Here is a 71,090-nt window from a genome sequence, read left to right on the forward strand (position 1 = left end):
GGCTAGTAGCAAGGTTACGAAGAGGAGTAGTAGTGGCCCAGTTGTGATCCCAAAACAAGGTGTCACCACCATTGCCAATTGCCTTAGAGGAACCTTTCTTCAACCATTCTACATTATCAGTGATACCTCTCCATACGTTGGACATATTTGAGGTGGGATTAAACATGTCAATGTCACACCTACCCTTACAATACTTGTGGCGAAGGACCCTTGACCATAGGGCTTGAGGTTCCGTTAAAACCCTCCACCCAAGTTTTGTCAAGAAGGCCGAATTAGCCTGGCGAGCAGGTCGTATACTTAACCCACCCTGATCACGAGGTAATTGCAGGGTCTCCCATGACAAGAGATGGATTTTGCGTTTCGTATCATCGCCACCCCATATGAAGCGTCGAGTCTTCTTATCAATAGTATCACATATGGTACGGGGAATTTTGGCCGTTTGCATTGAGTAGTAAGTCAAGGAGGAGATGGTGGACTTGGCTAAGGTTACTCTTCCCGCCATTGAGAGGTATTTTGTTTTCCATCCTGAAAGTCTACGATCCACCTTCTCATACAAATTCTTGAATGTTTCTTGTGTGACCCGACTGGACAATGTTGGCATACCTAAATAGGTGCCTAAGTCGTCAGTCCTTCCCATTTTCAAGATATTGCAAATGTCATTACTCCTCTCCACGTTCACATTGTTGGAGAAATAAATATTTGATTTTTGAAGGCTGATACGTTGACCCGAAGCATCACAAAAACGTTGCATACAATCAGCAATGATATGGGCCTGGTCAGTCGTGGCCTCCGCAAATAGCATGATATCGTCTGCGAAGAAGAGATTAGACAATAGGGGGCCACCGCGACTCACGTGAATTGGTTTCCAACGACCACAGACAATGGCTTCTTCAATAACTTGGTTAAGACGCTCCATACAAAGGACAAAGAGGTAAGGAGAGAGGGGATCCCCTTGACGTATACCTCTAGAAGGAGTAAAAGTCTCAGTTTGTTCACCATTCCACAGGATACGCATTGAAGGAGAAGTAACACATTGCATAATGACCTCATTCATGAGGATAGGAAAGTTCATTTCATTGAGAGTGTCACGGATAAAGGACCATTTGAGTCTATCGTATGCTTTCTCAAAGTCAATTTTGATGGCCATAAACCCTTTTGCCCCTTGCTTTCGACGCATGGTGTGAATAACCTCTTGAACAATGACAATGTTATCAGTAATTTGCCGCCCCGGTACAAAGCTAGTCTGGGTATTAGAAGTGATATGGGGGAGAATGAGCTTTATTCGATTAACAATAGCCTTTGTAACAATTTTATAAGCAACGTTACACAAGCCAATGGGACGAAATTGGGAGGGGAGCTCCGGCTTATCGATCTTAGGGATTAAAACCAAGAATGTTTCATTAAGGGAGGGAGGCAGACCCTTACCTTCTAAGACAGATAAGACCATTCTGTAAACATTAGGAGCAACCACGTCCCAATTCTTTTGATAGAAAAGAGCTTGGAAGCCATCAGGCTCGGGAGCCTTTAGAGAGCCCATGTGTTTGATTACACAATCAATGTCACTCTTAGTATAGTTTCTGTTTAGGATGCTCCAATCATCATTCGAGAGTTGCGGACTAACCCCCGAGGGAATGTCAGGCAATGTATCTCCTCCCTCATCCGTGAACAATCGAGAAAAATAATTCATTAATTGCTGCTTAACGTGCTCTTTGTCATGGACCCATTGACCTTTTTCATCCCTAATTGCAGTGATGTTGTTTCTCCATCTTCTCACAACCGTACTCAAGTGGAAAAAGGTGGTGTTTCGGTCACCGTTCTTAATCCAATCAATACGAGCTTTTTGATACCATAAGGTTTCCTCTTGATACAACACAAGGTCAAGGTCACGTCTCAAAGTTTCTTCAAGTTTTAAGAGACTTGAATTTCTCCCTCGAGATAAGGTTGTTTGTATGCCCTTGATTCTTGCCATCAGTTGGCGTTTCTGGCTAAAGATGTTATAGAAAACCTCTTTGTTCCACTGTTGTAAAGCATTCGAGACCTCTTGCAAATGAGGGACCAGGGGAGCGTCCTTCTTCCATGTCTCATGAATAAAGTCATGGAACTTTTCATGAGACATCCAAGCTGCTTGGAATCTAAAGGGTTTATGGAGGGACAAAAGAGGAGCAAAGCCATTCGAAGAGATTAAAATAGGGCAATGGTCAGATTGGATAGCAGGAAGGTGTTTGTTATTCCAGTAGGAACACGCACAAGAGGGGGGGGTGAATTGTAATTAGAACTTTGATAAAGTTTCTTGCGGAACTTAAGAAACAATCAAGAAACTGAGAATAGAGAAGACAATAACAATAATTGTGAAAACTTCTTGATACTAATCAAGAAGAGAATTCTTTTATTATGGTAATGCCTCGATTACAATAATCTCTCCAACACAAGTTCCTCTCAAACTCGTGTTCCTCACAGTAATCTACTTCGATTACAACTCCTTGACTTCTCTCTCTCAGACTTAAACTCTAAGTCTAAACAGGATAACTCTATCCTTACTAATACAAAATATAATTCGTGTTTGGATAACTCTAGATATTAATAATGCTTTTGTGTGGATATAAGGAACTTAGGAACTTTGAATTAACTAGGACACAAACTGTTTTAGAAAATCTTAGACAAAACGTTTTTAGGAAAGCAAAAACTCTCAGAATGTTTGTGTACTTTAAACCAAAAACGATTTCCCTTTTATAGTGTTTATCCTTAGGGTTAGTTCCCTTCAAAACCTCAACTGCTAACTGCCAGCACTTTGGTCTCCACGTCCCTTGACTTGAGGAACAAGGGGAAGACCACTTCCCACGTTCAGCCACAAAGCAGTTGGTGGTTTGACTCAATCAAACCCTAAAATATTTCTTTAAAACAGATTTTATTTATCTACAAAAACTTAGGAGAATATTTAGGAAAATAAGTTTTGTTTAAATAAAATAAAACGTAAATCTATTTTATATTAAATATGTAAAACTTGTTTTTATTTTTCCATAAAAATCGCTTCCAATAAAATAAATGGCCTAATTAAATCATAAGTTCCTTGAGTACTCTATATACCATTTGCATAATTAATATTTACATAAAATTCTAAGTACAGTGGACTACCTAGACTTTATGTCTTCCCTTTGTCTGGAACTTGCAACTCAGAAGCTTCAGACGTTCCAGCTAAGGAACATTGATGAGTTCCTCTCTTGCTAACCAGGAACTCTTGGCTATGAGTCTGTAATAGTTCTTGTGGATATTCGGAACTCTTGATATGTAACTGTGTTGCTCCTCTTGTGACTTCAAACTGGAACAGATACAACTTCCAGCTCTGAAACTCCATTGACTGTTCCAAGTGTACCTCAGGAACTTCACCAGTTTATTCAAGTTCCTATCCTAATAGAAACTTGGGCATATGCCTGTTCAAAGTCATTTAGCAACCATAATCAGGAAGTTTGCAATATGTGTGTGTCATCAACCAAAACTTAGGAACAACAATATTCCCCCTTTTTGGTGATGACAACACTTGCAAACTTTTTACAAAGAGAGTAAGTACAAACAAACAAGAACTTATACAGACTATTGTGAAACAGAACATAAAAATTGAAAAACAAAAGAGAAAGATTAGAGAGAAGAAAGAGGAGCACCCTTGGCTTACAGAGAGATTCAGAGAGATTGATTCAGGAACTGGATTGAGTGTGCCTTGGAAGTTTGCGCACCCATGACTTCCCCCTGTTGACATCAACAAAAAGCATAGCACGAAATATAGCCATTCCAAACACAGTGCCCCACGATCAACGTTTGGCAAGTTAAGCTAGCCTCAAAGTATTAAACTAACTCATACAATAAATTGAAAGCAAGCAGTAATGATCAAGACTAGAAAGCATAGATATGTGTAACCAAGCAAGTCAAAATAAGATGGAACAAATACCCAAGTTTAAAAATTATACAAACCGAAAGCAAAAGATTGTTCCATGGCAAAAGATAAAGGAAACATGGGATAGGGTGATTTAGGCTTGGGATGGGGAACCAGAACCAGCAGTTTCTTCTATCACAGTCTCCTCAAAAGATTCCAGATTGTTGATCTTGGTGAGGATTGTGGCACGAGTTGCATTGGCTTGTTCTGAGTAGTGGTGAAGATCGTTTTGGAGAGTCTTGACACTTGTAACCAATGCACCTATGTGGGCCTGCATTGAGCTAATCCTGTGATCTGTTCCCTCCTGTAGTTCCACCAGACGAGCAACTGTTGCCTTTAGCTCCAATATCTGATCATCCTTTGTGTTCCAGGCACCCCCATGATCTTGAACATGTTCCTGTTCAGATGGAACACGACGAGCTCTGGACTTTTTGGAGGATCTGGGTGTCCTTTTTCTTGGCCCAACAGTTTCAGGCAGTTCCTCTTGATTCAGTGGAACAGCATCCTCCTCTATGGGCATCTCCTTGACATCCCCTTCCTCATTTATTTCCATGAAGACAGGCCCTCTTTTCTTGTTCTCCTTCATTGCCACCCTCATGCTCTTTCTTTTTCCTACACTCTTCCTGTTCCCTCGAGGTAAAGGGACCTCTATTTGTTCGAGTTCCTCCTCCTCCTCCACTTCTTCTTTAACTACAGACTTGCTATGTTCCTCTTCTGAGTTCGAGGAACTACACCTCTCCACACAATATTAAACAGTAATTTTTGAAGAGGTGAAAAGCAGTTGTGTGAGGTGGAGGTGGATACTTTAGAATCTCCTCCAATGGAACCAACTATATCTTTCTCATCTACATTATCTATGGTCACTGTGATTTGACCTTTGAGCCACATATCAAAACCCCTATTGGGTGTACCAAACAGCTGTTCCAGATAAGAGGCATCAAATTCGATGCGAGTTCCATTCACTTTACTTGAACATACATTATCAACACATGCAAAGTTCTTGCAGAATTCTTTCATAGCTTCAGGAATTAAGGGGGATTTGGCATAGGTACTCAACAGACTTACCCACTTTTGTTGTTCAAGGATTTCCATCAACTCTTTAAATTTCGTGGCTTCACACCATGTTGAGTTGATTGCGAACCCCTCGACCAGATTGTTTTCCTTTGCAGTGAGTTTCTTGGACCCTTTTGCTTCCCCCTGAGTTTGAGCATTCTCCTCTGTTTCCTCGATGTTTTCACCAGAAGCTTCCACTCGTCGTTTTTTGGATTTTCTTGTGGAGGATCTAGGGTTTGAGATTGGGGATTTCATTTTGATGTCAGTGTTGGTTTGTTCCCCCTGAGTGATTGCGAGCATTGGATTGTGGGATCGAAGAGGAATTGGCGATTGAATGGGTGAGGTATCCATGGGAACAGGAGATGAAGGGTTTCTCTTTCGTTTGAGGGATGTGAGATCAGTGTTGTTGCTTGTGAGAACCATGGTGGAGGTTTTTATAGGTGGAAGGAGAGGTGATGTCAGTGGAGAAGGCGTGTGAGAGAGAGAAAGGGGGTTGCATGGATTGATTGTGGAAAGTGAAGAGTTTCTCCTATTTATTGCCAATGGAACCGTTCCAAACATTCTTTGAATATGGGTATTCGGTTTTTAATTTAAAAAATAAATAAAAATAAAAGGAAAATGAAAAAAAAAAATTGTGTTTGACTTTGACTTGCTTAATTTCGTATCTCTGACTTAACTAGTTTGAAAGGAACTGCTTACCTTGCTCATTTGAAGTGTGAGTGAATTTGCCACGATGGTAAGCTTCAACTATGTTTGCACACAAGATTTTGTGTTTGTAATAGTCTATATGTACCATGATTTTTGCTTTTGCCTTAGAGGAACTCCAATTTGGCAATTACCTTAGCTTGATCATTCCGAGTTCCATTCTCATTTTCTCATGTTTCTCTCTGTTCAAAGGCTTAGTTAAAATATCAGCAATTTGGTGATCAGTTTGGCAAAAGTCTAATTTGATCAAACCTTTCTCAACATTATCTTTAAGGAAATGGTGTCTGATGTGGATGTGTTTGACTCGGGAATGATGAACCGGATCTTTTGAAATACAAATAGCACTAGTGTTATCACAATAGATAGGAACACAATCATAGATAATACCAAAATCTCTTAGCTGTTGTTTTATCCATAGAATTTGTGAGCAACAAGCTGCAGCAGCTACATACTCAGCTTCAGCTGTGGATAGAGCAACAGTATTCTGTTTCTTGGAACCCCAAGAAACCATGCATGGACCTAGGAACTGTACCATACCTGATGTGCTTTTTCTATTCACTAAGTCACCTGCATAATCAGCATCTGCATATCCTCTTAGCTCGAAGGATCCACTTCTTGGATAGTAAAGGCATAGGTCATCAGTTCCTTTGAGATATCTTAGTATTCTTTTCACCGCAGTTAGATGGGACTCCTTTGGATTTGATTGAAATCTTGCACATAGTCCTACACTAAAAGAAATGTCAGGTCTACTGGCTGTTAAATATAATAGAGATCCAATCATACCTCTGTATTTTGTTTGATTCACACTTTTCCCATTTGGATCAGTGTCTAATCTGGTAGCAATTCCCATGGGAGTGTGATTTACTTTGGCTGATTCTAGCTCATATTTCTTTAGGAGTTCCTTCACATACTTTTGTTGGTGTATCATGATTCCCTCCTCGGTTTGCTTGATTTGTAAACCAAGGAAGAAGTTGAGTTCCCCCATCATACTCATTTCAAATTCACTGCTCATCAAGCTTGCAAAATCCTTGCACAAATTTTCATTAGTTGCTCCAAATAATATATCATCAACATAAATTTGAACTACTAACAAGTCAGTTCCTCTAGATTTTAAGAATAAGGTTTTGTCTATTCTACCTCTTTTAAAATCATTTTGAAGGAGGAACTTTGATAATCTCTCGTACCAAGATCTAGGGGCTTGTTTTAGTCCATAGAGAGCCTTATCTAATTTGTAAATGTGATTTGGAAATTCGGGATTTTCAAATCCAGGGGGCTGTTCCACATAAACATCTTCCTCTAAGAAACCGTTTAAGAAAGCACATTTAACATCCATTTGATAAAGTTTAAAACCCATGAAAGCAGCAAAAGCAATTAAGATTCTAATGGCTTCTAATCTAGCAACAGGTGCAAATGTTTCTTCAAAGTCAATGCCTTCCTGTTGATTATAACCTTTGACCACTAACCTTGCTTTGTTCCTTATGATTGTTGCATGTTCATCTTTCTTGTTCCGGAACACCCATTTTAGCCCTATCACCTTCTGGTGCTTTGGTTTGGGTTCCAAGTGCCATACCTTGTTTCTTCTGAATTCATTTAATTCTTCTTGCATGGCAATGATCCAGTCAGCATCTTCCAGAGCCTCAGTGTGATTTCTTGGCTCAAATATGGAGAGGAACGCGTGGAATGCGCAAAAGTTCCTTAGTTGTGACCTTGTCTGAGTTCCTTTTCTGATGTCACTCACAATGAGTTCCATTGGGTGGGACTTTAGATGCTTCCAAGGTTTAGGTTGAAATTGAGCTGCTGGTGTTGTGGCATTTTCGTCAGTTCCTTCTATGACCTGAGTTCCCTGTTGGGGTTCCTCTGGTGTTGTTTCTGGATCTTCTTGGTTTTCTGCTTGTTCCTCTAGTACGGGAACTTCTTGATTTTGTTGAGCAGTTCCTCTTGCTGTGTGTTTGCTTATTTGGAACTCCTCATCATTTTCTGCAGCACGAGATAAACCAATCTCGAAAAATTCTTGTTCCTGTACTATGTCAGTTTTGTTAGATTCATCAAATATTATATGTACACTTTCCTCAACACACATAGATCTTTTGTTATAAACTCTATAAGCCTTGCTATTTAAGGCATATCCTAGGAACACTGCCTCGTCGCTTCTTTCATCAAACTTCCCCAAGTTCCTTTTTCCATTGTTGTGGACAAAACATTTGCTCCCAAAGGCTCTAAAGTAAGAGATGTTGGGTTTTATACCTTTTAGTAGCTCATAGGGGGTTTTGTTTAGGATTGCTCGAATCATAACTCTATTTATAATGTAACAAGCAGTATTGACTGCTTCAGCCCAGAAGTTCCTAGGCAAGGAACTGGCTATTAGCATGGTTCTTGCCATGTCCTCTAGGGTTCTATTTTTCCTCTCAACAACTCCATTTTGTTGTGGAGTTCTGGGAGCTGAGAAATTGTGGTCCATACCTTGTTCCTTGCAGTATTCATCGAATTTGTAGTTTTCAAATTCTGTTCCATGATCTGATCTTATATGGATCAGTTGGTGACCTGTGGTTTTCTGGATTTTCTTTGAAAATGTAACAAACTCATCAAACGTTTCATCCTTGCTTGTTAGAAATATGACCCAAGTAAAGCGAGAGTAATCATCAACAATAACTAATACATATTTTTTCCCACTTCTGCTTTGAATTCTCATTGGTCCACATAAGTCCATATGGATGAGTTCCAATGGTTTTGTGGTGCTTACCAATTTCTTAGATTTAAAGGAACTTCGGACATGCTTGCCTTTTGCACATGCATCACACACTTTATCAGTTAGGAACTTGATTGAGGGGAGTCCTCGAACCAGTTCCTTTGATCTTAGTTTGTCAAGCAGCGAGAAACTAGCATGTCCAAACCTCCTGTGCCATAGTAGGGAATTTTCTTCAAGGGCACTGAGGCAGGTTAGATTGTTCCTGGGAACTGTATTGAGATCCACAGAATATGTGTTCCCTTTACGAGTTCCTTCCAAAATAACCTTCCCAGTGTTATTGTTTATGATTTGACAGTTTTCAGAAGTAAAACTTACAGAGTTTCCTTTGTCACAGAATTGAGAGATGCTTAGTAGACTGTGCATCAAACCCTCGACTAAAAATACATTTTCAATGGCGTAGGAACTTGACCTTCCAACTTTTCCAATTCCAATAATTTCTCCTTTCATGTTGTCTCCAAAGGTCACAGTTCCTCCATTGTAGGCTTCTAGTGAGAGGAATTTAGATTTGTCTCCTGTCATGTGTTTGGAACACCCGCTGTCGAGATACCACGAGCTGTTCCCCTTCACTAGAATCTGTAAAGAGATCAAAGGTTAGTTACAGGAACTCGGGTTTCCTCGAGTTCCTTTTCAACTATAACTTCAGACTTCTTAACCCATTTTTGCTTTACATAATTTATGTTTCTTTGATCCTGTTCCTTCATCTTGGAACACTCAGTACTTATGTGACTTCCACTTCCACATGAGAAGCAGACTTTTACACTAGGAAGATCCACATACTTCTTCTTATGACTATTTTTATGGTTAAAGCCCAATCCTTCTGTTCTCTTAGATTGAGCATTCTCAATCCATTTGGGAGGAACTTTAGGTGGTTGTCTCTGTGCCCTGGCCATGGATAGTTCCCTTTCCAGTTTCTCTTTTTGTTCCTTTGTGGTGATCAGATCTTTGTTTAAATTTTCTAAGTCGATGTTAAAAATTCCCATGTTGATTTCCAAGGATTTTGTAGGATCTAAACTTAAATTAAACATCTTATATTGACTGAGTTGAACTTGTAGAAGGATGTTTTCATTTCTAATTTTTTCGAATGACTCATTAATAGAGGTATTTCTATCTAGTAATTCAAAGAACCTGCCTTGGACATCAGATCTAATATTGTTCAGATAATTTATGTGGTCTTTACTGAGTTCCAAGGCTCTATCACTTTGTGCTTTTAATATACTTAGCTTTTTGTAATCATCTAGAGTTTCTAGCAACAGTTCAATTAGTTTTGACTTTGAGAGACACTGAAGAGTGGAGGAACTTACTTCTTCTGATGGAACTTGATCAGTTCCTTCTGTTCTAGCCATAAGGCAGAGATTTGCAGTTTCTTCATTTGGTTGTTCCTCATCGTCTTCTGAGTCTGTTGCTTCGCCCCATGCAGCTATCATGGCCTTCTTGAAGTTTGGTCTGTTGAAGGTAGACTTGTTAAAGCGATCTTTGACCTGTTCCTTCCCTTTTCCTCTGGTCTTGTCGTTCTCCCACAGAGGGCATTCACGAATTTGATGATCAGTTTCTCCACATTTGAAGCAACCTTGCTCAGTTTTGGAACTAGTGATTTTCTTGGCAAAGTTCCTTCCTTTCTGGTTTCCTGGTTTGAAGTTCCTATAGAGCTTTCTCATTCTTCTGACCAGCATGGCAGCCTCTTCTTCATCTGGTTCAGATTCATCGAGTTCCTCAGCCTTTAGAGCAAGTCCTCGACTTCTTGAGCTCTCGGGAACAGCAGCTCCAAGATGCAGTTCGTGTGTCATCAAGGAACCAGCAAGTTGTTCAATGTTGAACTTGGTGAAGTCCTTGGTCTCAAACAGTGCAGTGACCTTTGTTCTCCAGCGATCATCTTGTGGCATGCTTCTTAGTATTTTTCTTACCTGTTCATCTGTGGGAATGATTCTACCAAGAGAAACTAATTCATTGGTTATGTTAGTAAATCTAGTGAACATTTCTTGAATAGTTTCTTTTGGAAGCATCTCAAATCTTTCATATTTAGACATCAAAAGGTCAATTTTGGAACGCTTGACTTCATTAGTTCCTTCGTGGGTTACTTGAAGTAGTTCCCAAATCTGTTTTGCGTTCTTGCACCCCATGACTCTGTTGTGTTCATGAGGTCCAAGCCCGCAATGCAAGATTTTGACAGCCATGGCATTCATCTCATATTTATCAAAGTCTTCTTTAGAAAATTCAGACATTGGTTTAGGAACTACCTCGTTTTCAGCATTGGTCTTTGTTACCTCGAAGTCTCCAACTTCAATTACACGCCAAACTTGGTAATTTTCAGCTTTGATGAATATCTCCATTCTATTCTTCCAGTATGAGTAGAACTTGCCATTGAACATAGGTGGCCTTTGTGTCGAGTAACCTTCTTCCAGTTTCTCTTGTGAGTTCATACTTTCAGGAACTTGACTCAAACAGGGTTTCCTGTGTTTTAGTGAGTACTGGCTCTGATACCAACTGTTATTCCAGTAGGAACACGCACAAGAGGGGGGGGTGAATTGTAATTAGAACTTTGATAAAGTTTCTTGCGGAACTTAAGAAACAATCAAGAAACTGAGAATAGAGAAGACAATAACAATAATTGTGAAAACTTCTTGATACTAATCAAGAAGAGAATTCTTTTATTATGGTAATGCCTCGATTACAATAATCTCTCCAACACAAGTTCCTCTCAAACTCGTGTTCCTCACAGTAATCTACTTCGATTACAACTCCTTGACTTCTCTCTCTCAGACTTAAACTCTAAGTCTAAACAGGATAACTCTATCCTTACTAATACAAAATATAATTCGTGTTTGGATAACTCTAGATATTAATAATGCTTTTGTGTGGATATAAGGAACTTAGGAACTTTGAATTAACTAGGACACAAACTGTTTTAGAAAATCTTAGACAAAACGTTTTTAGGAAAGCAAAAACTCTCAGAATGTTTGTGTACTTTAAACCAAAAACGATTTCCCTTTTATAGTGTTTATCCTTAGGGTTAGTTCCCTTCAAAACCTCAACTGCTAACTGCCAGCACTTTGGTCTCCACGTCCCTTGACTTGAGGAACAAGGAGAAGACCACTTCCCACGTTCAGCCACAAAGCAGTTGGTGGTTTGACTCAATCAAACCCTAAAATATTTCTTTAAAACAGATTTTATTTATCTACAAAAACTTAGGAGAATATTTAGGAAAATAAGTTTTGTTTAAATAAAATAAAACGTAAATCTATTTTATATTAAATATGTAAAACTTGTTTTTATTTTTCCATAAAAATCGCTTCCAATAAAATAAATGGCCTAATTAAATCATAAGTTCCTTGAGTACTCTATATACCATTTGCATAATTAATATTTACATAAAATTCTAAGTACAGTGGACTACCTAGACTTTATGTCTTCCCTTTGTCTGGAACTTGCAACTCAGAAGCTTCAGACGTTCCAGCTAAGGAACATTGATGAGTTCCTCTCTTGCTAACCAGGAACTCTTGGCTATGAGTCTGTAATAGTTCTTGTGGATATTCGGAACTCTTGATATGTAACTGTGTTGCTCCTCTTGTGACTTCAAACTGGAACAGATACAACTTCCAGCTCTGAAACTCCATTGACTGTTCCAAGTGTACCTCAGGAACTTCACCAGTTTATTCAAGTTCCTATCCTAATAGAAACTTGGGCATATGCCTGTTCAAAGTCATTTAGCAACCATAATCAGGAAGTTTGCAATATGTGTGTGTCATCAACCAAAACTTAGGAACAACAGTGTTTAACCCTGGCTTTATCAAAAACCAGTCCCCATTCTGTACTGCATAGTGCTCGATCAAGCCTAGCACTGGTTCTGGTTTCAGCCGAATTCCCTCTTGCCCATGTGTGGGAAGGGCAAGAGAATTCGATTTCAAGTAGTTGATTGTGTTCAACCCATTGATTGAAGTGGTTGCTGCGTCTGGATGTTTCAGAACAGCTCGAGCTTCGCTCCCAGTCAAACCTTGTTTCATTGAAGTCACCTGCAAGCATCCAAGGTTTGTTATTTCTTGCTGCAAAGTTCTCCAGCTCTCGCCAAATTAGATCTTGTCGTTTTGAGGGGTCTGGACTTGCATAAACAGTTGTGAAATACCAAGGGACTTCACCAATTCTTGTGATCTCCATGGTTATGTACTGATTATGTTGTTCTATGGGGTTTACTGTGATGAGTTCAGGTTTCCAGAACACCCATATTCCTCCACTAAACCCTTGTGCATCAACTCTTGTATGGCCACCATAACTCAGCACTGTTGCAATTCTCTCCGCTCTAGCACCACCCATGTGGGTTTCGACCAGGGCAAAGATCATAGGTTTGTTTACTCGAATGATTTCTCTCAGAGCAGATAGAAATTCTCGGCTTCCCGCCCCTTGAGAGTTCCACACCATGCACGTTATGGGGGGAAGACCAATATTAATGTTATGTGTATTATTCATAAGATTCAGAGAGTTAGGGAATACTGATTTGTAGGCATTTGAGATGGATTTCAATGCTTTGTCAATGTCAGTTGGTAACCTCAAGGTTACCATCATCTCTAGTGATTCTTGGCCTGGGGCTTGCCATGAGTGAACCTCCAATACAAGCTTGTGGGCCAGGGGGTCGGCTATGCCCATATACGGGTTGGTCATCGGGTAGTTTGCACATATAATCTTCTCCGGGGGAATGTTGAGCATTATTGGTTCGATAGGGGGTTGGAGATACATGGGATTCAACTGAGTCATGGGAGCTTGTTTCAGAGATTGGAGTAGCAGAAGTCAAAGGCTTGGGGTTTGCAGTGCTTAGGTTTGGTGTGGCTGTTTGTGGCTTCTCAATCCTTGAATCGTGCTTGTCAAGGGAATTGGAGTTCCTGATCTGATTGGATTCTTGTGTAGCTTGAAAAACAACTAAGGAGTTTTCTTTGCCAAGGGAACTGTTGACTGGAATTTGGTCTCCCAAAGGAAACTGAATATTAGTCCTATTTTTTAGAGTATTATTAGGAGTAATATTCTGTTTCTTTTTGGTTTTTCATTGTTTATTTGAGGCAATATTCTGATTGCGATTACCCTCAATCCCTAAATTAAAGGGATTTAGAATTCCTCCCATACCAGAATTTTGGGAATCCTTCCCTAAGTCAATTGTTTCAATATTTCCTGTAATTGGATTCGCCCCAATATTCTCTCTAATTGATTTGTTTTCCATAATCCCGCTAATTTCGCTTTGATTGATCCCATTCAGCACCGCGAATCTCGAACCACCGATTTTTGCTCCCTGGGTATCCCCTGATTTGCTCTGTCCTTGATTTTGGTGTGCTTGTCTTTGACCCGATCTTGCCCCGTCGGAGTTGGTTTTTACCGACTGATTTTTTCCGGTCGGGGTGGTCTTCTCCGAGGAGGTGGCTTTTTCACCATCATCCATGATCCAAAAGGTTGTTCGTCTTCTAGTCGATGGAGTAGGGGGTCCCCCATGGGGGTTGTGTCCTTTTCATATTCAATGATTTGTGCTTGGTTATCGGGGTTAAGTGAGCAGCTATTACCATTGTGGCCAATTTTCCCGCAACGAAAGCAGATCATCTTCAATCCTTCATACTGAATTTTCCAGATCTTCCCCTTTAACCAAAATTTTGATAGTAAGGGTTTTGATAAATCCAGTTCCACACTCAGGCGTGTAAATTGACCTCTTTCCGCTGTGGCTGTGTTCTGATCAATTCTTATTACCTTGCCTATCTTGCCTCCAACCTTTTTAAGGAATTCCTGATCAAACTATTCCACTGATAAATGTGGGATACGCACCCAGGCTGTGAGGAAGCGCATCGGTGCATTATCAGGTACAAAATTTGGGATCCATTTGCGGATGGTTAGATAATTATCATCAAACATCCAGGGTCCTTGGGTAAGAACATGATTGTAATCTCCTACGTTCGAGAAACGGGCAATGAAGTATTCATGTCCTACATCGGTAAGGACCAACCCACCACTTAGTTCCCACTTCTTTTTTAGGCGTTTCATGAGAGACATGTAACCTATTTTGCTTTCAAACATTTTGATGATTAGTGCATATTTCCATGGGTGTCTCAGTCTTTTTTTCTCCTCTTTGGTTAAGAGGATAAGTGGGCATTGTGGGTCATCAATGGTGTCGTCTGGCGGCATGTCATCGTCGGAGACATCGTCTTCATCTTCCTGTATTAGACTATTGTCAAAGGCCCTTTGCATATGGTCAGCAGCTACCATATCACGAAAGGAAGGGCCATTGGTTGGCATGTGTCCAGGTCTTCCTGTTTCGGTTCGTAGAAGCGAAATTTGGGATAGATGATTAGTTGCTTCAGCCATCTCTTGATCAGCATTTTGATTGAAGATGAGGTGTGTTATTTTACGTTTGGATTTTTTGGTAGATTGGGCTGTTGAGTCAAGTTCCTCTGGTGAGGATTGGAGAGGTTTTTCCATAGAGCTGTTCCGTATATCTTAATGATTCCAAGTTGTATGTAATATATAACACTATATTTATCTTTTACCCCTTTCTTATTTCCATCTCTAATGACAAATTTGTCCAAATTGTTGCAATGTCTAAAATTATTGATGATAATTAGCCATCATTTTGAATTAAGTGATCAAATGTATTAATGTACATCAATTTTATTGGTTTTACCAAACCAAAACATTTTATATACTCCGTGTTCCGGTGTTGTAAAGATGGAAACAATGGGCTTCGAATGAAGGCCCTTTTGTATGTGTTGAAGATCTTGCTTGTTTGAATGAGTGGAGTCCGAATTCACCTGCACAAGAGCAAAGTCACTAGCCTCGGGGGTGTTTCCGAGGAAAGCCCCTCCGATGCCTAAGTAAGAATGATGCTCGGATTCTAGAGAGAAGTTCTCTAGAAGAGTAGTCTTAAGGCGGTAAAATTGGACGTACCTTGAGGTGTGAGCCTTGGCGGCCTATTTATAGTGTTTGCATAATAAATGCCCATAGGTCATTTATTGCTATTGGGCCTTGGGCCTTGATGGATGGCTGACTAGCCATTGGTGGGTTTGATGCTGTTTGATTAGAGCCATTGGGCTTTGGACTTAGTGGCCCAATTGAGAATCAATTGGGAGCCCCCAAACAACATGCCCCCCAGACCCGGTCCATTTAGAATTAAATGGGTGGGTTTCCAGCTGTCAGAAGTCCGAAAGTTCCCTCTCTTTTTCTGAAAAGGGATGATTTGCATTGATGACAAGTGTTGGGAGTTGTATTGTGCCGTGGAGATCGTGGGTTGAGGAAGTTGATGCGCCCCTTTTCTTTTCTATAAATACGGGGTGCATTGCTCTTTTCGAACTTTTTACTCCTTCTTTCAGACCCTTTCTCTCTCTAAATTCCGGCGATCGCAGTGCAATTTGTTTCTTCAGATCTACGAAATTCGGCCAACTTTAGGCTTCGGGAACTTGTGTTGTTCGTTTTATCGGCGAATTCCGCTTCGGAAAAAGGTAATTTGTTTCTGAATTCTCCTTTTTTCTTCGTTTTTCCTTCTACCCCTCAATCTCAACCCTAGACCGAGAATTCGCGGCCATGGCAAAGAATAGGGGCAAGAGCAAGTTCGTCGTTGGCTCCTCTAGTGAGAGGGAGAACGTGCCTTCGGGAAGGTTACCGAAAACTTCAAGGGGTCGGCCTTCGGAGAGGCCAGTGGAGAGGCGTTCGACTGGTTGGGATGCTTCGAAAGATGATGTTGTTGGCGGGTCTAGCGTGTCTGAACGCGCAACTTCTGGTAAGAAAGCTGGCTCTTCGGGTGTGCGCCGCTCCTACCCTGAGTTTCCAGTTCATTGGACTGAAGCTGATCCGCAGGGCAAGTATGCCCCGATTCTGCATGAGACCACTAAGATCGATGGTCCCTTGGAAAAATCGGTCAGTGGTGACTGGTTGGTGGAGGCGAAGCTGGGGCATTACCATCGGAGGGCCGAAGAGTTATACGGAATCCAGCACGCCTTGGGGTACTGGTGCGAGCTTCCCGACCAGGAGCGTCCTCGGGTGACTCATCCGCCGAGGGGGTTCATCTCTGTGTATACTCATCATTTGGAGAACGGTCTCCGCTTTCCTTTGGATCCCTTCGTATCCGAGCTCCTGGTGTCGTACAACATCAGTTTGGCCCAGCTTACCCCCAAATCTATGAGGCACATCATCGGATTTAGATGGGTGTGCGATTTTATTAACTTTCCATGCTCTGTTGCCGTGTTTCGGGATCTGCACGATCTATCTTTCAACCACGCTTCCAAGGGGGATGGGTATGGTTGGTGGACCATTATCAACAAAAGATCCCGAAGAAAGGGGGAGCCGAACTATATTACGGCCTACCCTTACCTCAGCTCTGATCATAACTGGAAGACGGAGTGGTTGTTCGTTCGTGTGACGACAGATCCGAAGCATCCACATTTTTACCGCCCTCTGAAGTGGTTTGTGACTCCTGATCCTGATATGCGAAGCGTGGCTGCTCCGGATCGGAACCATCACCACTACGTGGATCTCCTCCAGTGGTTTTTGGCTCGGGAGGACAACTACAAATTGCCGTCCAACTGGCTCCCGAACCTCAACTATATCTTGCGGGAGGACATTCTTGCTGTTGCCGGTCTCAGCAGGATTTTTGACAGGGGTAGGTGTCTTTCGGCTGGGACCGTGCTTTAGTAAGTTTGTCCTCCTCCTTTTTGGTCTCGTTTTACTGATTTCGTTTTGTGCTTTGTTTCTGCAGAGTACGGTTTTAGCTGCGTTGATCCTGTGGTCTTGGGTATTTCTTTGGATCTGAAGACCATTCACGACTCGGCCCCTGATTATAAGTTCGGGAAGGAGAATCCTCGCAATCCTCGCTTGAAGGATTACGTGCTGTCTCCGTCGGGTGTCGCTCGGATATCTGAAGTTCGAGCTGATCCGTGGGATTCTGCCTCTTCTCCCGAAGCTGTTCCAGTGAAAGTCGTGCTCCCTGATTTGAGGACAACCTCGGATCCGGTGAGTGTTTCTAATCTCGAGGTCTTTTGCTTGTCTTTCTTTTTGGTTGGCCGTCGGCTAACGTCTTGGTCCTGGACCATCTTTTTAGGGTCCTGGGACTGACGCTGTGCCGCGTGCCGTTCCTTCGGTTTCATCTCCGGCTCGGATAGATATCTCTTTATCTAGGAACCGGGTACTTCGCGATTTTTCTTTATTCCTTCCTTTGTCTTGTTTTACATTTATTGACCCTTGGTTTCTTCTGTTTAGGATCAGCGCAAAAGGAAGAGCAGCACTCTTTTGAGGCCTTCTGCGCATCCGAAGAAGGCGAAAGCTGATCAGTCTTCGGAGAGGGTATTTGTTCTGACTTAGAGCTTTTGTGATCTGTTCCCTCTTTTTCTGAAACTGACCTTTGAGCGTTTGCCCTGTAGGAAGTGGTTTCGGAAGTCATGCCTCCTCCCAAAAATCTCCTTCACTTCATGCCCTTGCCCGGGCAGAAGTTGAAGAGTGTGGTGGTTGCGGAACCGCCTCCTGTGGACCAACCGCTGGCTGAGGAAGATACCATCCCTTCTCCGCTGAAGCCGTCTGCTGCTTTAGGGATCGAGATCCAGGATATAACCAAGGTGATGGAGGCAATTGAAGCCGACCTTGTTCCTGGCTCGGATGTCCCTATTGTGGCCGAGCAGAAGGAAGAAGCTGCTGACGTTTCTCTCGAAAGGGAGAAAAGTCCGGATAAGGAGATGGTGGATCTCACCGAAGCTCACGCAGAGGTTCCCGAAGCTGAGAAGGAGGTCCCTTCTGCTGAGGAGGAGCAACCCGAGCAGGGTCTGACGAGGAAGAGGCGTCATTCGACCTTGGGCTCCACTTCGACCTCGGCCCTGGATAGACTGATCCACGCTGACCCTTGCTCGGATGTTCCGCTGAAACGGATCCCCGAGGAGGTAAGGGAGGCGATGGCTCGCTATGCCAGAGCTCCGGTTTTGGGGGAGAACCCCATGGCTCACGTGGGATCTTTGGTGGGTCCCGAAGCTGCACGGGAGAATCTTCTTCGGGCCAACCCGCAGTGGAGGGTTCCTGGAGCTGAGGAGAGGAACCCAGCTATGATGGCCCAATATTATCTGAATGAGGTAAGTGTTGGAAATTTTGTTTTGAGTTCCTTTTTTTTTTGGTTTGTTGTTTTCTTCTTTCCTCATCTTTTCTCGTCCTTTCTTCTTTCCCAGGCTGTTTTCTGGTCCTCGTTCGCTTCCGAGTGTAGCTCGGTTGAGGAAAGGCAGCTGAGGAGGTATCAGGAGGCTTATGCTCGTGATATCCCTGTCTTGGACCAGAAGGCTGGGCAGCTCATGGCCGAGATGGTGGACCTCAAGCAACTGTACCTTCAGTACAGTCGTGAGGCTAGGGAAGCGGCGGAACAGATCGGGGCCGAAGTTGGGAGGCTCACTTTCCAAGTTGAAGAGGATGCTGAAAAGATAGCTTCCTTCGACAGGGAGAGGAGAGAAATGGCTGCCAAGTTTGCGAGCGAACTTGAAGAAAAAGACAGTCTTCTCAAGGAGATGACGTCTAAATTTGAGGCGGCCATTAAGCAGAGCCAGGAAGCGGAGGCGAGGCTTCAGCAGTTTATCAAGCACCGGGAGATTGTTCAGAATCAAGCTGACAAGGTGCCCGTTCTCCAGCTGAAGATCCGAGAGAAAGATGCTGCCATTCGGAAGTTGGAGCAAGAGAGAGTTGACCTCTACACTGCTGATCAGTGTAGAGAGCAATACTGGAATGGCATCCTGGGTGCTCGGCGGATGTTCGCGAAGCATATGCCTCATTTCCCTTGGAATGAGAAGGTTCCGCTCTGGATGAGGGCCCAGGATCACTTGGTGGAGTGCCAGGCCGATCGAGACGAAGCTGAAGCTGAACGCCAAGCTGCTCTTGCAGAGGCTCGGGCCCAGAAGGCGGCTTCCGAAGGTGATACTACTGCTGGGGGTTCTTCGAAGGATGCTCCTCTGGGGGATGCTCCTGAGACTCCCAAGAGCTAGGGATTCGGGCAGTCGTCTTCTTCAGAGTCGGTCGGTTCCAGTTGAGGACTTCCGAACATGTGCTTGCCTTTCCCCCTTTTGCCTCGGCGCTGCGTTGTACTTATTTCTTGCTTGTTTTCTTTAGTACTTCGGTAGGCCGGTATTGTCTGTTGATGGCTGCCGATTTTAACTTGTTTCATTTTGTTTTCAATTTTTGAGGTTTTTCGATGTATTTGTACTTCCCCCAAATATTGAATAAAAAATGAATGTTTGTTACTTGGCTGCTTCTTTTCAACTTGTTCTTTCGCAATTTTTAGGTCTTTAAATCCGTAGATTTCTCGAGCTCCTCTTTCTGTAGACTTGCTAAAAACCTTTTGATCTTGCGAGCTCTTTAAATCCGTAGATCTGTTAAGAGACTTTTTAACTTTTGCGAGTTCTTCAAATCCGTAGATCTGCTAAGAGGCTCTTTGACTTTGTGAGTTCTTCAAATCCGTAGATCTGCTAAGAGACTTTAGTTTTGCGAGTTCTTCAAATCCGTAGATCTGCTAAGAGACTCTTTAGTTTTGCGAGTTCTTCAAATCCGTAGATCTGCTAAGAGACTCTTTAGTTTTGCGAGTTCTTCAAATCCGTAGATCTGCTAAGAGACTCTTTAGTTTTGCGAGTTCTTCAAATCCGTAGATCTGCTAAGAGACTCTTTAGTTTCCAGACTCTTCAAATCCGTCGATCTGCTCAGAGGTTTGGATTGTTCTTCCGATCTCTTGTGGTTCGGAAACCTGGGCAAGAGATCGCTAGTCTGCCTCTTTAGTTATGCCTTCGGCGATCCGTGGATCTGAGCCGGAGTTTTATAACTTGATTCGAGCGACTGTTTGTTGCGAACAAATTTTATTAGGGTACCGCGAATCCGAGGATTCTGGACGGTTCCCTGAAGTGTATGATTTGGTCATTTCTTGCATTTTATCAAGGAATGGGCAAAGTCAACCTGTTTTTAGTCTCGGATTGATCAGATCCGAGGCTGCAGATATATATAAAGGGACAATAATTATAGAGATAAGTTTAATGAAACACATGGTGCCAATGGCTTTCCTCTTCTCATTAAACAACTTACTTGGTTTACAGACAGGGATCATACAAAATATTTCTTGAGAACATCGGTATTCCAATGGTTCTTCAGGATTGTTCCATCTAACTGTTTCAGCATATACGTGCCTGGCCTTTTTTCGGAATGGATGATGTATGGTCCTTCCCAAGTGGCTGAGAGTTTGCCATGGATCCGTCCTTTCTGAACCGAGGCGGCGTTTCTGAGTACTAGATCACCGACTTTTAGGGGTCTGGCGTTGACTCTTCGGTTGTAATGCTTGTTGACCCTCTGCAAATAGGCTGCGTTGAGTGTCCTTGCATCGTTCCGAGCTTCGTCCAGTAGATCGAGAGCTTCGGATAGAAGTTGATTGTTGCTTTCTCCTTGGAGCCCATCATATCTGTTGTATGCCTGGATCCTCAGGCTTTCTGTTCCGATTTCCACAGGAATTACAGCTTCGGATCCGTATACAAGGTGGAACGGTGTTTGTCCGGTAGCTTCTTTTTCAGTGGTCCGAAGGGACCATAGCGTTCCGGGTAGCTCTTCTAACCATTTGTTTTTGTCATCCTCGACTCTTTTCTTGAGTGCGTTGAGGATGAGTTTGTTAGCAGCTTCGGCTTGCCCGTTGCTTTGTGGGTGACAGACTGCCGAGTACGCTAGGTGTATGCCGAACTGTTTGCACCACTTTTGCAACGGGGTGTTGTCGAACTGTTTCCCGTGGTCGAAGACCATCAGTCTTGGTATGCCGAACCTTGTGATGATGTTCTGCCATATGAACTTGCGGACCTGGGGTTCGGTGATGGAGGAGACAGCTTCGGCTTCGATCCATTTGCTAAAATAGTCGACTCCTACAATCAACCACTTCTTCTGGTTCGTCGCTGAGGGGAAGGGACCAATGATGTCTAACCCCCACTGTGCGAATGGTAAGGGATACAGTGTTGATTGTAGGGTTTGAGCTGGTTGATGGATGGCTGGTGCGAACTTTTGGCATTTCTCGCATTTCCTTGCCATCTGCTTTGCCTCGGAAACCATAGTGGGCCACCAGTACCCAGCCCGAAGGGCTTTATGTGCTAATGTCCTACCTCCAATGTGGTTTCCGCATATCCCGAGGTGGATTTCCCTTAGGATGTAGTCAGCGTCTGTTGGACCCACACATTTTAGCAACGGAGCAGAGAATGATTTCCTCATGAGCTCTCCTTCGGCGCTGATGATGAACCATCTGTTGAATCTTTTCAGTTTTCTCGCTTGCAGCTTATCTTCGGGAAGTTCTCCCCTTTCTTTGTATGCAACTACTGCGTCCATCCAGCTAGGTTCGGTACGTAGGCTGCATACTGTGGTGGGTAGCAAGTCGATGCTTCTCTTTTGGTGAACTTCCACGTGGACCGACCTGTTTAGGTCGACGAGTGTTGAGCTTGCGAGTTTTGACAGTGCGTCTGCTTGCGTGTTCTGTCCTCGGGGAATGAGGATGACTTCAAAGGATCTTAACTTTGACGTTAAGGATTTAATTTTTGCTAAATAGGCTGTCATGCTGGGCCATTTGGCCTCATACTCCCCTCGGATCTGGTTGGCTACAAGCTGGGAATCAGTTTTGAGGCGAACATGTTCGGCCTCCAGGGATAAACAAAGCTCTATCCCTGCGATTGCGGCCTCGTATTTGGCCTCGTTGTTGGTTGCTTTGAAGCCGAACTTCAATGCATACTCTATGCTTTTCCCCGTCGGGGGGATTAGTACAACTCCTGCCCCTGAGCCGTTTACTGTGGAAGATCCGTCAGTGAAGACCTCCCAAGTGCTTTTCGTGTCATCCAACATTTCCTGGTATGAGCACTCGGCCAAGAAGTCTGCCAATGCTTGTGCTTTGATTGCTGTCCTCGGCTGATATTTGATGCCGAACTCTGATAGTTCGAAGGCCCAGGCAGCCAATCTTCCTGACCTCTCTATTTTGTCGAGTACTTTTTCGAGCGGTTGGTCAGTTAGCACTGTGATCTGGTGGGAGTCGAAGTATGGCCTCAGTTTTCGTGCAGCTACCACTACTGCATATGCGACTTTCTCGATGAGTGGGTACCGGGTTTCGGCTCCTGTGAGTGTTCGGCTGGTGAAGTAGATTGGCTGTTGCTTCTTTTCTTCTTCCCGAAGAAGCACTGCGCTGACGGTTCCAGGGCTAACTGCGACATATAGGTACAGGGTTTCCCCCTCCTTTGGTCTGGCCAGTGTCGGCAGTTGAGCTAGGTGGGCTCTGAGTTGCTGAAAGGCTTCTCTTTGCTCCTGTTCCCATATCAGTTCGGGATCCACTTTCCTCGGGACCCCCTTTTTCTTGACTGGTTCTGCTTCTCCTCCGGGGAGGTTCTTTGGTTTCAGTGCCTTGAAGAAGGGGGCTCCCTTGTCCGAGGCTTTTGATATGAACCTTGTTAGTGCGGCTAACCTGCCGGGTAGCCTCTGCACATCTCTCTTGGTCTTCGGCTCGGGTAAATCCAATGCCGCTTGGACTTTGTCTGGGTTCGCATCAATTCCTCTTTCGCTCACCATGAATCCGAGGAACTTCCCTGACTTCACCCCGAAGACGCATTTTTTTGGGTTCAGCTTCATGCTGTATTTCCTCAGATTTCCGAAGGTCTCTGCCAAGTCTTTGACATGGTCTTCCTCCTTGATGCTTTTTACGATGGAGTCATCCACGTAGACCTCCACATTCCTCCCTTTCTGGTCGGCGAAGACGTGGTCAACTAACCTCTGGTAGGTGGCTCCGGCATTTTTCAAGCCGAAAGGCATCATTTTGTAGTTGAACACTCCTGCGCTTGTGATGAACGCTGTCTTTGCCCTGTCATCGGGGTGCATGAATACTTGGTGGTAGCCTGAAAAGGCATCCATGAAGCTGAGCAGTGCATGGCCGCTGGTGGAGTCAACCAGTTGATCTATCCTTGGCAGGGGATAGCAGTCTTTGGGGCAGGCTCGGTTCAGATCTGTGAAATCTACGCACATTCGCCATGAGCCGTTCGCTTTCTTGACCATCACCACGTTGGCCAGCCACTTCGGATACATGCATGGTTCGATGAATCCGGCCTCTTGCAACTTTTTAACTTCCTCGGCGATGGCTTTGTTTTTCTCCGAGGAGTAATTTCTCTTTTTTTGCTTGATTGGCCGAGCTTCAGCGTTGACATCCAGCTTGTGACAAATCAGCTTCGGATTTATCCCTGGCATATCTGCTGCTGACCATGCAAAGATGTCTTTGTGATCCCTGAGTAGTCGGATCAAATCGATTCGGAGCCCCGAGCTTAGGCCCTTGCCTATTCGGACGCTCCTGTCTGAATTATCTTCGAGGAAGATATCCTCCATTTCTTGATCTGGTTCGGGAGATAGGGTTTCGGGGCGGGCATCAACTTCTGCGGGAGACAAGCTTCTCGTGCTTGCTCTTCTCCTTTTTGCCTCGCTTTCCTCTCCCTTAGCTCCCTTTCCTTCCTCGGGGCCGTCCTCCAATTTGGGTTTTCGGACAACAGTGTGGCAGGTTCTTCTCGCCACTTCTTGATCACCTCTGATTCGTTCGGCGAATCCTGCATCCGAGACGTATATCATCAGCTGGTGGTATGTGGAGGGGACTGCTTGCATCTTGTGAATCATGGTTCTCCCCATGATTACGTTGTATACGGAGTCGCAGTCCATCACCAAAAATTCGTCCCGAAGGGTTTTTGCTGCCTGGCCTTCGCCCACTGTGACTGGCAGGGTGATCTTTCCTCGAGGGATAGCTGCGGATCCGTTGAATCCGATCAGAGGATAACTGACTTTCGTCAGTGCTTCCTCTGGCTCTTCGAGGATCAGCTGCTCGAAGCAGTTTCTGAAGATGATATTGACGGCACTTCCTCCGTCGACTAACACTCGATGTACGTTGTGGTTATTGAGGTCCATGGAGATGACCAGAGGATCGTCATGTTTGTACTGGACTCCGAAGCAATCATCAGCAGTGAAGGTCATGTTCGGGGGGTGTGGCTGGTTGTCTCCCACCGCGCTGAAGTTGACCCGATGGGAGAGGGCTCTTAGGTGTTTTTTGCTGGCCTGGCCAGACTTCTGTCCCCCGAACACCACTAGGATGTCATTTTTCTTGTGCCCTGTTGCTTCGTAGACCCTTTTCTGGGGTTGCTCGTGTTGTTTGCCGCTTGCGGCCTTTTCTTTTTCCTCCCTTCGGTCTAACAAGTACTGTTTCAGGTAGCCTCGGCGAACGAGGTCCTCAATGTTGTCTTTCAGCGAGTTGCATTCTTCGGTATGGTGACCGAAGTCATCATGGAACTCGCACCATTTGTTCTTGTTTCTCCGAGCTGGGTTGGACTTGAGCTTCCCAGGTAGTTTCCACTTTTCGTCGTTTCTGTTGAGGCTGAATATCTCCTTTCGGGGCAGAGCTAGTGGAGTGTAGTTGGTGTACTTGGGTTGAAGTTCACCCCTTCTCCCGTCTTTCTTCGGGCTCATCTCTCTAGCTCCTAGTTTCTCTTTCCCCTTCCTTGAGCTACCCTCGGGCTTGCTTTGGGTATTCTTTGTGTCTCTCGGATCCGACGATCCTTTCAGTCTTGCAGCGGCCTTGTTGAACTCCTCGGTTCTGATGAACGCATCAGCCATTTGGAGCACGTCAGCTATTCTGGAGGGGTTCTTCATTGAGAGTTCGTCACGGAACTTCCCTTCCTGGAGCGCGTGCTTCAAGGCGAAGATGGCCACGTCTGGCTGCAAGTTTGGTATGTTTGTTGATTCCTTCATGAATCTGGCCATGAATTCTCTCAGACTTTCGTCTCTTTCTTGTTGGATTGAGGTCAGTTCTGCTGTGGTTCGCTCGGGGCGATTGTTGCTCACGAACTGTGTGCAGAATCTCTTTTTCAGCTTTTTCCAGCTCTTGATCGATCCCTTCGGCAGCGATCTAAACCACTCTCCCGCCACTCCGGTTAGCGTGGTTGGGAAGTATTTACACCAGCATGCTTCGGAGTAGGGACTCAAGAACATTTGCTGCTCGTAGGAGATGACATGATCCCTCGGATCTGTGATTCCGCTGTAGGTTAGGTGAGCTGGCAGTCTTACCTTCGGTATTTCTTCCATGATCAGCTCGTCCGAGAAAGGGGATGACGTAGGAGTCATGATTCTTTTCCCGAGTCTAGCCCTGATGCCTTCGTTTGCCGAGGTTCTGCGATTAGAACGTTCGGGCGTACGATGGGGGCTAGGGGTTCGATCATGCCTCATGTCTCTTCTTCTTTCTCGGCTACTGACCTCGGGTCGTTCGCCAGATCTGCTCGACTCACCTACCCCGAGTCTCGTATGGATCGAAGGTCTTAACCTTGAGTGGACCGAGGGCCTCAACCTGCTGAGTACCGAGCTTCGGATCCGAGTGTTACGAGTAGTTGATTCGCTTTGGAGAGCTGTTGGAGTAGGCGATGGTCTCGCAAACCAATCTGGTTGCTGTTGTGCCCTTTTTTGGGTGTCCCACGTGCTCTCCATCCACCTCGACGTCAAGTGTGTACCTGTCAAGGGAAGGAGTTCTCGTTCGGGTCTGGACACTTCCGCACTGGGTGGCTCGTTCAGCCTTCGCCTGGTCCTCCTCTCTTCTCTGCGGTCATTTGCCAGTCCTTGCTGCTTTTCATTGAAGAGGAAGTTTTGCATGATGGTCATGGCCGCAGTGAGCTCTTCCCTAGTTGGAATCGGAGGTCCTGCATTTGTGGCGGTCGTAGCTCTGCTTGGCTGTGACCTCGCCATCGATTGAGGGTGCCCCTCTTGGTCAGATTCTGAATCTGACCGCACCATCATATCGTCGTCATTGTTGTTAACAACATCATTCACCATTTTCGCGGGAAGAGGTGATTGATGTCTTTCAAAGGCTTTGAAGTGTCCTTCCCCACAGACGGCGCCAAATTGTTCCGGTGTTGTAAAGATGGAAACAATGGGCTTCGAATGAAGGCCCTTTTGTATGTGTTGAAGATCTTGCTTGTTTGAATGAGTGGAGTCCGAATTCACCTGCACAAGAGCAAAGTCACTAGCCTCGGGGGTGTTTCCGAGGAAAGCCCCTCCGATGCCTAAGTAAGAATGATGCTCGGATTCTAGAGAGAAGTTCTCTAGAAGAGTAGTCTTAAGGCGGTAAAATTGGACGTACCTTGAGGTGTGAGCCTTGGCGGCCTATTTATAGTGTTTGCATAATAAATGCCCATAGGTCATTTATTGCTATTGGGCCTTGGGCCTTGATGGATGGCTGACTAGCCATTGGTGGGTTTGATGCTGTTTGATTAGAGCCATTGGGCTTTGGACTTAGTGGCCCAATTGAGAATCAATTGGGAGCCCCCAAACACTCCGTATCTGCATTAATACATTACCAATTAACATTACCAATTGTTAAATTACCCGATTTATTTTTAACATAATTACCCAAATATTAAAAATAGCAGATAATGTTACCTTAAGTCAATAGTTTACAAACTTCATAGTTTCCAACCAAGATCGTCAAACTTCTAGCTAGCAATAAGCCAATGCCAACAAAGATTCATGGTTCTTACAATTTTTTATTTTTCCTTGATTCATCATTTCTTTTAAAAAAATCCCAATTCCATGTGGAAGAGAGAGAATTAAAGCATCTTCAATTTGTTCCTTTGAGTAATCCACAAACAAAAATCATCAATAAATCAAAAAAAATATGGAGTAATAAAAAACAATAAAAAATTTGAGGTAAGACTTTTAACTGAGACACTTCCTCACTCTCCATAATAAGCAAAAACACAAAATCAAACCAAATCTTTCAAAATTTTCGATCCAAAATCCTCAAAATTTCCCCATTTCTCTCTCCTCCGATCATCATTTCCTCCGATCAATTGCCGGAAAATAGAACCCTAATTCCCAAATTCAGACTCCATTTTTCTCTCAGATCCAGACGATTAATCGGGAATGGCTTCTCCGGAAGCCGATTCCCGGCTGAAGCAAGTGCTGGTGCCTTCTCTAGAGAAGATCATCAAAAATGGTTCATGGCGGAAGAATTCGAAGCTTGTTCATGAGTGCAAATCTCTCCTCGAGAAGCTCAACTCCTCCCAACTCCTCTCCCTTTCCTCTCCTGAATCTCCATCTGCCGCCACCACCACCACCACCACCACAGCAGGTCCGGTTGTCGACAGTGGGACCCACGAGTACTCTCTAGAAGATTCGGAACTCATTCTCTCTCCTTTCATCAACGCAGCGTCGTCTTCAAACCCTAAGATCGCCGATGCCGGAATCTCTTGTCTGCAGAAGCTCATTTCGCATGGGTATCTCCGAGGCGAGGCCGATTCAACTGGGTCGAATCCCGAGTCGAAGTTGCTATCCCGAGTTATTGATTCGGTGTGTAAGTGTATTGAGGTTAACAGTAATGATGAGGGTATGGAGCTTGTTGTGTTGAAAACTTTGCTTTCTGCTGTTACGTCGACTAGTCTTAGAATTCATGGGGATTGCTTGTTGCAGATTGTTAGGACTTGTTATGATATTTATTTAGGAAGTAAGAATGTGGTAAATCAGACAACCGCAAAAGCGTCGTTGATTCAGATGCTTGTGATTGTTTTCAGACGAATGGAGGCCGATTCATCATCGGTTCCTGTTCAGCCGATCGTAGTTGCTGAGCTCATGGAACCTCCAGAGAAATCAGATTCCGATCCTGGGGTTACTCAACAAGTTCAGGGGTTTATCACTAGGATAATTCAGGACATTGATGGGGTGTTGCATACAGTGAATGTAGGTGGTGATAAGGGTGGGAGTGGTGGAGCGGTCCATGATGGGGCATTTGAGACGAAGGTGAATGCCACTGTTGAGGGGACGAATCCGGCTGATTTGCTGGATTCTACGGACAAGGATATGTTGGATGCTAAGTATTGGGAGATTAGTATGTATAAGACGGCGTTGGAAGGCAGGAAAGGAGAGTTGGCAGATGGAGAGACAGTGGAAGCAGCTGCACTTATGGAGAGAGATGACGATTTGGAGGTTCAGATTGGGAATAAGTTGAGGAGGGATGCTTTTTTGGTGTTTCGTGCACTGTGTAAGTTGTCAATGAAGACGCCTCCCAAAGAGGCAATGTCGGACCCTCAGCTTATGAGGGGGAAAATTGTTGCTCTAGAGTTGCTTAAGATTTTGTTGGAGAATGCTGGCACAGTTTTTAGGACCAGTGACAGGTAAAATTTTCGTTTTGGTTCATTATCTGTTTTAATGAAGATGCTGTTTATTGCACTTATAAGTGATAATATAATGATGCCTAATGCTTTAAGCATATGACATGGTGATGAGTAGAGATAGATGCAACTGAACCACATGCATTGTGCTAGAGAACTGTCCAATACTTAAAAGGCATTTGTTTTTGCCAAATTCTTAGTGGATTCATTACAGCAATCATTTATGGATGTTGGGGAGGCCCAAATGCGTGCTGTCTTGCCCATAAATTAAAAAGGAAAATTTTTCTAAGCCTTGTAAAGTTGTAAATAAAAAACACAGAACAATTTTGGTGTATATATCCTGTACACAATATATACGAAAGGAGTATGGAATTGACAAATGACACCAGCAATCCAGCATACCACTTTGATTCATTTAAGAGCAAGAATTCACATAAATAGGTGACATTCAATCGAGCAGGACTTGTCATTGTTGACATTTGATGAAACCATAGAGGCAATAGGATGATCCATTTCTGTTGAGCTCCTTTCAAGTTCAGATAAGTGCAGGACCTGATTGCTGAGTAAATTTAGTCTTGCCTGGTAGAACACTAGAATTTTCTATTTCTGGGGATGTGGGATACATGGATAGAGGATAGATAGGGAATTACTCCGTGTGATTGTATGCTCATTATGCCAAATTGTCACAATTCACAGAAATTTAGTCTATTTTTTTTTTTAATTAGAAATAACAAATGTATTCCCGTTCTTGGTAGTCATCTTTCTGTTACATCGCATTAAAAATTCGTTAGATTTGTCATTTGTTTGGATGGATGCATGTGGTACGTTGTGGTGATGGAGAGGGTGAGAAATCTGATTAAGAGCACTTTGTATACTCTCTATTTTTTTTAATCTACAGCTAGTGTTCATATGAATCGGAGAAAATTGAATTGATTGGGTTAACCAGTAAGATGTTTGTTGTCTTGTGCTGGGTCTTTGAAGCTATCCTCTCTTCTTTTTGAATGACTGAACGTACTTTCTAAGTGTTTTGATATAGCTAATTAATGGGACCTAGATGAGCTTTGGTATGGAATACCTTGCTGATTGGTGGTGGAGCAAAAAGATTGCTTCTTTTCATGTTGTGGGCTTTTGAAAGTATATCTATCTGCTTTGCAGCATTGAGACACCGTTATGATTTTTTTGGTGAAGTTTAGAGCAATTTCAGCCCAACTTTGTATGGGAACTGATTTTTGAAGGCCCAAAAATTTGGAAGAGTTTATTATTACAAGTATTATTTATTAATTTATATGGCCTTTACAAAATCTGCTGGCCTAGACCAAAAAAGGTGCATGACCCTTGTTGCCTTGCGCCTTAGCTCCCGGGCCTGCCTTTTATACAATGCTTTTGAATAACTATTGTTTGAGAGTTCCTCAGGCTGGATAACGTTGCTAGTTTCCTCTAATAATTGTGAACTCTAACAAATTAAGTTTCAGGAAAAATAAGACCAGATGAGTTTGTATCGGTTTTGACTTTTAAGTCTATGTAGTTGAGATAAGGGCTAAACGATAAGGGGGATTTTAGGTGAAATGAACTTATCCTAAATGGGTTTCTTGACGATTTAGTGGTTTTCAACTGTGCTCCAAAGTTACCGGGATGCTGGACTTTTGAAGACATAGTTTTGTGTTATCAGGTGGTTAACTGTTCATTTTAAATTCTTGTTGTGTGGATCTATTATAGTCTACTGGAGCTAAGTCATTAACTGAAAGTTCCTAAGTCACTTTATGGGTTAAATCATGTGTGCTTCCTTGTGAGTGTTTTCACACTGCTTTACCCACCATGGCTCCATCTGACGCTGGTTAATCAACTCTGTGACGATTCCTTTGGAGTCCGGATTCATGAGAAGTTCTTAGTCTTCGCTATCCAAATACTCATTTTTGAGCTATGCCACGTGGCTTGGTAGTATTCAGGTCTATCATCTTTTCTCCTTCATTGGTCCACGTTTTATTGTAAGTTGAAGTTCTTAGTCTTCGCCATAAAAAAACTCCTACCAATAAATAACAACTACAGAGGTATAATAAACGTCACCAGTGCGTTGGTGAGCTGATAATTCTAAAAGGGTATTTGAGCTTTGCGATAGAGTAAATAAGGGGAAAGTGAGTAGATATAGATAGGGTGAATAATTCTACACTTTTTCTAATCGCTAATAGGCTAATAGCCAGTGGAGGCATTTGGTAAACGGTATAATGGGGCAATATTCAACCCCACATAGTATATTCGACTAGTCAATGTACTATGTGGTGCGTGGTGGTGCATGTTATGGAGTGGACTGGGTTAAATTAATATTTTCTCTAATATGCTAATAAGAGCAGCATAATGAAAAGTAGGATTGCTTTAAATGTAAAAAGATATTCACAACTCTTAATTTCTTTATTATTTACTTTGTGCAGCATTCTGAAATGTCATGTGCATTACTTGTGAGTGAGTAGTGGACTAAAACAGTTTGACTTTTTGACTCTGATAGTGTGAGCAACCTCTTACTTGAGGAAATTGCCATAAACACTGAGGCTATTGGTATGCTGGATTGGTAGTTGTTTTCTTGGGAGCTTAAACTGTACACTGTCATTTGAATGTGTTTTTGTAGCTGTAGTTATTATAAAAGTTTCCTTCCTTCCTCAAGGCTTTGCAAGTTAAATCTCTTGCAAGTTCTTGTTCTAAAATTTCAACCTGTGTGACTGCTATCTTTTTGTTTTGAAGTTTTAATTTTTTTTTCTTCAATGAATGGATGTATGAGAAGGCCCAAATCAAATTTACATGTTAGTTATTCTCTACTTGTGTCTTGTTGATGTTTGTTCTCTTATATTTTGTGGAGCTTATTTTCTTCTATGTATGATTATTTACTTAATACCTATCTGCTATTCATGTTGTCACATTTGGTATTGCTGATTTTTTTTTTTGTTTTTTGTTGAAGCAGATTTTTGGGTGCTATCAAGCAATATCTGTGTTTATCATTGCTTAAGAACAGCGCTTCAACTCTCATGATTGTTTTCCAGCTTTCATGCTCCATCTTCATGAGTTTGGTTGCCAGATTTAGAGCTGGACTTAAGGCTGAGATTGGTGTGTTTTTCCCTATGATAGTTCTTAGAGTTTTGGAAAATGTGACTCAACCGAATTTCCAGCAGAAGATGATAGTGCTGCGTTTTCTAGAAAAATTGTGTGAGGATCCTCAGATCTTGGTGGACGTATTCATTAACTATGATTGTGATGTCAATTCATCGAATATATTTGAGAGGTATGCTATGCCAACAAGTGGTAGAAATATATTTGGAGCTTTCCATTCTTGGAAAATCTTAATCGTCGAGAGACTCATAAAAAATTGTTCAAAATTTCAAACCTACAATTTAGAATTTAATGTTGATCCTCAGAGACAAGCGTCTAGGTTTTATTGCAGCTAAGAGGTACTTTAGTAATTTCATTGCCTCGTTGTTGCAGAATGGTCAATGGCCTTCTTAAAACAGCTCAAGGCGTCCCACCTGGGGCAACCACTACGTTGTTGGCACCACAAGAAGAAACACTGAAATTTGAAGCAATGAAGTGCTTGGTTGCTGTCTTAAAATCGATGGGGGACTGGATGAACCATCAATTACGTATCCCAGATCCTCATTCAGCAAAAAAGTACGAACCAGCAGAGAACAGTATTGAAGCTGGTAGTCCTCACATGGTGAATGGACATGGGGATGAGCCTCCTGAAGGATCTGATAGTCTTTCTGAGTCTTCAAATGATGTTTCTGATGTGCAAACCATTGAGCAGCGCCGAGCATACAAATTGGAATTTCAGGTAAACTAAGGGAAGATGTTATGCATTTTGTTTAGATGAAAGGCGGGGGGGGGGGGGGGGGGGGGGGGGGTTTGAAGTGGCTCAAGTTTTTATTTGTAAAAGAAGGAAGTATGGAAGTGTCTGTCTTTTCCTTTCTATGTCAATGGTTTTATTGAAAAGCAAACGTTCTGACTACGAGGAATTTTTTTACGTTATTCTGGATGCATTTTATATGGGCTTAGAAACCACACGTTTCTCTGGATTATTTTTAATTCTTACTATGTGTGACGAAACATCTTTCCTTTTGCACTGCATCTAAAATCAAGCTTTCATTTGTCTAGCGATACTTTTGTTTTGGCATTTAGATGTTTATCCTAATGTGTAATATATGGCAGGAAGGCATATCTCTTTTCAATAGGAAACCGAAAAAGGGAATTGAGTTCCTTATTAGTGCTAATAAGATTGGGAATTCACCAGAGGAAATAGCTGCATTCCTGAAAGATGCTTCTGATTTGAACAAGACGCTAATTGGTGATTATCTTGGGGAAAGAGAAGATATGTCACTGAAAGTGATGCATGCATATGTAGATTCCTTTGATTTTCAAGACAAGCAGCTTGATGAATCCATTAGGGTCTTCTTGCAAGGATTCAGGTTGCCCGGTGAGGCCCAAAAGATAGATCGGATTATGGAGAAGTTTGCTGAACGTTACTGGAAGTGTAATCCAAAGGCGTTTTCTAGTGCAGACACAGCTTATGTTCTTGCTTATTCAGTTATAATGCTCAATACTGATGCTCACAATCCTATGGTTAAGAATAAGGTATATTTTGTGAATTTATTTCCCTACTGAAACTAATCAGATGTTCTACGTTAGCTTCCACTTAGTCCACTTTTTTTTTTTTTTGTGGTTCTAATTATGCAGATGTCTGCTGAAGATTTCATCAGGAACAATCGCGGTATTGATGATGGGAAAGATCTTTCTGAGGATTACATGAGATCCTTGTATGAACGAATAACCAAAAATGAGATTAAGTTGAAGGAAGAAGATCTTGCTTCTTTGCAAAAGCAATCTTTGAATTCAAACAGAATCTTAGGCTTGGACAGTATCTTGAATATTGTGGTCCGGAAGCGAGATGAAAACTACATGGAGAGTAGTGATGACTTAATAAGGCATATGCAAGAACAATTTAAAGAAAAAGCCCGCAAGTCCGAGTAAGAGTCTCTTTATTGCTCTCTCGTTATTTATCTTTCTTTGAAACTTGAGATGATTAAGTTGACATTTACTTATCATTGCCTCTGTGTTATATGCCTTTCTTGTCGAGAACCTTGTTCCTGAGAGTGTGATGTAATGCAAATGTCTGTTAATATTTGAGATGTGCACTGCTTCTTGGAAGTCATCTTGGAGCAAATTATGAAAAGGCGTAGACTCTTTTGTTAGTTATTAGAATACTTCTGGCTCCCATGAGTTAAGAACTTAAGATGGTTCAGAATTCTAGCAGGCGGATGCTCAAAGAGGGATAAAAGGGAGCTTGAAATGGTATGGAATTGGAAAGAAAAAGGGGGTTTCAAACACTATCTTCTAAAAGCAAACTAGAATTTTTTAATGATGCCATTTTATTGCCCATCATCTCCTAGGACAAATTGATGCACATCAATTAGTCAAGGGCAGCTGGTAAAGGTGGGAGGGTTTGCTAGTGCTCTATGGAATATCTGCTAAGGTATTTGAGAGTAGACTTCCATTGGATTTAAGGATTCAAAATACTTCATGTTGACAGTAAATGCTCTTGTACCCCTTTCTTTGAAAGTAAGAAACGGGGCAGATCACGCAGATATCTTGGGTCAAAATAGAATTTCTGTTTTTCATAAGAGTTCTATATCCTTGTGGCTTGGGGCCATGTTTCATGATGTTTAGTTGTTTACAGATTTGCAACACATTCTCTCTTGTATGGACAAAATGGGTGATTCTTAGTTGTTAACTTATTTTGTGTCTGTCTGGGCTGTCCTCTATTGTTTGTAACGATACATTTCCTTTGCTTTGGTTTTCTTGTTCGTTATATTAGTTTCTGTCCTGGTAAGCAGTACACTTCTTGTTAAAGGAGAAGTTGAAAATCCCATAAGATTTCTGCTCAGAGTTATTTACATTATCTAGCCATTTGTAGGTCAGCTTATTATGCTGCAACAGATGTCGTTATCCTGAGATTCATGATTGAAGCTTGCTGGGCTCCTATGCTGGCTGCTTTCAGTGTTCCCCTTGATCGAAGTGATGATGAAGAAATTATATCCTTGTGCCTTGATGGTTTTCGTTATGCTATCCATGTTACCTCAGTGATGTCCCTGAAGACTCATAGGGATGCTTTTGTTACCTCACTTGCCAAGTTTACCTCTCTCCACTCACCGGCTGATATCAAACAAAAAAATATATATGCAATCAAGGTTGGTTATTAACTTAGATGCATGTGTTAATCATTTCACCAAATTAGCATTTTCGAATCAGCGAAATGTATCATTGATGATTAGTCAGTGTGATGTTTGAACTTGTTTAGTTATATAGATTTTGATCACATTGGATCAAATGAGTTGTCTCATTGAAATACTACACTCTTTTAATTTGTATCTGCTGTTATTAGGTGCTTTGATCACATTTTCTGTTAAGGATCTGAAACAGCATCTCTATAGACTGCAGTTTCTCTTAGGCTTCTTAAATACGGCCCCAGCTCTAGGGGAGCCTTGTCAAAGGCACTGAGCTTCTGCAACGCTATGTTGCTAAACACGACCATTTTTTAAACATTTTGCCAAATTTTAGCTGTAAATGAAGTGTAAGTGTCATACCAATGCCCGAGTGTCAAGTATCCATTAGATTGCTGCTTGAATTCAGTTATTTCTGCAACTGGTTATTAGCTTTTATTGGTAGCGTGACTGTAAGAAGTTGAAAGGAATTTGCTCTGAAATTGCAGACAAATGGAAATTTCCACCGCAAAATTTGGGATATACCTCATTGTTTACTCTGCTTTTGTGATTAAAGCATTTTCCCCTCTTGTTTCCCCACATAACAGATTTCACTCATTTTAGTGATCATTTGCTCACAGATAGTGTGCTTTCGTTTTGCTTAATTTCCCACAGGCAATAGTTACAATTGCAGATGAAGATGGAAATTACTTACAAGATGCTTGGGAGCATATCTTGACATGTGTTTCCCGTTTTGAGCATTTGCACCTACTCGGTGAAGGTGCTCCTCCTGATGCAGCTTTTTTTGGTGTTCCTCAAACTGATCAAGAGAAGTCAAAACAGGCTAAGTCTAATATTCTTCCGCTTTTAAAGAAAAAAGGTGCTGGCAAAATCCAATATGCTGCAGCCTCTGTGAGAAGAGGTTCTTATGACAGTGCTAGCATTGGTGGAAACACTTCTGTTACCTCAGAACAGATGAATAATTTAGTCTCTAATTTGAACATGCTTGAACAAGTTGGAAGCAGTGAAATGAATCGGATATTCACTCGAAGTCAAAAGCTAAACAGTGAAGGAATAGTTGATTTTGTTAAGGCACTATGCAAGGTCTCAATGGAGGAATTAAGATCTGCTTCTGATCCACGAGTTTTTAGCTTGACAAAGATTGTTGAGATCGCGTAAGCATTATGTATATGTATACTGCTTTTGTTGTCGATTTGTCATGATTCTTTTGATCTTTTTGACCTTATTATAATTTTGTTTCTTCTTTTTCTGGAAAAAACAGGCACTACAACATGAACCGCATTAGGCTTGTATGGTCAAGCATCTGGAATGTGCTTTCTGACTTCTTTGTAACAATTGGATGTTCTGAAAATTTGTCGATAGCAATTTTTGCTATGGATTCTTTGCGTCAATTATCAATGAAGTTTTTGGAAAGGGAAGAGCTGGCTAATTATAATTTTCAAAATGAGTTTATGAAACCCTTTGTCATTGTGATGCGGAGGAGTAGTGCAGTTGAGATCAGGGAGTTAATCATCAGATGTGTATCTCAGATGGTGTTATCTCGAGTAAACAATGTCAAGTCTGGATGGAAGAGCATGTTCATGGTATCTGCTTCATCTACTAACTAATTTTTTATTTTTTATATATTGTCTTCTCTTGTTAGTTGTTACTCTTATTGCAATGATTTTCTGAAGTTTCTTTAGACCAGTAGAATGTTTTGTCTTACATGGAAAAGAAGTAAGAGATGAATTTGCATCCTCCCTTGGTAGTAAGGGTCGATTGAATATGGGTAACTTGGTCTGCATGCATAATTAGGTTAGCACAGTTTCTGATTTTTTGTTTGTTGACATGTCTGTTTTTTCTGTGTGGTGGTGTGGTGGTTGTTCTGACTGAAGGAGAGGCATGAAAGATCACTAAGAGTGTTGTGTCAGTCTGTGCCTCTGGATCATCCCTTCCCAGTTCCCACAATACCTGTTTTGTATAGTTCCCAGTTCCCAGGGTTGTACCTCAATTACATGATCTAGGAGTGTCCTTAACTGACATTAAACAACCTCCTGCTTTGTCAAGATAACATTGCTGGTTTCATGATTCATCTTGGTATTGCTGTCTTTGAGTTATACAAGGACCGTGGAACTGAGTATTGATCAGAAATTAAGCGAGTGGAACAATGTTGGTGATCCGTGATAACAGCAGTCAGGGGTGACTGTATCTGACCTTTTGTTGCTTGCTTTTCCTATTTAGCCATTTCTTTATCTCTAGGGGAAGAGCTTGGAAGTTATGGTGGTTGAAAAGTGCTGGGTGTTTCCTGGTACCTTCTCTTGACCAAAGAAACAACCCTTCTGTTTATCTACATACTCCATATAACAGAGTGCCTGTCAGTGACTCAGTAGTTTCCCAGTATCTTTGTTGCTTTATATCTTATTGTCCATGTCGTTACATGAAATCAGTCATTTTTCATCTAGAAAAGAATTGTTATTTGGTGAAAACAAATCATAGTTTTTGATAGGACCGTGGGAACTCCTGTTGTTTATCATCTGATGTGCCACTCCCCTACTCCCGAGGGACAATACAGAAAGTCCTTCTTTACTATTGGGTCATTCCAACATTGTTTGTAAAAACTATTTTGTGAAAGTATTAATGATCTTTTTTCCATTTGCATGTCTGTAGGTCTTCACAACAGCCGCATATGATGATCACAAAAACATCGTTTTATTAGCGTTTGAGATAATGGAAAAGATTGTTCGAGACTACTTTCCATATATCACTGAGACGGAGACCAGTACTTTTACGGATTGTGTAAATTGCCTAGTTGCCTTTACTAATAGCAGATTCAACAAGGACATTAGTCTCAGTGCCATTGGCTTCCTGCGCTACTGTGCAGAGAAACTTGCCGAGGGGGATCTTGGCTCTTCAGACAAAGACAAAGATAAGGAAACTTTGGGAAATGTCTCCCCATCTGTATCTCAAGCGTTAAAAGATGGAAAGCTAGAAAATGGAGAGTTGAGTGACAAAGTTGACCAGCTATATTTCTGGTTCCCACTGTTGGCTGGTAAGATAAATGCTTACAGTGGTACAAACAGCCTTGTGTAACTTGTGTTTGTTTGTAGCCTATATCATGCTCTAAATTTGTTTGTTATGGATAAAATATTGTAAAATGAAGTTCAAAACCGTGCAGCAGAGGTATGTTAAGATAAAGTGACGACACAGTAATGCTTTGTGACCAATTTTGCATTATTACTCGCTGTTCAGTTCATTGATTTCTATACTAAAGATATTCTTCCATAAGTAGTTTCTTAATACAAAATAGAGCAGGAGTTTTTGTCTATATCGATTTTCTTATGTTTCACTTTGGCTGTGCGGTGTTCTGAGTTACACACTGCAGTTCTTGATGATAATGGATGGCTGCTTATGTTTATGAAGTTGACTATGTTGTTCTCTTTTGCAGGTTTATCAGAACTTAGTTTTGATCCAAGACCAGAAATCAGAAAAAGTGCGCTGCAGATTTTATTTGACACTCTACGGAACCATGGCCAACACTTTTCACTTCCTTTGTGGGAGCGAGTGTTCGAATCGGTTTTGTTTCGTATATTTGATTATGTTCGCCAAGCCATTGATCCATCCACAGAAAACTCATTTGGGGAGGGGGGTGATGGAGAAATAGCTGAATTTGATCAAGATTCATGGCTGTATGAGACTTGTACACTATCTCTTGAGCTAATAGTGGACCTTTTTGTTAAGTTCTACTCTACTGTTCATCCCCTTTTGAAGAAAGTTTTGATGCTCTTGGTGAGCTTCATTAAGCGTCCTCATCAGAGCCTTGCTGGAATTGGTATTGCTGCATTTGTTCGATTGATTAGCAATTCTGGAGATCTCTTCTCGGAAGACAAATGGCTTGAAGTGGTCTCTTCGTTGAAAGAGGCGGCTATATCCACCCTTCCTGATTTCTCCTTTGTCTTCAATGGGGATAGTCCAGTTCGGAATACCGAAGAATTTAGTGGTGGGCATGATCTTGCTGAATCTACTGGGACTGGTACAGTTGATTATGATTCAGAGAGCTTACGAACACAGCGATTTTATGCTGCTATATCTGATGTCAAGTGCCGTTGTGCTGTTCAGCTCTTGCTGATCCAGGTATGATTAATTGGATGTCTTGTTTCATGTTCTTAAATGCTTTTCTTTTCAATTTACTTCCACTATTTTTGTTGCTTAAGTTCTATGAAGCATAAAAATGTAGAAACAAGGATATTTGATAACTTAAATTTTCGAAAAAGATCAGGAAATGTAGGAGTGTAAAATTGCTTATTTACACTGGCTGTCAATAAAATTGCTTAGGCTCCGTTTAATTCAACTTATTTCTCCTGAACTTATATTATCTGAACTTACCTGAACTTGTCTTCACTGTGGCAAGAACTTACTTATGGTGTAGCAAACTAAACAATCGCAGAAACAGAACTTCTTTTGTCTGTACTTTTATGAATTTATTCTGAATTTATTGTCTGAAACATCAAACACGTCAAAATTAGTCAATCATAACAAAGCTTTACAGATTTTATCGAGTAGTTCTGCTATTAATTAATAAACTAGTAATAGTTACTTTTGGTGTATTAAAGAGATGAGACGGAAGACTGACCATTGAGGCCTTGAGTATCTCAGTTTCCAATTTTCTTGAGGCCTTGAGTATCTCAGTTTCCAATTTTCTTCAATGTTGGTACTTGATATCGGTCATTGTATTTCTTAGAGGGGCCCTGTGCCACTAGAATGCAATACTGAGATTGTATAGTCTTTTATTAACCCCTGTGTGATTAAGCTTCAACCCACACATGATCAAAACTCGTTAAGTTGTTTTAAATTGAAAAGCATGGAATAGTTAAATTTCAATAGAGTAAAACATACGTAATGGATTAATGGAGGGGGTTCGTAAAAAGGTACATTCTTTCAATGATTATTTATTATTTTCTTGCATAGATTAGTTCTATGTTACAGTAGTTTTTATAACCACGTGTAGTTAGAATTGATAGTAAACTCCGACACGTAGCGAATCTTGGAGGGTTATTTTTCTGTAAGTTGTAGTCCCAATAAGATAATGACTGAAGAATTTTGAAAGCATGCCCTTTTTAAATTTGCAGGCTGCCATGGAGATCTACATGTTGTATAGGACTCAGATTTCAGCAAAAAATGTTAGCGTTCTTTTTGATGCTTTGCGCGGAGTGGCATCACATGCACATAAGATAAACTGTGATGCGAATCTATGTTCAAAGCTACAGGAGATTGGATCCATTACCCAAATGCAAGACCCTCCACTTCTACGGCTTGAAAACGAGTCCTATCAAATGTGTCTCACACTCTTACAAAACCTTATGCTTGATAGACCTGCAGACTTCAACGAGGAGGAAATTGAATCCTACCTCGTCAATATCTGCCGAGAGGTTCTTCAATTCTATATCGAGGCTTCATCTGGACAAGCGATTGAACCATCCACTGGTGGTGGAGCCCATTGGAAGATACCCTTGGGTTCCAGGAGGCGTAGAGAGTTGGCTGGACGTGCACCTCTAATTGTGACCACTCTGCAGGCTATATGTAGTTTGGCAGAGACTTCATTTGAGAGGAACCTAGCACGGTTTTTCCCTCTGCTTTCCACGTTGGTTAGCTGTGAACATGGATCTAAGGATGTACAGGTAGCTTTGAGTGAAATGCTTACCGTGTCAGTAGGCCCTCTGCTGCTGCGATCTTGTTGATCATTCCTGGGTTCTTTCCGGCAGAGTTAGATGTATGATAATCTTACCCAGGTTTCACAGTTAAGATTTTGTTGTCATCTTTGGTTCAAATATTACTAATTGTTAAGTCAATATTGTTAGTTCATTTAGTTACTATATAATACAATACTCCATTCCTCCTGTGATATGTTACTAAGGGATGGGAATGGCATCAGGTTTTATAGATTAAGATTACATCGGGAGCTTTGTTGTATGATTTTTTAGTCAATTCTTTCCTGTTCTTTCTTTTGCAGACATTTGATGTAAAAATATTTCTTCAATGAGCAATCGGAGATTTTGGTAACATTTCTTTTGGTCGGAACGTATTGTTATGAACCAGTGAGGTCATAAACATCAATGTTGCTAATCTTCTAACACTCGGACAACTGCAAGTATTGGGGCATCTCTTCTCATGCAACCTCAGGCAAGAACGAACAGAGTTCTTGTTATACAGGACAAGTGGGAATGGGATGGGTTGTTTCATATGATGACATGCATTTTGAGGATAAAGGAAGAAACTGTGGTCGTGCAGCTTCCACCCTTCATGCAGAAGCGATGGCTTGTCTCTAACACTCGGCTCACTCAATGCATATACACTCACTATTAGTCTACACAAACTCTGTTTTACTGCTCTTGTCAACTGCAGGATCAAATAATTGTCCAATAACATATCTAGAAAGAATAAAATCTCCTACACAGTTGCCAAAATTAGTAGGTTATCACTTTCCTTAGGTAAATTTCCTTGTATAAAAGGGGTGGAATTCGTTCTTGTTTGTTAGTCTTCCTGTGGTGGAGTTTGTCCTTGTTCGTTACTCTTCATATGGACGACGTCGTTCTTATTCGTTAGTCTCCTTATGATGGAGTTTGTTTTTAGTGTGCTTGGTTTGTCGTTACCTAGTAGTGAATTTACTAGAATTGGTTCTTTGGTAAAGTTTTATATAGAATTCAACAAATATTAATTTGTCGAGTACATTCAGATAAATTAAGTGGAAATCATCACCGTGGCCACTACAAATCGTCATACCCTCTCCCTGAAAAGATTGCATATTCCGTCGTTGTGTACGAGAGACGTTCTACAATTTAAGATCTATTCAACGACCATAGTTTTGACGAAGTAAGCCTTTATTTGATTCAATTTATCATGTATTTGTTAGATCTATATTTCTCTTGTAGATGTCGTATGATTCTTTATTAATGAATTAATTTTTCCTTAAAAAAATATTCCTTGTATAAAAGGGGCGTTTATTCATAGAGGGTTTACGTACATGACCTCACTGGATGGATCAAATATGCAATTAAGTGGTTAGAAAATGTGTCTTGTACTTAAAGGCCATGAGTCCAAGTCTTGAAAAACACATGTATCCCCTATTCTATGTTAGCTGCTACTACTGATCATAAGTTCCCAAAGCCATTACAAGCTGAGTTCGGGTTTCAGTGAGAGGGTGTGGTAATTTCTTGGGGTATGTGTGATATGAGAAGAACTTTCAACAATATTCTTAAAGGTTGTAGTTGGAAATTGGGAATAGAAGGAAAGTTTTGGCAAGGGGAAATAAGTGCGTTGAGGTTGAAATTCCTGTTTTAAATTCAAATGTTTCTTTACTGCAAGCTAAGGACTGAAAAGTTCATAATTTCATTCATCCAACGGGTGCGGAATGGAACCATAAAAGGGTTCTTGCATGTTTCAAATTCCAGGATGCTTGTATAATAGTTGGCTTGGAGCTTCCAACTTTAGACACTGATCTACTTTACTGGAACTTTCACAAGTGAGTTGGTAAATTGACAGTTAAAACTGCCTAAGCTATGCTGGTAGTGGAGGAGGTTTTCATGGAATTATAAGATGCTTTGGTCTCTTAGTATCCAGCCCAAGTGAAAATTGTTTTTGTGGAAATTTCTGCATAACATAATTGCAACCATGTCAATCTGGGAAAAAGGTATCCAAGTGTGATAGAGGTGATGAAGATTTACAACACATTTCCGGTTTTGTAACCTCGCGCAACAAGTTTGGAGGGGTGGATCACTAGCTATCCACTAGGAACACAATGAAACCATGTCCTTTTCAGGATGGTTTCTGTTTTATATCCAATAATTTTAATTCCAGGATGGGAAGAGCATTCCGAGAATATTATACTTTATTTTTTACACTTTGGGGGATCTGGTTAATTAAGAATAACAGTGTGCTTTTAAGGGATCGACTGCGACTGTTCAAGCAACTATCAATAATGGTTTGAATGACCATGGAATCCTTCGGCGTCATAATCAACCTTATCTAGGTTTTCTCCATCCTCCAGAGGATACTTTAGCTTTACCAGCGGTATCATTTATGGTACTGAATTCCAAGGAACTCCAACTATAGTTTTAGTGGATAGGTCGTGGCACAAGTCAACTAAGAATGCAGGAATGAGTTGGGTACTAGAAAAACATCATATCCATAATGGAAGTATTTTGAGAGGGGCACAGTTCGGAATTTCACATTTCGCGTTTTAAACAGAAGCTATTGTTTGTCTTCAATTCTAAGTTTATGTTGGGCGTCACAAGCATCGAAAGAAAGAGTACAATTTTTACAGATTCGCAACTATTAGTATAACTTTTTAAGAATGGATGATTTGTCAGATGTGCAAGTCACTTGGACTACTGCAAAAATCAAGAAAATTGGGAAAACTTTTAGCTGGTGCTGTGTCAACAAGGTAGATCGTCATCAAATTCACGGGATCATGATCTGGCAACTTCAGCTTCAATTCTACTTTACTTTTTAATTTTAGCAATTTCCCTTAGTTTGTTATAAATGTCAAAAAATAAAATAAAATACACACATGTATCTCTTTTGTCCTATATAATAATCAAAATATCCCATTTTCTTTTGACATGTAGTAAAGTGTAACATACTCGCAATCCGTAATACATACTCTCTCCGTTCTCGAATATTAGTCATATTTGAAATCCTCATACTATTCACAGTTGAGCAAAATTTTCTAATTTCTTTCTAATATGTAATTTAAAACACATTCATATAGATCTTATTTTATCCGTCTTAATGTGTAATTTTATGATATCAAATATTTATAATTTTTTAGTATATTGTATATAATTGGAGATAATTAAGTTTAAATATTGGGTTTAGAAGGTTGAAAAAAAAACAATAATAAAAAGGAATAAAAAGCAATGAATGAGATTATTTGGTGCACCCAAATTGTAATCGTATAAACAAATTTAACATTCGAAATACAAATACCCCATACTCCAAATGTGGCAAATGCGGGAACGCATCTCCTTCCCCCTTCCTCCTCAGTCTTCCCGCATCTCCTTCCTTCTCCTCTCGAATCTCCTCCTCTTAAACCCTAACAACAAAACCAGCATCTTGTAGTTGTAGTCGGCGGCACCTCTGTCAACCACCTCTCCTCTGCTGCTGCTATTCTCGGTAATTATCTACAAGTATTTTTGTATTGATTTTTCTGTTGATTTTATTTGTATTTTTATTGATTATAATTCTCTTAATTGTCATATACATTGTGTTGGTTTTTAGTTAGCTTTGTTTTGATACGATTCTAATAAGATTGATTAGGATTAAAGATTCAATTTTTCTGATATGATGGGTTTCAAATTGTTAAATATATTCAGTTGGGTTAGTTTTGGTGTTGTTTTATGCCTAATTAGTGTATACCCACTTCATGATTCTACTTCACATTCGTATAATTCCACTTCATAATTCTACTTGGAATTCGCATAATCCTTTTTGATATGGTTTGATTTTTCTGACAATCACTGTTCATCTCTCTTGGCCCAGGGTGGGCGCCCCTCCTGCGCTAGCTCATGGACGGGACTGGACAGCATCAGCCTGGGTTATTAGCAGCTCCAACCACACCTCAAACTCAAACCTACTTGCATCCTCGCTTGGCCAATGCTTCAGATTCGATTCGATATCCATTAGCATCTACCGGTCGTGGATTGCTTCCGGCACCTAGAGGCATATTGCCTGATCCAGTGGCAAGTTCCATTGCCCCTAACTCGTGGGCTCTTCAGCAGTATCAACATCAGCACCATCACTCTCGATTGTCTGCTCCCTCTAGTCATCTTGTTCGCGGTCCTTTTTTGCATCCTTCTCAGGCTCATATATCACCTGTTTCATTCTCTGCTGCTGCTAGAGGCGTTCTATTCAACAATCGCCCTCAGACCATGGTTTCCTTTATTCCTTTCTTTTTCTTTCCTGCTGTCTTAACCTTTGTATATTTCTTAACTGTCTAAGCTCTAGGATTTGTTTTGTGATGCTATGTTGCTGCTTGTTTCATGGTTTTTTGGAAGCTTTTTTTTTAGAAGTTATAACTTTTTTCTGGTCGGAATGGGTCTTTTCTGGCTAGGTTTTATGGGTATTACATTGTCATATCACATGTGCCTCATTCGAGACCAAAATTCAACTATCCTGACTGGTCTGGTTTAAGGTGCAAAAGTGGGTAGACTGTTTGTGCACATAATTTCTTATTGAGGATTAAGGAGCCCTCATGCACACCAATGTGACCATTTTGGAACAACCTTTCTAATTTACTCTTTATATATCCATCTTAATTTTTGTTTTCTGGAACAATCTGTCTACTACTTTAGATTGTTGCGGTAGCACTGCATACTTATGGCCTATTATCTTCTCTTGTTCAGGTTGGTTCATCTCCCTACTCTGCTCCTGATAGTAATGATCCTAAAGATCCCATGTAAAACATCTACTCTGGCCTATTTCCTTCCTTGTGTGAACTTCGGTGTCATGGTTGCACACTTGTAGTTACGGTTCTTGTTTTGACTTGTGCAGAGACAAAGGTACTGATGATACGTTGGTCACTCTTAGAGATCGAAAGGTAAGGTTAAGGTCTACTATTCTCTTTAAGAATCATACTATAGATATTCATTGATTCCCAAGTTTCTTTAATAATTCATCTTTGCCGTGCATATTCCCTAAGAGATATCAATAATAATGAGAAATGTATGAGTAGTCTATATTATAATTTTTCCTGTCTTTTGGGGATGGAAGGAATTAACCTCTCGCTGATTTTTTTCCATTATATCGAAAGAACTGAAGTTCGTTACAGGTAATGAGCTGAAGCTCATGACACCAACTGAGCCAAGGCTAATAGCAACTAGCAAAACAGGGCTTCTAAAACCTTGTGACTCGATGCTTGTAATGTGCTAATGAGTGCATATTGTTTTATGTGTTGGTTTAATTTGTGCTCTAGGTACTTATTCTTGTGATTCAGGTGGCTTAAGTGTAGTTTGGAAGTTGAGCTGTTTATGGAAACTTTTCATGCTTCTGATATTTTATATAGTAATATTCACCTTGTCGTTTTGTTTGAATAATTTATATGCTTAAGGTGTGGCCTGGCTTGTTTTTTTACGTAGGTCTTTACAATGAAACAATTAGTACATATTCCCTCATTAGAAACATTGTCTTCTTGTGACTTACTGGAAGTCTGGAACTGATTCTGGATAAGTGCTTTAATAGTTTTGAGAGTGGAACCTATTCCTGCTATCAGATTACCTTTTCGGAGAACAGGTAGTTTGGAAGTTGTTGGGATGAGTTGAGAAGGTGTACGATTTTATTCATATTATTTTGTGGGGAATAGTTGGGTAAAGTGATGGACACTTGGACAGCAAGGGTTTTAGACTTACTTTTAGTCCCAGTGGAGCAAATCTTTTGTGTATCAGAGTGTGAATTTTGTTCTGAAATAGCAAACCAAAGTTATAATTACGAAAAGTTCAACACTCGAACCGTAAAGAATAAAGACCCACTCACTAAATTCAAGATAAAGACTCTGTGATTCTTTTATATTTTAACATAAATAACATAGTTCCTGGGCTAAGTTTTGGCTATCATAGACTATTAACCTCGGTATTGCGAAATGTCCTTATTTTTGAAAAATACAAAGTCTACACTAATTTTCATGTAAAAATTCCCGATGAATGGCTTATTTGTGCTTGTAATATGGACATGAGTGCACAGTGCTCCTTATGCACCAAAAAGCACCGATGCATATGAAAAAGAAAATCCAATATAACAATCTGTACCAGTGAGTTTAATGGTCCTTTATGTGAGAGAAGATGTGACCTCAAATCTACTTTTCTTTGGTTAACTAGGTTGAGCACAAAGTTGAAAATAAGAACACAACACTTTTCAGTGCACAAGGCTTGTTGACTTTGTTCCTCTTAAGAAACCAGGGTAGATGGCAAAAGATTTCTAAATTATGAGCTATTCACTATCATTGCGGTTCAACAATCTCCTCCTTACTAGAAGCAACTTTTACATGAAACCCTTCTCTTTAAAGCTGGTTTGACTTGTCAAGTTCCTCACTAACTTATTTCTTGTAGGATCATAGTATGCCTGTTATGGAAGTCACTTTGCACAGACTCATAACCATAACACTTGAAGCCATGCACCTTATCCATCTTGATCTCTTTTGTTGGTTTCTCATGCAAAGTTACTTCCTTGTCATCATTAGTCAAAGAATCAGATTTCGGTATACAGATTTTCATTGAAGAAGACTCCTTAATTAACCGTTTTACACGCTCGTGAACTTGCTTTCACAGTTTCAGGGCCAAAGTGCACAATTGCACATTCATCAAAACTCTTCCAAGGTAAGAGTACGCTGAAATACCAAATTATGAAATTTGGCTGATAAATATGAACTGATATAACCCAGTAAAGTAAATTCTACTTGTCAATACTTAAAGACTAGGCAATTATTACCCACTTTGATGTAAAGGATGGAGCACCCGCTTTGAGAAATTTAAAGATTACTATCTGTTGTATAACCGTTGACCTGTAAATAATTAAATTTAATTGGTCTTTTTCTGTTTTGTGATGTGTCAATAAGATCACTAATTCGAAATCTAGTTTACAACGCGAAAGTAACCGATATTTCTCCTTGTGGAACACTCCTGAACTCACAATTCGAATCCCCAAGCCTAGAAGATCATTCCTGAAGCCCCTAAGTATTAGATCTCTAAGTCCTAGAAACACTCCTGAATCTAAGCCTAGATTTACTTACGTCCAAACCACTCCTGAAATTCAATCCAAGCAACGAAAGAATAAAACTTTCAATTTAATTAAGCAAAGCTCGCGAATTTTACTTAATTCTCAAAAATCTGAATAATAGAAATTACAAGTCTTCACTATATAGGAGTATGACTAACAGTAGTCCTGTATAAATGGAACTCTAAAAAGCTATTCATAAAAGGTCTTAGGTAGATTTGTTTTAGCTTGTGTATTATTGCTGCAATTACGGTGTCTCGTGTGAAGAATTGTAATCGCATGCCAGGAATTTTGCAATGATAATGAAATACTGGCAACATATTATTAATGGCTCAAAGTGCAACACGTTTTGGGCTTGTAGTTGCAGTAGTATGTGTTTTCCAATTCAGCAAAATAACTTGATGATGAATTATTCTGACCCTTCACTTGGGATTATGCTGAAACGAGAAGGCATTTTAGTTGGTTGTTGTTAGAGAGTGCAAGTATGTTAAGGGCAGGTGTTTAGGTATGTGTTTCGATATATGTTCTTGTATTTGACTTATCCACTTGGCGTTTCAGCTTGTGCAGTTAGGTGTTTTCTGAAAATTTGCAGTGATTATAACTTGAAACCAAATCATGTTTTGGTCTTTCATCAGATTTCTACCCTAAGTCTCTCTTTGGATACTTTTTGTAGGTCAGGATATCAGACGGGGCATCACTGTATGCTCTCTGTCGGTCGTGGTTGAGGAATGGATGTGTAGAAGATAATCAAGTACGTAGCATTTGGTCATATCTACTGTTATTTTTATTATCTGTAGAATACAATTCATCTATGGAGCTTTCTAAATTCATGCAACCATATGCAGCTGACTTCTATATATCTGTGTATCTTGAAGCAATTGTTTGTTTGATCAAAACCATCTTTGGGTTCAGACTGGTAACAAATATTCCAAGTTTTTATATTTAACATAGGAGTTGCCATTTGTTGACATATACCCACAGACACACACATGGATAGCTTGTTGACATTCTTAATTAATAGGTCAGAAATGGAAGACTCAATTCTCCAACCGGACTGTCTACCTTACAAGAACTATTAACTTTCTTCCTCATTACTTGTCCAGTAAAACATGAAGGGTTTAGAATTAGAATGTACATAATATATCAGTATTTTATAGTTAAAAGTTTCATTTTTTTGGGCTAACATATGAATATATCAGCATAAGCAGATCACCTCCTCTCTGGTTCTCCACCTTCAAGTAGCTTATAGTTATAATCACAATACGATCATTGGAAAACACAAGTATACTAATCTTGTTCCATGCTAAGACTATTGAAGTACTTGTGACAAACTGAGTAAGATTGCTGGATTTTGATTCAACAAAGTTGAGGGAGGAGGCCCAAAAAATTGTTGAGAATTTGTTAATCACCTGTGCGGCTGTGCCTTGAGTGTGATTCTAAATTATAGAGGAGAAGAGCTTAACTATTATTTTTGTTTTTATAAAAATGGGAGCAGTAGGAAGATGAAAGGACAGATCGAGGAACAGAATCCCAACTTGTCCAATATGGAATGAGAGAAATCAAAAGCAGGAAAGAGAAATGGTCCTTTGACCACTTTAGGAAGGTGTGAATCATTATTTACCTTTTTTAAATAACATAGGTGTCATTATTTACCTTTTTTAAGTCGTAAGTCTTGTAACAGGTGTCAGACTTGTTATTTTCCTTTCCCTAAATCCTTCACTGTTCAGGTCCAAATTCAGTTCTGCTCCGGTTTGTGCTCACTCCCACTTTCAATTAGCAACTAGTTATAATCTCTATATGATCCTTGGCCATAGAATCATTATGCTGTTGGACGTTGAAGTAGCAATGAAACTATATGTTGCGTACTTGGTCAGAGTTCTTCTCTTTCATTTTTCTAAATTGTTTAAAAACTTGCAGCCACAGTATGGAGATGTTCTAAAGTCTCATCCGAAACCCTTTCATCTGCCTCTTCCTCTGCCTCCGCATGAATATTCCTCACCGAAGAGAAAGGAGAGAGATGATGAAACGGAAGTTGACGAGGTTGGTTGTTCTTTGACTGTAATATTAGTACTATTGTCTATTTTTCTTAATTATTCAAAACTGTTTAAGGGTGGTGTTTTGAGATTTTTCAATGTTTTTCTTTTTTCTTGTGCAAGGTCATAACTTCTACTCCCTCCGTCCACAAAGATTGCTCATACCCTTTGTTTCTTTTTTTGAAAAGTTGGTTCATTTAAAAGTGCGTGAAGCTCTCCACCCCCCCCCCCCCCCCCCCCCTTTTGTAGTTGCACATGGGTTGTTGAGTGGGGAAAAATCAATGGGACATCCATTTTAGGAACGTGGAGCAATCTTAGTGGGACGGAGGGAGTATATATGTGGAAGATGGTGTAACTTATCAATTCATTTTACTTGTTTAAAAGCAAGGTTCAGTTGGTAAGGTAATCAATAGCCTTTTGATGCCGTTCAATGTTAGCAGTATTCATGATAAATGATGTTGTTAGATCATTCACGATAAATTTTGGGTGGTAGAATTCATGACAAATATTGGTTATCTGTTAGAGTATTCATGATAAAACTTTGATGCCATAAGAGCATTCAAGATAACGTAGTATTGTGGTAGGTAGTATTAATTCTGCTTTTTTTCTTTTCTTTTCTGGATGGTAGTGTTACTAGTGTAGCCATGCATTACTTGGAATGCTGATATTTTTGACTTTTTTCTTTTTAGTTCTCTTTCATACTACGAAATTTTCTTCTGTTAGAATTGGAAAATTCCTGGTGGATACCATGAGTTCCAATGAAATTACAATGAGATACTTCAACATTTTATAAAATCTCTATCATCCCCTCCAATGTTTAAACTAGAGTCAGTAGCGTAGAGTTGTGAGAATTAGTTGAGAATGAGAAAGAAAGAGGGAGGGAGGGAGAATACTAACTTATAAAAACTTGAGAGTGCATCGTATGGCATCAAATGAGATGGCATTTATAGGACTTGTTACAAAGGATCCTTTTATTTTTGTGGTCGAGTTGCTTGGCGATTTGCTATCTCCTCTGGGCTCCGGGGGCTGCTGATTTATTTTTTCAATGTATTTTATGTTGGACTATTACTTGTAGCGTTGGGTAGGGCTTGAGTAGTTAAGTAATTCTTTTGGGCATTGGGTTGTGTCTTGTCTATTTTTCAGTTGAAAACAACTATTACTCTATTAGTGGTTTGAAGATGTGTCTCGTTTGTACTATTCTTTTGGACCAATTGTGGAATAGTAAGATAAGTGGATTTGGGCTGGCAACTCAATAAACACCCAAAAGAGTTGTGGTGGTTGTGTATGTGTGTTTATGTTTTACACTTTCTCCTAAATACTTATGCCCAGCTCAAATGGGAAGTTATTTGGGGAGGTAGGGAGGGAATGTCATTAAGGGATAAGTTGATTGTCATGATGTAACCCATTTTCAGGAGTCCTTATTCCACTATTTTTGCTTGCAGGACGAGAATTTAGTTGATATTTCAAATGCTCAAGAGTTGCTAACAAGCCATGTTAAGCAAGCTAAGAGAGTTCGAGCAAGGTATGTCCCTCCTGATTTTGTGTCGCCTGACATTGTTGTTTTTATTAGCTATGATTGAATCTTCAGTTGGAATTTTTCACATCAAATGCTATCTCTAAATCACCTGTACAGGCTCAATGTTGATAACCGTAGTATGAAACAGAGAAACTGTTATCTTGAATACAGTAGAAATGCAAACGTAAATCAAAAGAATTAATTAACATGCATATATTCATTGTATACTTTCTCCGTTTCTAGATAATTGCAACACTTTCTGTTTCTTTTATGTCCGAAAATTATTGCAATACCAAAATAACAAATTTGCCATTACATAACCAAACCACTAACATAATTAGAAAACCAAAAACTGAAAATAACCCTACCACAGCACTACCCCAACCAACTAACCCCCTTCTACCTTCTGTCCATGCCAACTAACCCCCAACTTTCCTCCCCTCTCTCTAATCCCGTCACCTACCATCCACCAGGCACCACCATCTTCTTTCCTCCCTTTCACTTGTTGCCAGCACTTCAAACCACCAACGAACACAGCCTCACGCCTTACCCTAGACAACAGTCCACTCCAAACTACAGCCACACCTATCGGAATGCTACAATTGAAACCACAACTAATATTTGTACTTCTGAGTTTTGATCACAAGTCCCCATAATTTGGCCAGCAAAGCTTTGAAACCTCTGGATATGATCACTGAAGGGTCAAATCTCAATTGTATGAAGATCAGCAGTAGCCACTAGGGAGTAGGGAGAGGCGAGAAAGCAGATGAGCAGAAGGGCGGTGATTCACCACATGAGATGAGAGAGAGAGTGGAAGGGAGGGCTTGTCAGTGGTGATCTAAGAGATAGGGGGAGGGGCATGCTGAGACGGGTGTGATTTGTGAAATATAGGAGGGCGGGCTTGGTGGGATTTAGGGGTCGTCGAGTGTGTGAATGACCCCTTACAACTTGCCCTACTTATGTGCTATGATTATTTAAAAAGCGTAGGAACTATGACTCAATGCAGTTGAAATAAAGTACAACTAGATCTAGAACAGAAGAATGAAAATGTGTTGGGGGGTGGGGGGGGGGGGGGGGGGGGGGGGGGAGAAAGCCCCTAAACATATCTCCTAAGCATATCTAATTACATCAAGAAAGAAAGTCTACATAGCTTCTTTGTACAAACAAGTAATTTCATTCCCATTTTCCGTTGTAACCGACCCCTAAATCAATATCCATGTGATCTTCCTTTAATCCTTCCAATGGGCTAAACTGTAACTTCCATACCCCTAAAGAAATTTAGACAGCATTTCCTACAAAAAAACAATGTTCCAATCAATTATTTTTTTTACTTCCAGTGGAATGTTAGTAATATTAGTAAATGTTAAACTTCGCATTTACCTTAGAGACATCTCTTCCCCTTGTTTATTTATTGCATTTGTAGGCTTATATAACTTTGAGCATATGAGCTAATTTGGTTAGAGGCTTAGAGCTTGCTACTGCCCAATGCTTATTACTAGGAGATGTGCATGTAATGTATGGATGGACCTTTTTGAACGTTTGCGCCTGTTTACAGATTAAGGGAAGAAAGATCACAACGCATTGAAAGATACAAAAGTAGACTTGCTCTTCTTCTTACACCTAACGGAGATGTGCAAAATCAGCAGGAATGATACAGTCCCTGGTCCCTGAGTAGTTGAGTACTACATAGCTAGTTTGTATGATTGATTTCTGGTTCCTGTTGCTTCCGTTCCTCCTGTAATATGTTACTAAAGGATGGGACGGCATCAGGTTTTGTAGATTAAGTTATGTCGCGAGTTTTGTTGTATGATTTTTCTTCAATGAGCAATCAGAGGTTTTGCCAACATTTTTCTTGGTTGGAAATATTGTTAAGAAGGGTAAGCTAAAGAGAAGTAGATTATTGTTATGTTGCTAATAGTTAGTTATTACTCGTAATAATTATTTTATGGGATATATTAATCCCACCGGGATATTTTTGGTAGAGGTCTCTCAGTTTGAGCAGAGTTGCTCACTTAATTGCTTATTGGTACTAGTCAACTGCTGGATCAAATAATTGTTCAATAATGAATCTAGTTGAAAGGAATAAAATCCTCCTACACAATTCTATCATTCTATGCACTTCTTTAATGATTAAAGAGTTATTGGATGAGCAGTAGAAACATGATTTGAGCACTTGTAATCTAGGAAATAGGAACAAGTATGCATCCACCGTTTTTTCATTTATTTATTTCAATTTTAATGGAAAAGATTTAGCATATTTGACTAAAATATTATCATTTCCTATTTATTTGGTCTTCTATATAAAATTTCAGTTCTAATTTTATTTCTCAAAAAATAATACTTGTAAAATCGTAACTTGCTAATTTTTTGAAGATTTGTCAAGATCTTCTGTACCTCGTACTCCTTTATTTTGAACAATTCTTTTGTTACTTGAACGTTGTATTATAAGTAATTTTAGAAATTTCTTGCGTGCAAGGTATCTAATCTATACAAGTATATAATAAAGAGGTATATTTCGCTTAAGATGTGGAAACTAGTGCTGAAATAAGTTAAACAAAATACAAGAATAGAATAAAGACTTGGAGATGAGTACTTTTGGTATGTGATATTTTAGTAATTATGTTTTCCCTTCGAGACAACTCGCGTGTCAATGATCACAAGAACAATATACTTATGGAAAATTGTCTTTGACTGTAAGAGCATTGAAAATTGAGTACTATTCATAAAGAAGAATACTCCGTATCAAGATAATAGGAGTTGTGTCAAAATCAATTCCCGCTGATCATATTATTCTCCCGCAAATAGAGAATTCATAAAGCCAATCAATACTAGCAATAATGAGAAATAGATACAAAGTTTCTCAAAATTTCAGAGAAATCATTGTTCTGCATTTCTGTTCTTATGATTGGCAATTCAAGCAACAGAGGATCTCAGACAAAATTACTAGATTTTAAGTGGCTGACCTTTTCTAGAATCTGGTTAATTGTTTGGTGGGCCATACCTATCCTTGAAATAATTATGGTAATTATTAAAGAACACAGACTAATAAACCACAGCACATGGAATTTTCACATGTATATCCAAAGTCTCACTCAGCATCCCCAACTTTTATACCTCTATTTATAGTAATATATAAGTGCAACCCCCCAACTTTCCTTAACACAAAGAAAAACACATACTTTCCTACTAAAACCCTTCTAAATTCTCTTAATCATGTTGAAATCTCTCAAAAACTGCTTAATTTCCACTCGAAAATCGGCAAAAACCCTTGTTCACCAACTCAAAATCATCAAAAAAGTGACAAAAATATGCAAAAGCAAACCCCAAAAAAGGGGGTTTAGTGGTTTTGATGGGATGAAATCATCATTTGCAAGCATGGAATTCAGCAGACAATTAGAGTTAGTGTTCAAGTTCATTGATGCAAATGGTGATGGTAAGATATCTTCCCATGAACTTAGTGAATTCCTGGTATGTGTTGGGCATGATAAGTCTAAAGTGGCAGAGGAAGCTTCTATGATGTTAAGATGCTTGGATGTTAATGGGGATGGCTTTATTGATTTGAATGAGTATATGGATGTTGTCATGATGGGTGATCATCATGTCGATTTCGATGACGAATATGATGATGATGATGATGATGATGATGTTGATTATCATTTTAATGGTGGTTTTGAAGATGATCTTATGGATGCTTTTCTTGTTTTTGATTGTGATAAGAATGGTTTGATTTCAGCTAGGGAGTTGCACCATGTGTTAAAGAGGTTTGGTTTTGCTAATTGTAGTATTAAGGATTGTAATCTTATGATTAAGGGGGTTGATAAGGATGGAGATGGGTTTGTTAATTTTGAAGAATTTAGGCTTATGATGATGGGATATGCTAATTGATCACCAAACCAAAATTAAGAGGATGACTACTTTTTGTGTTTGTTATTGTGATTTGGGAAGGAGATAATGAATTTATTGAGCTAATTAATCATAATTCTCTCAAGATCATGTTTTACTGAAATTCATACGGTTAAATCATTTATTTAATCTTGTTTTATTCATTTTTGTGTAAAAAGTTGTAATATATATGGTGGAATTATCTAGTGTGACTACATAATTTGCATTTCATTCAGAGTTGTTAGCTTGATTGGCTAGTATGGACTAAGGAGTATAAGTTCAACTATTGTACGGTGTATATAACACTTATCTATTCAATGTTAATGTCACCCAGATTTTTTATCCACCGCACTGGTGGGTTCTTGTAGCTTATGGGGTATGGTACGGTGCACCGTTATACAATATACTTTCCCGACTTAAATTTATATTGAAAACGGAGTAGGCAAGTAAGGGTCCGACTAATTGTCTAACTAAGTACTCCCTCCGTCCCTTAATACTCGCACCGTTTTGACTAGACACGCTTGCCAATGCACAACTTTGACCACCAATATCTTTAACTACATATTATAAAAACTTATAAAAATATTAATATTTTATATTAAGATAAAACCGACAATATATTATATACTATATTTGTTTTCATATACTATAAATAAAATAGGGTTAAAATGAATTATGTAAATAGTGTAAAAAGTCAAAACGGTGCGAGTATTAAGGGACAGAGACAGTAATGAATTTTCTTTATATTTTACTAATAGCATGCACTTTTAAAAAGTAACCATGTAAGAACTTAAAATAACCTAAAAACATTAAAAGGGTTTTCCCCTCTTAATTATGTACAAAACTTCACTTGTCTCATTGAACCCTTTACAAACTCGATCAAAATTTTGAACTACATAATGATTAATGATACACCTAAATCAAAGAAATTAAGGGAATCCTTCTTTTTCTACTAAATTATTCTGATATAAATTGGTTTTTTTTTTTCTTTTTCTTGAGATAATAAATTACTTCGATATAAAAGACAATCCTTCATTTTCTAATTACAAGATTGCATTCAGGGGAGTAGCTTATACCATGAATTGTACGGGGTAAAACCAGTTACGGAGCATTAGAAATAGGTATATACTACTCCAATTTTGTAACTAGGAAAGAAAGTTCTGGAAGAAGGTGGGATATTTAGCTGATGGTGAATAAGATTAATGGAAACAAAATCCAAATTTGCGCCTATAAATATCCCGAATAACCGTCACCCGAAATCCACGCTCCCACCATTTCCTCATTCTAACAACTCAGTCCTCTCTTTCTCTCTCCACTCCAGTCCTCCCTTTTTCACCAATGATATGGCGTTTCTGTTTCAGGTCGTCTTCTTTGCCATCCTCACCTCTGTTTCTCTCGTTTCCGGCATTGATCAAACCTCTTCAATCTTCACACTCTCGTTGTCTCCTCCCTCACCGTCGCCTTCCTCCACCACCGCCACCCCTCCTCCGTCTTCTCTTCCTTTCTCCTCCTCTGAAGCTCTGAATCAACCTCAGCTTCTCTCTCCTCTCACCACCATTACTAAAGTCCTCGGTGAGCTCGGTTTCCATGAGCTTGCCATGGCGTCACACTCGCTCTCTCTCTCCTCCGCCTCGCACCTCCCGTGGCTCGGCCCTGTCACGGTCTTCGCTCCGGTAGATTCCTCAGTGCGAACATGTCCTTCGTGCTCGCTTACTCTTCTCCTACAGGAGCACACTGTCTCTGGCTTGTTCTCCATGGACTACCTCAGTCGCCTCATCTTCGGCACGAAAATCGAGACGGTGCTTCCCGGCCGCTGCCTCACCGTAACCTCATCCGCCAACGCCTCCGCCATCTTTATCGGCGGTGCGCAGATAACTCGGCCAGAGCTCTTCGTCAGTGACCATGTCATCATCCACGGTCTCCAAGGCTTCATCTCTCACGTCTCGCCGTATTCCTGCTCCATGGACAAGCTGACGTCACTCGCTCTCCCTCACCCTAACCCTGCCATCGCATTCAACCGCATGATGCTCGCCGAAGCGATGATCCGCCTCAGAGTGAGCGGTTACAGCGTGCTCGCGATTGCGATTCGTGTCAAGTACGCCGAACTGGTGACTCTTCACAACATGACAATCTTCGCTGTCGACGATTCGACCATTTTCCACGGTGGTCATGCCTACGTCCACAGCGTTCGGTTCCACATTATTCCTAACCGAATGCTCAAGCTCGCCGACCTCGAGTCTCTCCCAGCGTCAACGGTCCTTCCGACGCTAGCACTCGGCGAAAATCTCATAATCACCACTGCCGGAGGTGGCGGTGAGCTTTCTCCGATGAGGATTAACTATGTCGAAATCAAGTATCCTAACCTCATCTACAATCAGAAGCTTGTTGTGCACGGACTCGCCTCTCCCTTCCCTCATCTCCGTCAATCAATGGCTGTTAATACTGGACGGTCAGGATTCTATTCTAGCACCTCTGATGATGTTGGATCTGGTGAGAGAGTCTCCAGCCCTGGTAATGTGCGTCAAACTACTGAGCCTGCTGTGCCCTCCCCTGTCATGAAATCAATGGTTGAGATGATAGATGATGTTCATCAAGGTCTCTGATTGATCGTCATTTTTGGTTAGCTTCGTAGCTTCTAATTGTTCCACTTGATTTAGGTCTGATGGTAATTGTCCATATCTGTTAATTACTACTGCATTGCTTCGATTTTAGCATTTTAGCGTTATTACTACTATGAGTGAGAATGCAAAATGCTGTACTGAGATTTTTAGTTGAAGAAATCTGTACTTAATAGTTAATACAGCAAATGAAGTTTTGATTTGGTAGAATAAATCATCCTCTGTTTTTAGCATCGTTGATTTGAGATTTCTGTTATTATTGATTAGCAATTGGTTAATTTTATGATATTATGACATTTACAACAGAAATTATGGTTTGCTAGTTGTAATGAATAAACCAAAATTGTCGTTACAAGGATTGCTGACAAAATATTACAGTGAGATTTCTTAACTGAATTAGTTAAGCATAACTTCAATCGAGTAATTAATATGATAAACTCAATGATGGAAGTAGAAGATGATCTTCTGAAATTAAATCTGTATAGTAGATAGCAAAGTGATAAATGTTGGGAGGATGGAATTTAAATTAAGTGTTAGTTATTCCTAAATCCAAACCAGGTAAACAATTCCCTTAATTTTGAACGTTGTAGCAAAATACTGAAAGTTTTTGCATCTAATTGGATGTCAATAGGCAATAGCCCAAATTTTGCTAAAGGAGGCAAATTAGTATTATACTCGAAGATAAATTACCACTTACTCGTAGAAAATATCTCGAAAAATGTAGGTACCTCGTAGTATAAATGTATAATTGTATTATGTAATGGAAAAAATTAGTTTATCACTATTCGACGTCTGTGTACGCCAAAAACGCTCGTAAATTCTAACGTAAAAGTATGATTTTACCCTTATAAAAAGTCACCCCACCTCTTTCACTTTTCAACTTAAGTTTTCAATCTCAAATTTTCGGGAGCCCTCTCTAAATTTTTGGCAGCCCCACTCTAATTTTCCGGCAATACTATTTTTAGTGCCATATTGCACCACCACCAAGACAACCCCTGCTGACCACCATCACCTGCCTCCCCGCGCTCCACCATCAACAGCACAAGACTTGGGGTAAGAAAATACCTAAGTCAAAGAAAGGCAGACCTAAGTGAGACAATGGCTGCGTTCAACTTTTCATATTCGCTATAAACACTTAATTGGGTGAGATGGAAGCACTTAGCTATCTATGCCATTCTAGAGGTAGATTATCAGCAACCTCACATTATATATGAGTCATAGTAGATGAACTTTTTAATGTCATTGACTTCTTAGCAAGGATACAAGTCAAACCCGATGCTTAAAATTTAAAACTGGTAATGGAGGATTCAAATTTTGTCTTAAATGATATGTTTCTCGTCTGGACTTTCTTGGTCCCAGCAATTTCGAGGTTTGATCGGCTACTTCTGATGATTTTGATCACCAAATTTAACACTTTTCAATATTTTGTGTAGACTATGGTGTTGAAAAAGGTGTTCGTCTGCAGGGGCGGAATTAGGGGGCTGGTGGGGCCATGTCCCCCATGATATGTTTAAGTATTAAATATGCTCTATAAAAGCACATGTCTAGTATAGCTCAAATGATTATTTTCCTTAATAATATGAGCTTTTTGGAGGTATAAGTTTCGATTCTTTGCTCTAATTTTATACTTGGTTTTCTTATTTTATTTTTGTTTATCAATGTTATAAAAATTATATGTTAAAATTTGCCCCCTATGTATACTTTCTGGTTCCGCCCCTGTTCGTCTGGATGGGTTGATTAAGGGACAAATATCACAGGTCTGAAGGATCTTGTGAAAGCCGGGGAAGCAATTTAAGTTTGAGACCATCGTTGAGCACTTCAAAGTGAGCCCAACTGTTCGTTAGTTTGCTCCGGCCATACTTAAGAGATTGAATTGCATTTTGTTCTCTCCCTTTTGTCCTATGTGATATTGACAAGCAGCACAAGGGCATTAAGAAATAGACCAGCTGTGCAACTGTTGCCTCTTTTGCTGTTTCAGAGGTGAATTTTAGCTTAATGTAATAATCATCCTTGAAATTCACTTGTTAATAATTTGGGCCTTGTTTAGCCATTTGGCCCACGACAATCATAAGTTAAGAACTGTTTGATGTGTTACTTTTTGTGTAGACCAAATTGGGCCATCAAATAAGTGGTCGGCTCACATCCTAATGTGGGCAAGTGATAATTCTATTGTGAAACACACTTGAAGTGATGGATACTTGGATATCTATCAAGCTCACTAAGGCCCTTTTCTTTTTGATATAATTGCAGTTTCAGGATTTATCCGTCAGTTTAATAATCAGTTCAATTCATTTACTTATTATTATTATTATTATTTTTATTTTATTTTAATCATGGCAACACTCTAATAGTATTATTATTATTATTATTATTATTATTATTATTATTATTATAAATAACTTATTAATTTATTATTAATTACTATAATTTATTATTATTATTATTTAGTAATTAATAATTATTTATTTTTAATTATTAATAATTAACTTATTTAATATTAATTTTTAATTTTTTTTGATAAAAATGAAAATTTTATCAATAAACGTAATTTGCACTATTTAAGTTAATAAAATAGAATCATTATCCATATTAATTATTTGTTAAATCGTGTACATAATACCAAACGTAAAGAATAAAAAGGAAATAAAGAGAGTAGTACTTATTTTTCTCTTCTACTTTTATTTAAAAATTACACTAGTTTGTGTTCGTGCTAATGCACGGGATACTATAAATAGATAAAAAAAAACTCAAATTTGAATATGATAACTAAGATGTTTATTGGTTACCAATACCAAAATGTATAACTTAGTTCTAGAATCATGGCGATGTATGACAAATTGTAACTGCAAAGTGATCGATTATGTGGATGTTTTAATTTTTTCTGATGTCCATGTTGTAAATAACAAATTTCTTATTCTCATCTAATTCACAAAATTGGAGCACGTACAGTAAACATAAATGAATTCATAATAAATACGTATTCAAAATATTGTTTCTGGATTCCTTATTAATTATGAATAAAATATTATCGTTTTGAGTTGATTGATTGTTGTTTATAAAAAAAGAAAAGTCGATGACATTTCCTAATATAACAATTAATGAGAGTTGAGGGATTGAGGGATTGAAGCTTGGAGCTCTCTCATTTCTCATCACTCTGCTTTAATAATATAGAACTAGTATAATACCCGTGCGATGCACGATTTATGATCTAAATATAAATTTATATGAAAATCTGGCAGTCAATTATCATTAAAATAGTGCATGGACAAAATTATTATTCATCCCTATTCATCATCTCATGTCAAACATTAAGTTATCTCATCCACCCTTCTTTTCGTTAGTCATATCTACTTAATACTTGTCTCATTTATCTCATTATTCGATCATTTAACGCCTACCCACCCCTCCCAATCTCCATCTCGAGAGATCAGGTATAAAATAAAATTCATCCAAGCTCCATCACCCACCTATGTAACCTCATCCCTAGTGTCAATTTTTATTTTATTTTTGGTAAAAGAGTTTTGAATTGTAAAACTATGTTCTGACGTCTTCGATAATTCAATTGTCTGGTTATATTAATTGAGTAAATATATAAACATTATCATATGTACGTTAGTGTAAAAAAATGTTGATATATTCATAATCATTTTGATGAAAGATAAGCGATGCGGGCGGGAGGGTCCAATTTAAAATTCGTTCTCGCCCCCGTTACCCGCTTGCGGATACATTTTTAACCACATCTCCCACCAAACTTTCATTGGTTCTCTCCCACTTGGAGAGGATGCCCGGAGGACTCCCAAAAAACCACCTCCGCTGACAATATGACATCTCTATATTCGGTAAATAAGCCACTTTATCTTTACCTAACTTTTGAATATATTGGCATAACTTTATTATTAAAATTAATTGTATTAGCTAAAATATTTAAAAATGACATCCGTAATAGTTAGGATTGGGTTAGTGATCCAAGACCAGGAAATGTAAACTCACCCCATCACCAAGGTGGGTACATGTTATCCTTATACCCGCTCACCAACACCAAATCTATATTTATTAGTAATATTAGTCAATCATCCACGTTATCTTCGTCTTCAGCCTTATCTAAAATATACCTCACGGAGTAAATGATTTGTAATATTTTACATTAACATATAAAGATTATTTTTGTTGTTCCAAACATAATAAGCAAACAGATCGAATCATCTAAATCTTACTCCCTCCGTCCCATAATATAGCGCCTGTTTTCCTAAAATTGTGTCCCTAAATGATGTGCATATTTCTATTTTAAACCATTAATTTTTACCCATAATACCCTCATGCACTATTTGTAATTCCAATATTGTCCTAAATAAGTCAGAATTTTTACTTTGAAAATTATACTTTTTGACTTTTATTCAACTCATGTGCTTGATTTTTGTCTTTTTTAGGCCTATTTATTATGTACACACCTTTAATCTCTAATTTCTCTCTTCATAAAAGCCAAGTAACATGTACTTTATCTTAAAAGTACAAATAATTATTGTTTTTATTATCAATGTTATCCTTTACCTTAATTACCGTGATTTTGGTCAAACGGACACTATATTATGGGACGGAGGGAGTATGATTTTAGAAATAGTTGATTACGATAAATTAGTCAAAAGTTTAAATTAACATGCCCTTACGACTTCAATAATACTATGTGTGAGGGAATAACTGGTTATTTCTGAATTCGTGTAAAAATATCACGATAATGAGAACGTGAATCTTTTTTAAAATAATTGATAGTATTTATTATATGGCAAAAAAAATTAAATAATTGATAGTATTTATATATGACACAAATTTTTAAACAATTGAATGGATAGTACAAGTTCAACTATTATAAGATTTTCTATACGAAGTATTGGTTATCTGAAATTGCATTCAGTAGATTATAATGTAAAAATATATTACCCACCAAATGATCAAAAAAAAAAACAAATAATACAAAAATTAAGCGAAGTATTAGATGATTCAATCAATATGTACGTTCAAGATTTATCAATTATACATTAGATTTAGGGGGAGAAATATTTTATACGGGGTAAAAAATATGGCTGGTCAAATATAATCAGTACTTGTTTGCTCAAAATATTATCTTTAACGTTAATTAAGCAATTGAACCAATAAGTTAAGAAATATAAGCGGTCGTTTGGTTAAGGGGGTCTTACACAAAGTTGCCGTTTTTTTTTATTTTACAAATTTTTTGATTAGTGTTTGATTTTGGATTGACTTTTATTTTAGATTTATTTTTAATTATTAGAATGTTTGATTTTGGATAGAGTTGTATATATTAGTAATTAATTAATTAAAATATCTACCTGGCGCACACACTTTTTTTTTGGACAATACTAAAAGTCCTGTATTTTTCACGTAAATATGAAGATTTGTGTTTTTGGGGTTTTTTTTGAAAAAAATAGATTAATATTTGATTTTGAATTGACTTTATTGTAGTTTTTTTTTTATTATTAAAGTGTTTGATTTTGGATGGATTTGTATAACTTGTATATATTAGTAATTAATTAATTAAAATATCTATGTGACACACACATTTTTTAATTCAAAAATAAATTAGAAATCTTACTTTTCATTGGTCGAAACCATTAGATTTCCTACGTGGCACTCTAATAGCTCAGCAAATATGCACGGTCATTTTTCAATGTGTTCTTTGAAAAATAAAATAAGAGATAATGTATGCCAAAATGAGTTAAGCTCCCTTATAATGAATGCGGCAGTTAAGGGTCTTATATTTTTAGTAGCACTACACGATATATTGTATAAAGAGAATATTTATATATGATTCATGTAGTACAAACTTATAAGCTTTAAGTATGGATAAATAAATAAATAAAAGTACGGATAATAAAATACTACCATCTTCTAACGTCTTAGTTTGCTTGACTGTACCTAAATAAGTTTGTGTACCCTTTATTTTATTAATTATCTCCATAATATCTACGGAGTAAATATTTTGATTATAAAATTTGTAATACAATATTTAAAATATATGTAGTAGGAGTTACTAAAAATCATTAAGTAATTACAACTCTATAGGTTTCCATATAACAATTATAAATCTATCTTACGTTGTACTATAATTTTACTAAAATATATCGTGAAAATCTACCGTAAAGTTTCACTCCATGAAGTGTTTGTTGAAGAGCAAAAATAAATAAATTATAATATATACGTAGTAGTACCTAATGTGATAGGATAACATAGAACATGTTATATTTTAAAATATTATGTTAATTTTATCACATGCTTCTTAATATATATCTAAATACAAATGTTACAAAAATATAAATATAATACATACGAAAAGACCTTGATGTGTTCCTCTACTTATCTAGGATAACATATACCCCGTATATATATAGATGTTTAAAGACTTAGATAAGAATTAATCACAATTAGATTTTTTTTTAAAGACCTAGATAAGTAGAGGAACACATAGACTTCCATTTTTTTAAAGACCTTGATATTGGTGTTAGTCTATCATTTTACTTGCTTTGTCATCCCACTACAAGAAATTGTACCATTTAATGACGAGAAATCCCGTCCCTAGAGATCAATAATGGTGGGATTTTCAGTCGCAAACCCATTATAAAAAGGGGATGAATTGATGAAAAATATCGTCGTTAGCCTATCGTAAAAGGGATATGCGATGGTTGTTCCCGTCTTTATTTGATTGTTAGCCCCATCGCAAAAAACTTTTTTGACATAATTTTTAATTTGTCGTTATTGGGTTGTCACATACAAATTCTTGTAATGCCCTTTTTTATTTATTAATCCTCTCTTATTTATATTGTTTTTGCATATTTTTTTGAGAAAAATAAGAAGAAATGCTCGAAGATCATCGCGCATTGTTTTGACATAATCTTGGTTGAATTAGGATGCAATAGATTAATATTTGATTTTGAATTGACTTTATTGTAGTTTTTTTTTTTTTATTATTAAAGTGTTTGATTTTGGATGGATTTGTATAACTTGTATATATTAGTAATTAATTAATTAAAATATCTATGTGACACACACATTTTTTAATTCAAAAATAAATTAGAAATCTTACTTTTCATTGGTCGAAACCATTAGATTTCCTACGTGGCACTCTAATAGCTCAGCAAATATGCACGGTCATTTTTCAATGTGTTCTTTGAAAAATAAAATAAGAGATAATGTATGCCAAAATGAGTTAAGCTCCCTTATAATGAATGCGGCAGTTAAGGGTCTTATATTTTTAGTAGCGCTACACGATATATTGTATAAAGAGAATATTTATATATGATTCATGTAGTACAAACTTATAAGCTTTAAGTATGGATAAATAAATAAATAAAAGTACGGATAATAAAATACTACCATCTTCTAACGTCTTAGTTTGCTTGACTGTACCTAAATAAGTTTGTGTACCCTTTATTTTATTAATTATCTCCATAATATCTACGGAGTAAATATTTTGATTATAAAATTTGTAATACAATATTTAAAATATATGTAGTAGGAGTTACTAAAAATCATTAAGTAATTACAACTCTATAGGTTTCCATATAACAATTATAAATCTATCTTACGTTGTACTATAATTTTACTAAAATATATCGTGAAAATCTACCGTAAAGTTTCACTCCATGAAGTGTTTGTTGAAGAGCAAAAATAAATAAATTATAATATATACGTAGTAGTACCTAATGTGATAGGATAACATAGAACATGTTATATTTTAAAATAGTATGTTAATTTTATCACATGCTTCTTAATATATATCTAAATACAAATGTTACAAAAATATAAATATAATACATACGAAAAGACCTTGATGTGTTCCTCTACTTATCTAGGATAACATATACCCCGTATATATATAGATGTTTAAAGACCTAGATAAGAATTAATCACAATTAGATATTTTTTTAAAGACCTAGATACGTAGAGGAACACATAGACTTCCATTTTTTTAAAGACCTTGATATTGGTGTTAGTCTATCATTTTACTTGCTTTGTCATCCCACTACAAGAAATTGTACCATTTAATGACGAGAAATCCCGTCCCTAGAGATCAATAGTGGTGGGATTTTCAGTCGCAAACCCATTATAAAAAGGGGATGAATTGATGAAAAATATCGTCGTTAGCCTATCGTAAAAGGGATATGCGATGGTTGTTCCCGTATTTATTTGATTGTTAGCCCCATCGCAAAAAACTTTTGTGACAGAATTTTTAATTTGTCGTTATTGGGTTGTCAGATACAAATTCTTGTAATGCCCTTTTTTATTTATTAATCCTCTCTTATTTATATTGTTTTTGCATATTTTTTTGAGAAAAATAAGAAGAAATGCTCGAAGATCATCGCGCATTGTTTTGACATAATCTTGGTTGAATTAGGATGTAATAGATTAATATTTGATTTTGAATTGACTTTATTGTAGTTTTTTTTTTTTTTTTTATTAAAGTGTTTGATTTTGGATGGATTTGTATAACTTGTATATATTAGTAATTAATTAATTAAAATATCTATATGACACACACATTTTTTAATTCAAAAATAAATTAGAAATCTTACTTTTCATTGGTCGAAACCATTAGATTTCCTACGTGGCACTCTAATAGCTCAGCAAATATGCACGGTCATTTTTCAATGTGTTCTTTGAAAAATAAAATAAGAGATAATGTATGCCAAAATGAGTTAAGCTCCCTTATAATGAATGCGGCAGTTAAGGGTCTTATATTTTTAGTAGCGCTACACGATATATTGTATAAAGAGAATATTTATATATGATTCATGTAGTACAAACTTATAAGCTTTAAGTATGGATAAATAAATAAATAAAAGTACGGATAATAAAATACTACCATCTTCTAACGTCTTAGTTTGCTTGACTGTACCTAAATAAGTTTGTGTACCCTTTATTTTATTAATTATCTCCATAATATCTACGGAGTAAATATTTTGATTATAAAATTTGTAATACAATATTTAAAATATATGTAGTAGGAGTTACTAAAAATCATTAAGTAATTACAACTCTATAGGTTTCCATATAACAATTATAAATCTATCTTACGTTGTACTATAATTTTACTAAAATATATCGTGAAAATCTACCGTAAAGTTTCACTCCATGAAGTGTTTGTTGAAGAGCAAAAATAAATAAATTATAATATATACGTAGTAGTACCTAATGTGATAGGATAACATAGAACATGTTATATTTTAAAATATTATGTTAATTTTATCACATGCTTCTTAATATATATCTAAATACAAATGTTACAAAAATATAAATATAATACATACGAAAAGACCTTGATGTGTTCCTTTACTTATCTAGGATAACATATACCCCGTATAGATATAGATGTTTAAAGACCTAGATAAGAATTAATCACAATTAGATATTTTTTTTAAAGACCTAGATAAGTAGAGGAACACATAGACTTCCATTTTTTTAAAGACCTTGATATTGGTGTTAGTCTATCATTTTACTTGCTTTGTCATCCCACTACAAGAAATTGTACCATTTAATGACGAGAAATCCCGTCCCTAGAGATCAATAGTGGTGGGATTTTCAGTCGCAAACCCATTATAAAAAGGGGATGAATTGATGAAAAATATCGTCGTTAGCCTATCGTAAAAGGGATATGCGATGGTTGTTCCCGTCTTTATTTGATTGTTAGCCCCATCGCAAAAAACTTTTGTGACAGAATTTTTAATTTGTCGTTATTGGGTTGTCAGATACAAATTCTTGTAATGCCCTTTTTTATTTATTAATCCTCTCTTATTTATATTGTTTTTGCATATTTTTTTGAGAAAAATAAGAAGAAATGCTCGAAGATCATCGCGCATTGTTTTGACATAATCTTGGTTGAATTAGGATGCAATAGATTAATATTTGATTTTGAATTGACTTTATTGTAGTTTTTTTTTTTATTTATTAAAGTGTTTGATTTTGGATGGATTTGTATAACTTGTATATATTAGTAATTAATTAATTAAAATATCTATGTGACACACACATTTTTTAATTCAAAAATAAATTAGAAATCTTACTTTTCATTGGTCGAAACCATTAGATTTCCTACGTGGCACTCTAATAGCTCAGCAAATATGCACGGTCATTTTTCAATGTGTTCTTTGAAAAATAAAATAAGAGATAATGTATGCCAAAATGAGTTAAGCTCCCTTATAATGAATGCGGCAGTTAAGGGTCTTATATTTTTAGTAGCGCTACACGATATATTGTATAAAGTGAATATTTATATATGATTCATGTAGTACAAACTTATAAGCTTTAAGTATGGATAAATAAATAAATAAAAGTACGGATAATAAAATACTACCATCTTCTAACGTCTTAGTTTGCTTGACTGTACCTAAATAAGTTTGTGTACCCTTTATTTTATTAATTATCTCCATAATATCTACGGAGTAAATATTTTGATTATAAAATTTGTAATACAATATTTAAAATATATGTAGTAGGAGTTACTAAAAATCATTAAGTAATTACAACTCTATAGGTTTCCATATAACAATTATAAATCTATCTTACGTTGTACTATAATTTTACTAAAATATATCGTGAAAATCTACCGTAAAGTTTCACTCCATGAAGTGTTTGTTGAAGAGCAAAAATAAATAAATTATAATATATACGTAGTAGTACCTAATGTGATAGGATAACATAGAACATGTTATATTTTAAAATATTATGTTAATTTTATCACATGCTTCTTAATATATATCTAAATACAAATGTTACAAAAATATAAATATAATACATACGAAAAGACCTTGATGTGTTCCTCTACTTATCTAGGATAACATATACCCCGTATAGATATAGATGTTTAAAGACCTAGATAAGAAATTAATCACAATTAGATATTTTTTTAAAGACCTAGATAAGTAGAGGAACACATAGACTTCCATTTTTTTAAAGACCTTGATATTGGTGTTAGTCTATCATTTTACTTGCTTTGTCATCCCATTACAAGAAATTGTACCATTTAATGACGAGAAATCCCGTCCCTAGAGATCAATAGTGGTGGGATTTCCAGTCGCAAACCCATTATAAAAAGGGGATGAATTGATGAAAAATATCGTCGTTAGCCTATCGTAAAAGGGATATGCGATGGTTGTTCCCGTCTTTATTTGATTGTTAGCCCCATCGCAAAAAACTTTTGTGACAGAATTTTAAATTTGTCGTTATTGGGTTGTCAGATACAAATTCTTGTAATGCCCTTTTTTATTTATTAATCCTCTCTTATTTATATTGTTTTTGCATATTTTTTTGAGAAAAATAAGAAGAAATGCTCGAAGATCATCGCGCATTGTTTTAACATAATCTTGGTTGAATTAGGATGCAAGATTATTTTTATCTATGACTTATGGGTTTGGTAATATATAATGAGTATTCTTTTCTATTTTGGATTTTGTACAGTACGTGGTACGGAGAGGTTTGAGAATTAAAAGGAAAATTAGTTTAAATTGTTGTGTCAATGAGAATATGAGATATTGGTGGATCATTTTTTATGCATTTTCCATATTAGTTAGTGTTACCATAAAATACAATAAGTTAAATATGACAACAAAAAATTATATATTAATTAATTGTTGATATTAAAAGAGAGGCCAATCAATGAGTGACATTTGTCATCACTACATTGATTTCCTCTCTTTTGGTATAATATATAGATATAGATAGATAGATAGATGGTTCTTTGTGTATCTTTTTCTTGCAAGAAGGAATGAGAAGGATTTCCGATTTCGGGAAGCCCATGGGCCAAGCGTGGGTTAGTTCTTCTGATTTAAATTTAAACAACAATTTTAGAGCTTGTGTGGCTAAAACATTTCGGATTATTGTTAGGTTTTGACTTGATAAGAAAAACACACGTTTAACAAGATCATTTCTCTGTTTTTTTAGGAGTTATGGAGTATAAGTTGATCGACAAAAGTATAATTAAAGAAGTTTTATTGAATTTGATATAATAATGATGCAAATAGGGTAATTAATAACAAAGAAATAGAAAGAAAAAAAAACAAGTCGAGTAATTTTTTTAACCAAAGAAAAAAGAGTGGGTTATAAAAGTTATACGAAGTACTTTGTAAAAAAAAAGTAAAATTGTTACGATTTCAGAAGATCTGCTAGAAAATGAAATTGTTTAGAGTAGAGGTTGAAGTTTGACAACTACGAAGTACTCGTATTTATTTACACTCCATTTAATAAAATCGATATGTACATTTCTCAAGATTATGGAGAGGTATCCTTTGGATGTTGTTCCTCTTTTCTTCATGGATAAGACAAGAGAGTTTGCTTGAAATCTAATGAAGTTGAAAATTGCTTTGTGTAATCCCACATTGTATCTACGAGCAACTTGGGTATGTTTAATTAATCAATAAATTATCATCTAGTTGGTTATATTTTAACTTTGACGTGATTCTCTTGTAGATTATTCCAATTAAATTGATCATTTTCAACAAAAGGATACTTGTCTCTATATTGTCTACCATAGATGAATCGCTGATTACCACTTACGGGAAATAAATGATTAATTTCCTAAATTATCTTCAAATTTCTATTTTTATATATCATATCTTACTTCCAAAAGGGAATGTGAATTATTCATTCCTTAAATTGATATATTAAGACTAGATTAAGCACCACTTTTTCTAATTAAATACGTTAGATGTAAAATAAAATTTGGATTAAAATTGAATATATTTATACAATTCGATTAATTAATTAATACTTTGAAAAATTGTCGAACATAATGATTAGCCTCTTTTCATAGTTAAAATATTAATGGTTGCTTAGAGATTACTAGATAGAGAATCACTTGTTCATATAATCATCTACAAAACTTTTCGGAGGAAAATTATATTTTTTTGTGGTAAAATATTGGACGAGAATGTTAATGTTTAATTTATAAGTACAAAGTTGTCGCTAGATCGGCCTATAAATATGGCTACTAAACATTTTTTATAAACAATGTGTGTACCCGATATTCTTTACATGTAACCTATGCTATGTTTGATCGATGGAAGGTTCCAAAGGTTTCAACACTTCCAAATAAGTTGGAACGTATTGTACTACTACTACCGGCCTCCATTCATAAATGATTTTTACGCTTATTGCACGGTAATTAAGAAATTTTGGTGAGCATGTGATAGTGGGGAACAAGTGGAAAAATGAGTGGTAATAAATTGTCCAAGAATGTAAGTGGATGAAAATTAAAATTAAAGTATTGTGAGTGGGTAAATTATATAGGACTCTCATATTAAAATATTGCAAGTTGTATGTTCTGGTGGGCCAAATAAGGGTGTATATGTAAAATTTATATGTCATAAATGGAATAAAGTGGAGTGTAAAGAACTTTCAGGAACAGACTAAAACGAAAAGCGTAAAGAACTTTCAGGAACAGAGGTAGTATAAGATATCATAAAT

General features: G+C 38.4%; 7 protein-coding genes across 7 annotated transcripts; 6 read left to right on the forward strand and 1 right to left on the reverse strand.

The window, feature by feature from the left end:
- Positions 1-12,182: 12,182 nt before the first annotated feature.
- Positions 12,183-12,839, reverse strand: LOC130467679 (uncharacterized). The gene has a single exon (XM_056836265.1). The coding sequence runs from the start codon at positions 12,837-12,839 to the stop codon at positions 12,183-12,185; it is 657 nt and encodes a 218-aa protein (XP_056692243.1).
- A 2,698-nt stretch (positions 12,840-15,537) lies between these two features.
- On the forward strand, positions 15,538-17,733 carry LOC130468052 (uncharacterized). Its single transcript, XM_056837536.1, has 2 exons — positions 15,538-17,393; positions 17,640-17,733. Exon 1 carries the CDS (start codon positions 15,969-15,971, stop codon positions 17,073-17,075), a length of 1,107 nt encoding a protein of 368 aa, XP_056693514.1. The 5' UTR covers positions 15,538-15,968; the 3' UTR covers positions 17,076-17,393; positions 17,640-17,733.
- Positions 17,665-19,491, forward strand: LOC130468051 (uncharacterized). The gene is made up of 2 exons (XM_056837535.1): positions 17,665-18,496; positions 18,590-19,491. The coding sequence occupies exons 1-2, from the start codon at positions 17,819-17,821 to the stop codon at positions 19,388-19,390; spliced, it is 1,479 nt and encodes a 492-aa protein (XP_056693513.1). The 5' UTR covers positions 17,665-17,818; the 3' UTR covers positions 19,391-19,491.
- A 7,541-nt stretch (positions 19,492-27,032) lies between these two features.
- LOC110798112 (brefeldin A-inhibited guanine nucleotide-exchange protein 2) lies at positions 27,033-40,874 on the forward strand. The gene is made up of 11 exons (XM_022003255.2): positions 27,033-28,582; positions 31,530-31,847; positions 32,048-32,393; positions 32,768-33,190; positions 33,293-33,582; positions 34,530-34,803; positions 35,491-35,990; positions 36,098-36,419; positions 37,483-37,864; positions 38,261-38,946; positions 39,942-40,874. Exons 1-11 carry the CDS (start codon positions 27,336-27,338, stop codon positions 40,548-40,550), a joined length of 5,397 nt encoding a protein of 1,798 aa, XP_021858947.1. The 5' UTR covers positions 27,033-27,335; the 3' UTR covers positions 40,551-40,874.
- A 2,917-nt stretch (positions 40,875-43,791) lies between these two features.
- LOC110798113 (uncharacterized) lies at positions 43,792-52,969 on the forward strand. The gene is made up of 8 exons (XM_022003256.2): positions 43,792-43,983; positions 44,350-44,741; positions 45,213-45,265; positions 45,361-45,406; positions 48,248-48,325; positions 49,492-49,614; positions 51,050-51,129; positions 52,679-52,969. Exons 2-8 carry the CDS (start codon positions 44,376-44,378, stop codon positions 52,773-52,775), a joined length of 843 nt encoding a protein of 280 aa, XP_021858948.1. The 5' UTR covers positions 43,792-43,983; positions 44,350-44,375; the 3' UTR covers positions 52,776-52,969.
- Positions 52,970-54,221: 1,252 nt separating this feature from the next.
- LOC110798096 (probable calcium-binding protein CML18) lies at positions 54,222-55,372 on the forward strand. Its single transcript, XM_022003237.2, has one exon. It carries the CDS (start codon positions 54,337-54,339, stop codon positions 55,006-55,008), a length of 672 nt encoding a protein of 223 aa, XP_021858929.1. The 5' UTR covers positions 54,222-54,336; the 3' UTR covers positions 55,009-55,372.
- An 867-nt stretch (positions 55,373-56,239) lies between these two features.
- Positions 56,240-57,837, forward strand: LOC110798095 (fasciclin-like arabinogalactan protein 21). Its single transcript, XM_022003236.2, has one exon. The coding sequence runs from the start codon at positions 56,349-56,351 to the stop codon at positions 57,606-57,608; it is 1,260 nt and encodes a 419-aa protein (XP_021858928.1). The 5' UTR covers positions 56,240-56,348; the 3' UTR covers positions 57,609-57,837.
- Positions 57,838-71,090: the final 13,253 nt, after the last annotated feature.

The sequence above is a fragment of the Spinacia oleracea genome, chromosome 2, assembly GCF_020520425.1.
Source record: "Spinacia oleracea cultivar Varoflay chromosome 2, BTI_SOV_V1, whole genome shotgun sequence".
In the NCBI taxonomy this organism is placed as follows: Eukaryota; Viridiplantae; Streptophyta; class Magnoliopsida; order Caryophyllales; family Amaranthaceae; genus Spinacia; species Spinacia oleracea.

Coding starts and splice junctions, on each gene's coding strand:
- LOC130467679 (XM_056836265.1), bottom strand. CDS start 12,839: ATGGTGTGGAACTCTCAAGGGGCGGGAAGCCGAGAATTTCTATCTGCT.
- LOC130468052 (XM_056837536.1), top strand. CDS start 15,969: ATGGCAAAGAATAGGGGCAAGAGCAAGTTCGTCGTTGGCTCCTCTAGT.
- LOC130468051 (XM_056837535.1), top strand. CDS start 17,819: ATGCCTCCTCCCAAAAATCTCCTTCACTTCATGCCCTTGCCCGGGCAG. Junction 18,497..18,589: donor CCCAATATTATCTGAATGAG/GTAAGTGTTGGA, acceptor CTTCTTTCCCAG/GCTGTTTTCTGGTCCTCGTT.
- LOC110798112 (XM_022003255.2), top strand. CDS start 27,336: ATGGCTTCTCCGGAAGCCGATTCCCGGCTGAAGCAAGTGCTGGTGCCT. Junction 28,583..31,529: donor GTTTTTAGGACCAGTGACAG/GTAAAATTTTCG, acceptor TTGTTGAAGCAG/ATTTTTGGGTGCTATCAAGC. Junction 38,947..39,941: donor TTCAGCTCTTGCTGATCCAG/GTATGATTAATT, acceptor TTAAATTTGCAG/GCTGCCATGGAGATCTACAT.
- LOC110798113 (XM_022003256.2), top strand. CDS start 44,376: ATGGACGGGACTGGACAGCATCAGCCTGGGTTATTAGCAGCTCCAACC. Junction 48,326..49,491: donor GATGTGTAGAAGATAATCAA/GTACGTAGCATT, acceptor AAAAACTTGCAG/CCACAGTATGGAGATGTTCT. Junction 51,130..52,678: donor GCTAAGAGAGTTCGAGCAAG/GTATGTCCCTCC, acceptor GCCTGTTTACAG/ATTAAGGGAAGAAAGATCAC.
- LOC110798096 (XM_022003237.2), top strand. CDS start 54,337: ATGTTGAAATCTCTCAAAAACTGCTTAATTTCCACTCGAAAATCGGCA.
- LOC110798095 (XM_022003236.2), top strand. CDS start 56,349: ATGGCGTTTCTGTTTCAGGTCGTCTTCTTTGCCATCCTCACCTCTGTT.